The sequence below is a fragment of the Mesoplodon bidens genome (assembly GCF_964165515.1).
Source record: "Mesoplodon bidens genome assembly, chromosome: 12".
NCBI lineage: Eukaryota > Metazoa > Chordata > Mammalia > Artiodactyla > Ziphiidae > Mesoplodon > Mesoplodon bidens.
This window is the reverse complement of record NC_138168.1, coordinates 20,320,349-20,392,437: the sequence shown is the minus strand read 5'-3', so window position 1 is coordinate 20,392,437 and position 72,089 is coordinate 20,320,349. Positions and strand designations below refer to the sequence as shown.

At 38.7% G+C, this 72,089-nt stretch overlaps 1 protein-coding gene and 1 pseudogene across 2 annotated transcripts; both read right to left on the bottom strand.

The window, feature by feature from the left end:
- Nucleotides 1-20,218: 20,218 nt before the first annotated feature.
- Nucleotides 20,219-49,497, bottom strand: LGSN (lengsin, lens protein with glutamine synthetase domain; the record flags this gene model as incomplete). Its single annotated transcript, XM_081250878.1, has 5 exons — nucleotides 20,219-21,418; nucleotides 23,756-23,922; nucleotides 32,805-33,002; nucleotides 35,489-35,618; nucleotides 49,468-49,497. 5 exons carry the CDS (start codon nucleotides 49,495-49,497, stop codon nucleotides 20,219-20,221), a joined length of 1,725 nt encoding a protein of 574 aa, XP_081107004.1.
- Nucleotides 49,498-61,072: 11,575 nt separating this feature from the next.
- Nucleotides 61,073-62,484, bottom strand: LOC308626061 (Krueppel-like factor 4; annotated as a pseudogene). The gene has a single exon. The product of its transcript is annotated as a Krueppel-like factor 4 (transcript).
- Nucleotides 62,485-72,089: the final 9,605 nt, after the last annotated feature.

Below are 72,089 nucleotides of genomic sequence, written 5' to 3'. Positions count from 1 at the left end.
CATGCCCCCTCCTTCCCTCGAGGGTCTCTAGGGTGTCTCTTCCCCCAGCGACGAAGGGCAGAACCACGACAGTCACCCGCACCCCCATACCCTCAGGGAAGCTCATTAGAGGCTTGGCACCTGGCTGGGGGCTGGTCGCGTGGTGTTCTCTGCCCTCACCCTCCAAAATGCCGGTGCCCAGAAGGGGAGCCGGGGTTCAGCATGAACCACATGGTTTGTGCACACAGTACAGGTGCAGGGGGCTGCCCCTAACGGGAGGAGGGAGGGTTTAGATCAGGCCCGGGAGCTGCTCACCAGCTGCATTAGCTTCCCAGGGCAGCTGTGACAAACGACCACAAACGGAGGCTCAAAGCAACAGAAACCTGTCCTCTCTCAGTCCTGGAGACCAGACGTCTCAGGTCAAGGTGTCCCAGGACTGCGCTCCCTCCAGAGGCTCTAGGGGAGGGTCCTGCCTGCCTCTTCCAGCTTCTGTGGGCTCCAGGCATCCCTGGGCTTGTGGCCGCATCCCTCCCGTCTCTACCTCCGTCTTCACATGGTGTCTCCTGTGTGTCTGTGTCTCTCTGCTTGTCTCTTAGAAGGACACTGTCACTGATTCAGGGCCACCCGGATCCCGGATGATGTCATCTCCAGATCCGCAACTAATTATACCTGCAGAGACCGTACTTCCAAATACATTCTCAGATTCTGGGGGGCATGACGTGGACATAACTTCTGGGGGCCCCCATTCAACCCACTATAGCAGCAAGTTCCCAGATGCCAGCTGACCTTCCTCAGGACAGCATCAGGCTGGTGATGTTCTGTGTTTCCTCATGGAGTTGTCTCTTGTTTCCTGTGGTAACAGTGAGGTGGGGTGGGGGGCGCTGCCGGCTGACCTCCTGGTCATTCCAGGGGCCATGCTGACGTGTCCTTCCCGGGAGAGTGCGAGCATGGCCAGGGCTCCCTGGGAATACTCCACACTGACCGCTCGGTGGTCAGACACCTGCATGGCTGGACCGGTCCCCACACCTCTGCAGCTTCTACCACGTCCACAGCCTGGTGGACTCTGTGTGGGCCTGTGACCAGGAGGTGTGGACCGGCAGGCTCAATGCGAGCCCTCCTGCCTGCCACGTGGCCTCCAGCCCACCACAGGCCCTCCAGTCCTGCCATGGACAGCCCCATCCCATGAACCCCCAAGAGGCCTTCTGGGAGGGGTGAGAACTTGGCCATGAAGAAGGCAAGGCAGGCCCTAACTGCAGCAGGTGAAGGCAAGGACTGGGGGTGCTTGACTATTTGTCCCCCAAAGACCTAGGATGTGGGCTCTGACTTGATGGGTCCACCTCCACCTGGGCTCACCTGGGGGGTCTCTGCAGGGAAAGTGCATCCTTAGGTGATTTTCCAAATCTCCCCACCACCAGCGTCACCCTCTGGGCCCCCCTGGCCCCATTAATAGTCTTTAAATAGCATCTCTCATACATCAGGCCTGCGTGGGAGATTTTAATATCGTGTGGGAGTCCAGTGCCCAGCGCCCATGTGTCCTGTGTGTCTTGGGAGGGGAGGGAGCCTCGCTCTCACATTCCTGCCCCAGTGCACCTGGGGTCGGGGGCAGCAGACTCAGGCCCTGCTCTGGCAGAAGCTCCCTTTCTGTTAACAGGTCTTCCCCCACTCCTGTTATCCTCACTGGAGGCTCAGGAGGCCATAGCATCGGGGCACCTCCAGCACCAGGACTCCACCCTAGGGAATTTCTCAAGAGCAGGGACCAGGCCTGGGGGCTGAGGGGAGGAGGGAGACAGCCTCTTCAGGATCGCCGGAGCTAGGAAGCCTCCTACACAGGAGGGCCTTGGACTCAGCTTAACTACCACCTGGGGTCTCCTACCCCACCCCTGGTAGGGGAGCCCTTCAGATTCCAGGGCCCCAAGATCCTCCCCACCGATTTCTGACCCCAACTGCAGAGTTGGGGACCCAGAGATCCCCTCCCCGGCTTCTTTTTTCTTGGAGGGCTCCCAGAATTCCCTGAAGTTGTTATACCCAGAGTTTATTATGGTGAAGGATGCAACTTAAAATCAGCGAGGACAGGGGGCACGAGCAGGGTCCAGCCTCCTCGGCTGTGGCAGCCCAGGGAAGCCCACCTGAGTCCTGAAGTGCAGGGTTTACTGGGGTCTGCCATGTCAATGTGGGGACAACCATGTTGCCTGACCTTGGCCTCCAGCCCCCAGGGGACTCAGGAAGCCCCACCATGTATCACGCCATCAGCAGAGACCAGCCTGGAGCGAGGCCCACGAAGCACAGACACTCCCGTCAGACTCAAGGTGACATCCTAGAGCCAGGACAGAGGCCCGGCCTCTCTGTGGGCAGGTGAACCCACACCACCAGGGCCCTGGTGCAGTGCCCATTCTATGTGGTCAGCGTGGGTGCACGCAGGTCAGCCAGTGTCTGTGTCTCTCAGCCTGTGACCACAGACCACACTGTCCTGCTCTGCTCACAAGAACGAGGCCAATGGAGGGATGACGGGGGTGGGAAAAAAGCCAGGTCCTGGTCAGGCTGGGTGAGAAAGCATCCAAGGAGTGAGAACCCGGCTGCCCTTGCCTGGTGAGCCGAGAGCTGATGTCCACCCTGTGGTCAACCCCTCTCCCCACATCCCGAGGTAGAGCTACCTTTCCTGCACCCTGGGGCAGGGTCATGCCTGTGTATACAGCAGGATGCACAGCAGTGCATGCAGCAGGCCTGATGCCTGCCCTTGTCATGTACTTGGGGGCTTGGTGAGGGTGGAACATCCCGACAGGACGTGGGCCGACCCCGGGGAGGATGTAGGGGTGAAGCGTTTGGGAGCCTCTGGAGGGGATGCTCACCTGTCTGCACAGGTGGACTGAGGACACAGACTGAGGATGGGCAGGCGGGGAGCCCAGTCCTGGGTCATCCCTGAGGCTGGACGAGGGGTGTGGAGCTGGGGGTGATGGCGGTGGGGACGAGGGGCTGATCACAGGACAGTGCAGAGAGGGACAGTCCGAGGCAGTGGGGAAGGTGAAGACTGTGCCCAACGGGAGGACGGAGAGACCAGCAGGCGGCGCTGTAGGCGCGGGTAGCAGGGCTGCTCCCCACAGGTCGGTGCCAGAGCCCTGCACCGTTGGAAACCTCACAGTGTCCGGACAGAACCCCAGAGGATGGGGGCCGGATGGGCAGGAATAGTTTGGAAAAGTCACCTTATCTCCACATATCCTGGGGGAGGGGTTCCCTGCTCCCACCTCTTTCCTTACAGTCTCCGCACCTGGAGAAGTCAGCACACTCAACAGCCAGTCGTGCACGACTGGAAATTTGTCCCGGAGGATGAAGGGGAAGGGGGGAAAAGAATGAAAAACAAGCTCTGCGTGCTTGGACAGCACATGCCACTCTAATTTCCCATCAGGAAGAGGAATTTCCCAAAGGCTCAGGCCGCCCCTGTAACCAGAATGGGGCTTGAAGCAATCCTGCCACCTTGTGGCCGGTTTCAGAAACAAGTTGAAGACAGTTGCTCAGGGGCACTGCAATCCACCACGCTTGCAGTGTTGTAAATGACAACTATCGTGGTAAAATGGCTTGGGGTAAGTAACGGAAAAGGACTTGAAAACAAGGCAGGATTGCAGGAACTGGATTGCAAGAGGTAGATTGGACTCGCCATTAAAGCATATGAAAGCTGCTCAACATTGCCTATGATTCAGTTGGCCAAAAAGGGCGTACAGGTGTAAATCCATACGCCCTTGTGCCAACCAAACATGCGGGAAATACAAATCAACACTACAAAGATGTATCATTTTGCCCCAGTCAGAATGGCCACCCTCACAAAGTGTAAAAACAAGAAATGGAGGAGAGGACGTGGAGGAAAGGGAGCCCTGCTACACTGATGGCGGGAATGTCGATTGCTAACAGCCACGCTGGAGGAGGGTATGATGTTTCCTAAAAATTCTAAAAACTAGAGCTACAGGGACTTCCTGGTGGTGCAGAGGTTAAGAATCCAACTGCCAAGGCAGAGGACAAGGGTTCGAGCCCTGGTCCAGAAAGATAACACATGCTGTGGAGCAACTGAGTCTGTGTGCCACAACTACTGAGCCTGTGCTCTACAGCCTGTGAGCCACAACTACGGAGCCCATGTGCCACAACTACTGAAGCCTGACGCCTAGAGCCCAGGCTCCAAAAGAAGACAAGACACTGCAATGAGAAGACCACGCACTTCAACGAAGAGTAACCCCAACTTTCTGCAACTAGAGAAACCCCACGCGCAATAACAATGACCCAACACAGGGAAAAAAGATTAATTAATTAATTTAAAAAAATAGAGCTACAGAGCATACGGCAGTTCCACTCCTGGGTGTATATCTTGGGATAACCATAAATCGATAGGACACAGGCATTTCAAATATTAGTGCAGCACTTTTGCAGGAGCCCCGATTTGAAAACAATATAAATATCCTTGGAAGGAAAAAATGGATAAAGAAGATATGGTACTTATGTACAACAGAATAGTACTCAGCCATGAAATTAATGAAATAAGGCCAGTTGCAGCAAATCAGGTGGACTTAGGTACGATCATTCTAAGTGACCTAAGTTAGACAGAAAAAGAGACTTTTCATAAGATATCAGTTATAGGTGAGATATCAAAATTGTGACACATGAACTAAATGACAAAAGAGACACAGAATCACACATTTAGAAAACACAATTATGAGAGGGGGGAAGATGGTGGAAGAGTAAGACGCAAAGATCACCTTCCTCCCCGCAGATACATCAGAAATATATCTACACGTGGAACAACCCCTACAGAACACCCACTGAACACTGGCAGAAGACCTCACACCTCCCAAAAGGCAAGAAACTCCCCACGTACCTGGGTGGGGCAAAAGAAAAAAGAATAAACAGAGACAAAAGGATAGGGACGGGCCCTGCACCAGTGGGAGGGAGCCATGAAGGAGGAAAGGTTTCCACACACTAGGAGCCCCTTCGTGGGCAGAGACGATGGGTGGTGGAGGGGGGAAGGTTCAGGGCAGCGGAGGAGAGCGTAGCAACAGGGGTGCGGAGGGCAAAGCAGAGAGATTCCCGCACAGAGGATCGGTGCCCTCAGGCACACACCAGCCCGAGAGGATTGTCTGCTTACCCGCCGGGGTGGGCGGGGATGGGACCTGAGGCTCGGGCTTCGGTTGGAGTGCAGGGAGAGGACTGGGGTTGGTGGAGTGAACACAGCCTGAAGGGGCTAGTGCACCACAGCTGGCCAGGAGGGAGTCCAGGAAAATGTCTGGAGCTGCCAAAGAGGCGAGAGACTTTTTCTTCCCTCTTTGTTTCCTGGTGCATGAGGAGAGGGGATTCAGAGCACTGCCTAAAGGAGCTCCAGAGATGGGTGAGAGCCACGGCTAACAGCACGGAACCAGAGACGGGCATGAGATGCTAAGGCTGCTGCAGCCACCGCCAAGAGGCCTGTGTGCAAGCACAGGTCACTATCCACACCTCCCCTCCCAGTAGCCTGTGCAGCCCGCCACTGCCAGGGTCCATGGATCCACGGACATCTTCCCTGAGAGAATGCACGGTGCACCTCAGGCTGGTGCAACATCCGCCAGCCTCTGCCACCACAGGCTCGCCCCGTATCCGTACCCCTCCCTCCCCGCCGGCCTGAGTGAGCCAGAGCCCCCGAATCAGCTGCTCCTTTAATACTTTCCTGTCTTAGCAAAGAACAGGTGCTCTCAGGCGACCTACATGCAGAGGAGGGGCCAAATCCAAAGCTGAGCCCTGGGAGCTGTGCGAACAAAGAAGAGAAAGGGAAATCTCTCCCAGCAGCCTCAGGAGCAGTGGATTAAATCTCCATAATCGACTTGATGTACCCGGCATCTGTGGAATACCTGAATAGACAACCAGTCATCCCAAATTGAGGAGGTGGACTTCGGGAGCAAAGATATATATATTTTCCCCTTCTCCTCTTTTGTGAGTATGTATGTGTATGCTGCTGTGTGTTATTTTGTCTGTATAGCTTTGTTTTCACCATTTATCCTAGGGTTCTGTCCGTCCTTTTTTTTTTCTTTTTTTACTTTTTTATATATTTTTCTTGATAATTTTTTTTATTTTCATAACTTTATTTTATTTTACTTTATTTCTTATTTTATTTTATCTTCTTTCTTTCTTTCTATTTATTCTCCCTTTTATTCTGAACCTGTGAATGAAACCCTCTTGGTGCTCAGGTGACGCATCAGTGCTGTGCCTCTGAGGTGGGAGAGCCAAATTCAGGACACTGGTCCACAAGAGACCTGCCAGCTCCATGTAATATCAAATGGTGAAAGTCTCCCAGAGATCCCCATCTCAACATGAACACCCAGCTTCACTCAACGACCAGCAAGCTACAGTGCTGGACACCCTATGCCAAACAACTAGGAAGACTGGAACACAACCCCACCCATTAGCAGAGAGGCTGCCTAAAATCATAAGGCCACAGACACCCCAAAACACACCACCAGAAGTTGAACTACCCACCAGAAAGACAAGATCCAGCCTCATCCACCAGAAAACAGGTACTAGTGCCCTCCACCAGGAAGCCTACACAACCCACTGAACCAACCTTAGCCACTGGAGGCAGACACCAAAAACAACGGGAACTATGAACCAGCAGCCTGCGAAAAGGAGACCCCAAACACAGTAAGTTAAGCAAAATGAGAAGACAGAAAAACACACAGCAGATGAAGGAGAAACGTAAAAACCCACCAGACCTAACAAATGAAGAGGAAATAGGCAGTCTACCTGAAAAAGAATTCAGAATAATGATAGTAAAGATGATCCAAAATCTTGGAAATAGAATGGAGAAAATACAGGAAACATTTAACAAGGACCTAGAAGAACTAAACAGCAAACAAACAATGATGAACAACACAATAAATGAAATTAAAAATTCTCTACAAGGGATCAATAGCAGAATAACTGAGGCAGAAGAACGGATGGTGACCTGGAAGATAAAATAGTGGATGTAACTACTGCAGAGCAGAATAAAGAAAAAAGAATGTAAAGAACTGAGGACAGTCTCAGAGACTTCTGGGACAACACTAAACACATCAACATCCGAATTATAGGGGTTCCAGAAGAAAAAGACAAAAAGAAAGGGACTGAGAAAATATTTGAAGAGATTATAATTGAAAACTTCCCTAACATGGGAAAGGAAACAGTTAAGCAAGTCCAGGAAGCACAGAGAGTCCCATACAGGATAAATCCAAGGAGAAACACGCCAAGACACATATTAATCCAATTATCAAAAATTAAATACAGGGCTTCCCTGGTGGCGCAGTGGTTTAGAGTCTGCCTGCCAATGCAGGGGACATGGGTTCGTGCCCTGGTCCGGGAAGATCACACATGCCGCAGAGAGGCTGGGCCTGTGAGCCATGGCCGCTGAGCCTGCACGTCTGGAGCCTGCACGTCCGCAGCCTGTGCTCTGCAATGGGAGAAGCCACAACTGTGAGAGGCCCACGTACCACACACAAAAAAATTAAATACAAAGAAAACATATTAAAAGCAGCAAGGGGAAAACAGCAAATAACACAGAAAGGAATCCCCATAAGGTTAAGAGCTGATCTTTCAGCAGGAACTCTGCAAGCCAGAAGGCAGTGGCAGGACATATTTAAGGTTATGAAGGAGAAAAAGCTACAAATAAGATTACTCTACCCAGCAAAGATCTCATTCAGATTTGATGGAGATATTAAAACCTTTACAGAGAAGCAAAAGCTAAGAGAATTCAGCACCAGGAAACCAGCTTTACAACAAATGCTAAAGGAACTTCTCTAGTCAGGAAACACAAGAGAAGGAAAAGACCTACAATAACAAACCCAAATCAATTAAGAAAATGGGAATAGGAACATACATATTGATAATTATGACAATGGAGTCACGACGACCCAAAACCTATGGGATGCAGCAAAAGCAGTTCTAAGAGGGAAGTTTATAGCAATACAATCCTACCTTAAGAAACAAGAAACATCTAAAATAAACAATCTAACCTTACACCTATAGCAATTAGAGAAAGAAGAACAAAAAACCCCAAAATTAGCAGAAGGAAAGAAATCATAAAGTTCACAACAGAAATAAATGAAAAAAGAAATGAGGGAATTGATAGCAAAGATGAATAAAACTAAAAGCTGGTTCTTTGAGAAGATAAACAAAATTGAAAAACCATTAGCCAGACTCATCAAGAAAAAAATGGAGAAGACTCAAATCAATAGAGTTAGAAATGAAAAAGGAGAAGAAACAACTGACACTGCAGAAATACAAAGGATCATGAGAGATTACTACAAGCAACACTATGCCAGTAAAATGGACAACCTGGAAGAAATGGACAAATTCTTAGTAATGCACAACTTTCTGAGACTGAACGAGGAAGAAATAGAAAATATGAACAGACCAATCACAAGCACTGAAATTGAAACTGTGATTAAAAATCTCCCAACAACCAAAAGACCAGGACCATATGGCTTCACATGTGAATTCTATCAAACATTTAGAGAAGTGCTAACACCTATCCTTCTCAAACTTTTCCAAAATCTAGCAGAGGGAGGAGCACTCCCAAACTCATTCTACGAGGCCACCATCACCCTGATATCAAAACCAGACAAAGATGTCACAAAGAAAGAAAACTACAGGCCAATATCACTGATGAACATAGATGCAAAAATCCTCAACAGAATACTAGCAAACAGAATGCAACAGCACATTAAAAGGACCATACACCATGATCAAGTGGGCTTTATACCAGGAATGCAAGTATTCTTCAATATATGCAAATCAATCAGTGTAATACACCATATTAGCAAATTGAAGGAGAAAAACAATATGATCATCTCAATCGATGCAGAGACAGCTTCCAACAAAATTCAACACCATTTATGATAAAAACCCTGCAGAAAGTAGGCATAGAGGGAACTTTCCTCAACATAATAAAGGCTATATATGACAAACCCACAGCCAACATCGTCCTCAATGGTGAAAAACTGAATCCATTTCCACTAAGATCAGGAACAAGACAAGTTTGCCCACTCTCACCACTATTATTCAACATAGTTTTGGAAGTTTTAGCCACAGCAATCAGAGAAGAAAAAGAAATAAAAGGAATCCAAATCAGAAAAGAAGAAGTAAAGCTGTCACTGTTTGCAGATGACATAAGAATTGCATATGACATGACATACATAGAGAATCCTAAAGATGCTTCCAGAAAACTACTAGAGCTAATCAATGAATTTGGTAAAGTAGCAGGATACAAAATTAATGCACAGAAATCTCTAGCATTCCTATACGCTAATGATGAAAAATCTGAAAGGGAAATCAAGAAAACACTCCCATTTACCATTGCAACAAAAAGAATAAAATATCTAGAAATAAACTACCTAAGGAGACAAAAGTCCTGTATGCAGAAAATTATGACACTGATGAAACAAATTAAAGATGATACAAATAGATTGAGAGATATATGATGTTCTTGGATTGGAAGAATCAATATTGTGAAAATAACTCTACTACTCAAAGCAATCTACAGATTCAGTGCAGTCCCTGTCAAACTATGACTGGCATTTTTCACAGAACTAGAACAACAAATTTCACTATTTGTATGGAAACACAAAAGACACCGAATAGCCAAAGAAATCTTGAGAAAGAAAAATGGAGCTGCAGGAATCAGGTGCCCTGACTTCAGATTATACTACAAAGCTACAGTAATCAAGAGAGTATTGTACTGGCACAAAAGGAGAAATATAGATCAATGGAATAGGACAGAAAGCCCAGAGATAACCCCTGGCACATATGGTCACCTTATCTTTGATAAAGGAGGCAAGGATATACAGTAGAGAAAAGACAACCTCTTCAATAAGTGGTGCTGGGAAAACTGGACAGGTACAAGTAAAAGTATGAAAGTAGAGCACTCCCTAACACCATACACAAAAATAAACTCAAAATGGATTAAAGACCTAAATGTAAGGCCAGAAACTATCAAACTCTTAGAGTAAAACATAGGCAGAACACTCTATGACATCAATCACAACAAGATCCTTTTTGACCCACCTCCTAGAGAAATGGAAATAAAGACAAAAATAAACAAATGGGACCTAATGAAACTTAAAAGCTTTTGCACAGCAAAGGAAACCATAAACCAGATGAAAAGACAACCCTCAGAATGGGAGGAAATATTTGCAAATGAAGCAACTGACAAAGGATTAATCTCCAAAATTTATAAGCAGATCATGCAGCTCAATATCAAAAAAACAAACAACCCAATCCAAAAATGGGCAGAAGACCTAAATAGACATTTCTCCAAAGAAGATATACAGACTGCCAACAAACACATGAAAGAATGCTCAACATCTTTAATCATTAGATAAATGCAAATCAAAACTACAATGCGGTATCATCTCACACCAGTCAGAATGGCCATCATCAGAAAATCTACAAACAATAAAAGCTGGAGAGGGTTTGGAGAAAAGGGAACCCTTTTTCACTGTTGTTGGGAATATAAATTGGTACAGCCACTATGGAGAACAGTATGGAGGTTCCTTAAAAAACTAAAAATAGAACTAGTATATGACCCAGTAATCCCTCTACTGGGCATATACCCTGAGAAAACCATAATTCAAAAAGAGTCATGTACTAAAATGTTCATTGCATCTCTATTTACAATAGCCAGGACATAGAAGCAACCTAAGTGTTCATTGACAAATGAATAGATAAAGAAGATGTGGCACATATATACAATGGAATATTACTCAGCCATAAAATGAAATGAAATTGAGTTATTTGTATTGAGGTGCATGGACCTGAGTCTGTCATATAGAGTGAAGTAAGTCAGAAAGAGAAAAGCAAATACTGTATGCTAGCACTTATACACGGAATCTATAAAAAAAAAAAGAAAGAAAAAGGTCATGAAGAACCTAGGGGCAAGATGAGAATAAAGACGCAGACCTACTAGAGAATGGACTTGAGGATATGGTGAAGGGGAAGGCTGAGCTGGGACAAAGTGAGAGAGTGGCATGGACATATATATACTACCAAACGTAAAATAGATAGCTAGTGGGAAGCAGCCGCATAGCACAGGGAGATCAGCTGGGTGCTTGTGACCACCTAGAAGGGTGAGATAGGGAGGGTGGGAGGGAAGGAGAAGCAAGAGGGAAGAGATATGGGGACAGATGTATATGTATAAGTGATTCACTTTTTTATAAAGCAGAAACTAACATACCATTGTAAAGCAATTATACTCCAATAAAGATGTTTTAAAAAGAAAGAAATTTAGCACTTTGTAGAATTTATTTAATTTATAGATGTTTTAGAGGTTTTTATCATCTGATTCATTTACATCAACCTCCAAATAAGTAACAAATTATAGTTAGATTTTTTTATCATTTCATGGTTTCTTAAATAGTAAATATTTCTTTTTTAGTCCTTTTCAGACTATTTATTCCAAATACATTGCAGAGTAATCCAGAAATTTTAAAACCTGGATTAATTTCAGGCATCCCATAATGCATGTAATGTTTCCACAGTTTCATATTTCTAATGGCTCTTGAATATACCCATAGATGTCAGTAATATTATATATTTTCAATGCTCCTTTCTCCTCTCCCCACTGATATTGAGCCTATACTTAATATCTGTTGACTTAAATATATTCACATGTAAGCTATGTGATTGTAAATGCATATGTTATTAGTATTTTAATACATTGTTTATTTTTCAAGTATAATTGACCTACAGCATGACATTAGTTTCTGGTACACAGCATAGTGATTTGATATTTCTGTACATTTCAAAATGATCATCATAACTCTAGTTATGATATGTCACCATACTAAGATATTACATAGTTACTGACTATATCTCCTACACTGTACACTTCATACTCATGAATTATTTATTTTGCAACTAGAAGTTTGTACCTCTTAATCTCCATCACCTATTTCTCTCAAGCCCCCACTTCTCCCTTTTGGCAACTGTCTGTTTGTTCTCTGTATCTATAACTCTGATTCTGTTTAGTTATGTTTGTTCATTTGTTTTGTGTTTTTTAATTTCACATATAAGTTAAATCATACAGGATTTGTCTTTGTCTGATTTATTTCACTTAGAATTATACCCTCTAGGTCCATCCATGTTGTCACAAATGGCAAGATTTCATTCTTTTTTATGGCTGAGTAACATCCCATTGTATATATATACCACATATTCTATATCTATTCATGTATTCATGAGCACTTAGGTGGCTTCCATATGTTGGCTATTTACAAATAGCCAAGCTATTTACAAATAATGCTGCAATGAACATAGGGGTGCATATATCTTTCCAAATTCATGTTTTCATTTTCTTTGGAAAAATACCCAAGAGTGGAATTGCTGGATCATAAGGTAATTCTATTATTAATTTATTGAGGAATCTCCATATTGTTTTGCACAGTAGCTGCACTGATTTACATTCCCACCAGCAATGCATGAGGATTTCCTTTTCTCCATATCCTTGCCAACACTTGTTGCGTTTTTGATAATAGCCATTATGACAGGTGTGAAGTGATATCTTATTGTGGTTTTGCTATTCATTCTTCTGATGATTGGTGATGAATCAAGTGATCATATTTACCTTAAAAGGAAAAACTCTAAAAAGGAAAGAAAAGAAAAAAATTCTCATTGTGTGCTAGGTTCTACTCAATTCTCTTTTCACTTTAATTTATACCTTTTCCCTTCAGGTAAGCTGCCTGTTTTTTAAAGAAACATCAATGTACGTTCTTATGTGTTATTCCTTAAGCAGACATAGAGAAATATCAAATTCTTTATGCTCTCAGTGAATGCAGGCTTCTTGTCAAAGAAGATTTCTGAAGATGGAACAAAATAATTTCAGTTTAAATCCCAGGGACTTAGGGATTTCAATCAGGTATTTTAATATTCCAAAAAATGGTAAAAAAAACTTTTATGGCTTAAATTACTATTCTTCTCTGAGAAAAGTTCTGAATGTAATATAAATGCTGTTATAGCATGATCTTCCTTTTTGATGAGATTTTCTGGCCTGTGTGGAGTAGCTGGCAGATAGCTATTACCTGAAAAATCCCACATCTGGTTTGCTGAGATTTGTTTGTATTCAAACATATTGAATAAAACTTAGTGAAACTACTTTAAATTGAAGTACATATTAACAAAAAAGAAAAGGTCTGATTATTTAGTTATCTAGAAAAAGCACCTACCTGTTGGTGCCCAGAAGCCCTAAAATTGAAATTGAAACATAACATTATTTTTAGTGACTCTGCTGAAACTCTACAGTGAATGGTGTTTCAGTATGTAGCACGGAGACCGTGAGACTCAAGGGGTGGGGCCTGGATTCACCTGCCAATTGTCTCCACACTTAACTTCTCTGAGTCTTACCTGTCTTCCTATTAAAATAATGAGCATACTATTCTCATGAAATTGTAGGAAGCATCAAATAAGGCAGCTAATGAGAAAGCACCAGTGTGATGTAGCTTAATAAACTGGTACAAATCTACATCTAATATAGACATTAACTTGTTCTACTTTTCTGATTAAAGAGCACTGCCTGCTTTCCCCCTTCCCCCTGATCAAAGTGTCTTGCTCTTTCTGTGTCCTTTTATAAACTGTTTTCAGTCAGGATTCTTTAGGCAAATTCTAGCTAGCTTAAGCAGACAAGGAATGTATTAACAGATATTAGATAATTCACAGAATCTGGGAAGGTCAGAAAATCAGGTTTGGAAGATAAGTCTGACTGCTCCGAGAGGCCCTAAGTGACCACCACTGTGGTGCTTTGGGACCACCTAGAGGGGTGGGATAGGGAGGGCGGGAGGGAGAGGCAAGAGGGAGGAGATATGGGGATATATGTATATGTATAGCTGATTCACTTTGTTATAAAGCAGAAACTAACACAGCATTGTAAAGCAATTATACTCCAATAAAGATGTTAAAAAAAACTGGATTAGTTTCACACATCACATAATGCAGTTAATGTTTCTGTAACATTATGGAAACATTACCCCTGGGTAAGCCTGAGGGAGGCCAGAGTGACAAGAGTCCAAGGATGCTGCCCCTAGGACTCTTGCGACTGTGGCCTCCCTCAGGCTTACCCAGAATGGAGCCCACAAAGTTTGAATGATTGCATCTGATTGACAGTCTTTGCACCATAGCTGTGAGAGAAACTGGAAAGATGAGGTTCTGACTTCTACCTTGCAAGACAGGAGACAAAAGGAGGGAAATTCCACAAACATAAAAAGAAACGAAATTGAGTTATTTGTAGTGAGGTGGATGGACCTAGAGTCTGTCATACAGAGTGAAGTAAGTCAGAAAGAGAAAAACAAATACCGTACGCTAACACATATATATGGAATCTAAGAAAAAAAAGTCATGAAGAACCTAGGGGTAAGAGGGGAATAAAGACACAGACTTACTAGAGAATGGACTTGAGGATATGGGGAGGGGGAAGGGTAAGCTGTGACAAAGTGAGAGAGTGGCATGGACATATATACACTACCAAATGTAAGGTAGATAGCTAGTGGGAAGCAGCCGCATAGCACAGGGAGATCAGCTGGGTGCTTTGTGACCACCTAGAGGGGTGGGATAGGGAGGGTGGGAGGGAGGGAGATACAAGAGGGAAGAGATATGGGAACATATGTGTATGTATAACTGACTCACTTTGTTATAAAGCAGAAACTAACACACCATTGTAAAGCAATTATACTCCAATAAAGGTGTTAAAAAAGAAAAAAAAAAGAAAGCCATTGAAGGGTTCTGCTCGGCAAATAAGCGTGACTATTCCACCCTGATCTCTGTTTTTTATGATCCCCATCAAGCTGATCAAATAGTGTTTACACATGAGTTTCTGAAAACAGAGGAAGCTAAAGAAGTTCACTTAATTGCAGAAATTTTAGCGCCAATAACAAACCAATCAGTGATTCTTTCAGTTGTCCCCATCTTTATTTCTCACTCTCTCTGGGTTCGTGCATGTGTGTGAGAGTATTATACAATACTATAGAACTGTATTATTCCTATAGCATATAAGCTGCTTGATCAATCAATTGGTTAAACAGTTATTGAATTTCAGAGTATGTGCAAGGAATAAAAAATATAATTATGAACAAGATCTGTGCCTTTCCTTCTTGGAACTCACATTCTAATTAGAAAATCTATCATGTAAACTACTAATTATAGGCAACATGAGAAGAGCTTTAACGGAAGATTCAAGGCACAGTGCACATATGTAACGTTTAGAGATACAAGGTTTTGTTTGTTTGTTTGTTTTTTGCCGTACGCGGGCCTCTCACTGTTGTGTTCTCTCCCGTTGTGGAGCGCAGGCTCAGTGGCCATGGCTCAAAGGCCTAGCTGCTCCACAGCCTGTGGGATCCTCCTGGACTGGGGCACGAACCCATGTCCCCTGCATCGGCAGGTGGACTCTCAACCACTGTGCCACCAGGGAAGCCCTAGAGATACAAGTTTTAACACCTGTAATAGGAAACTCAAGACTAAAGGTATTGTCCCATAATACCCATATTACAAATATATTGGTAACCTATTTTGTCAAACAGTTGACTGAAGATATGTCAGTAGACTGTTATGTGTCACTGATAAGTTCAGACTTTACTGTGTGCTTTCAATTTTTATTCATATTAAAGTCTTTAAATCTCTCATTGCCTTCAAATAACTGTTTCAAGCTTTATTGTTATTCAGACAATCACTGTAAAATGAAATTTTAGATCATAAAATGTCCTTGAAAACAGAAGCTTCCTACTATGATACTGATATTTCTTTTCTTGCCTTATTAGAGTCTTTAGTTTATACTTCTTATGTGTACTCACTTAACAACCAGCCTTAAATTCAGTAATCACATTTTCCCCTAATCTTTGATTAGAACAATTATAGTAATTGAAAATAAAGGAGTAATTTCGTGAAGAGATTCATAAAATTTCACAATTTGTATGGAAACTCAAAAGAACCCGAATAGCCAAAGCATTCTTGAGAATGAAAAATGGAGCTGGAGGAATCAGGCTCCCTGACTTCAGACTATACTACAAAGCTACAGTAATCAAGACAGTATGGTACTGGCACAAAAACAGAAAGATAGATCAATGGAACAGAATAGAAAGCCCAGAGATAAACCCACGCACATATGGTCACCTTATCTTTGATAAAGGAGGCAGGAATGTACAGTGGAGAAAGGACAGCCTCTTCAATAAGTGGTGCTGGGAAAACTGGACAGGGACATGTAAGAGTATGAGATTAGATCACTCCCTAACACCATACACAAAAATAAGCTCAAAATGGATTAAAGACCTAAATGTAAGGCCAGAAACTATCAAACTCTTAGAGGAAAACATAGGCGGAACACTCTATGACATCAATCACAGCAAGATCCTTTTGGACCCACCTCCTAGAGAAATGGAAATAAAGACAAAAATAAACACATGGGACCTAATGAAACTCAAAAGCTTTTGCACAGCAAAGGAAACCATAAACAAGACCAAAAGACAACCCTCAGAATGGGAGAAAATATTTGCAAATGAAGCAACTGACAAAGGAGTAATCTCCAAAATTTATAAGTAGCTCATGAAGCTCAATAACAACAACAACAAAAAAACCCAATCCAAAAATGGGCAGAAGACCTAAATACACATTTCTCCACAGAAGATATACAGATTGCCAACAAACACATGAAAGAATGCTCAACATCTTTAATCATTAGAGAAATACAAATCAAAACTACAATGAGATATCATCTCACACCAGTCAGAATGGCCATCATCAAAAAATCTAGAAACAATAAATGCTGGAGAGGGTGTGGAAAAAAGGGAACACTCTTGCACTGCTGGTGGGAATGTGAATTGGTACAGCCACTATGGAGAACAGTATGGAGGTTCCTTAAAAAACTACAAATAAGGGCTTCCCTGGTAGCGCAGTGTTTGAGAGTCTGCCTGCCGATGCAGGGGACACAGGTTCGTGCCCCAGTCCGGGAAGATTCCACATGCCATGGAGCGGCTGGGCCCGTGAGCCATGGCCGCTGAGCCTGTGCATCCGGAGCCTGTGCTCTGCAACAGGAGAGGCCAAAAGAGTGAGAGGCTGGTGTACTGCAAAAAACAAAACAAGACAAAAACAAAAAAAAATCCCACCAACCCCAAACCCTTTCCCTGTTTGTCCATATTTGTCTTGGTCTCCCCTAGAGCTGTGAGTCCCAGCAGAAGGCTTAGCACACAACAGATGTTCAATAAATGCTGTTGAATGACTGCCCAGCCCTCTTAACCTAGACTAAGACAGTAGAAGCATCAGAGAAAGTCTCTTCAAAAATAAAAAGCCTGTGAACGGATAAATAGGAAAGAAACATAACAGAACTTGTATGTCTACTCCAATTTTTCTTTAGCTCTGAACCTTCTTGGCCAATGTTTATTTTTGGTTTGCCTTAAAAAATAAGAATATATATATATATATATATATATCAGCACACCCTAAAGGAAATCTCTGTGAAGATTGCCACACCAGTTTATATTATAAACCAATGGGTAACACATGGCTGAATATTTTCTGTCAACTCACAACTGTGTACTGAACACCGAGCATGATGTTCCCAGTTACATAATTCCCTCACACTACCATCCTGAATATTGTGGGTTTTTTAAGTTATTTTGCTAATATCACATTCTAGGAGAAAAAAAAGGCTACAAACACCTTGATTAACAGAGTTTTTATGCCATCTTTTACACGTTGTGGTAAAACTAAGCCAAAGCACTAGACATGTTTCATGAAAGCCCATGAGCTACATAAGGGGTCTGAAAGAAAAAGGCACAATGTAAGATCTGTGAGTTGAAGTTTTATTTAGCGTCTTACTGTGGACTATAGCCTGGGAGACAGCCTGTCAGACAGCTCTGAGGAACTGCTCCAAAGAAGTAGGGAAGGAGTCAGGATATACATGACTTTGGGCTATGGAATAAGTGTAGTCAACCAAGCATACATCTCAGTAAAAGATTACCTCTAGTCACAATGAACAGGTAGTTCAGGTAATGATTTTGTGCTTTTCTATGCATGGGAAAATACAAGAATCTAGTTTCATTAAAATTCTTCCTCAGATATGCATCTAACTGTCTAAAGGCCTGTTTTTCCAAAGCACATTTCATACTGTTTTTCGTCCTGAATTCCTTCTGGGCTACACTGTTGGTCAGGGACTGCAGTGGCTAAAGACTTGATCCTTGTAGAACTGAAGGGTGGGCAACACTCTTTGCTGTACAGGTCTATACAGCTCTGTTAGGGTGGGGGACAGTGTAACTTTTTTGCATGTGTAAATCCCTCTAATTCAGACTCTCCTAGAATAGAAAGGTTGAGGAACTGATCTTTCACTGGTTCTTTTATCTTTATTTTTTCATCCCCAAATCCCTCACCTTTTCCCCACACACTCAGACACACACACACACACACACATGCACACACACACACATACAATCACACTCACACACAAGCAAGAAAGGTGATTTTTGTCCAAGTAACAAAGACACAATCTCACGGTGCCTTAAAAGAGATAGAAGTAAAAATCTGCTAGAAAAAAATCAGGACAAAGCTTCCACCCCGTTAGCACCCTTTACAGCTCCATTCCTCAGTGCATCACTCTAGCCACATCACCTCCAGGTTAGTCGGCAGGAAGGTGAGGGCAGAAGGATGGGGAAAGGATGGGGAACGGAGACTCTAGCCTTGAAGGAAGTTTCCTAGAGCTTCCATACAACACTTCAACTTGCATTTCTTTGGTGTGAACCTAATAACATGACCACACTCTGCCACAATGAAACCCCAGACACGTTCATATGTCACTATTGAGAACGGAGGGGAGAATAGAGACAGGGAGACAACCAGTAAGCTCTTCCCCCGTAGAATGTGTGGGGTTTCATTCTCTGGAGTGTTCTTGCATGTTCCTTTCCTTCTCCACACACCCTACACTACCATTCTCTCTACCCCTTAATCCACTCAAAAAATATTATTCTTATGTATCCATACATACTTCTCCTGCTCAAAGGAAAGAGGGTGAACAATTAGAAGAAGATAGGCTGACTTTCAGTATTAAAGCTACTGAGTACCATGGATTTGAGTTAGGAGGATCTGAGCCATATTCTAATCCTGTGCCTGCGTGTTTGCTCTCTCAGCTAAGACCACAGTTGGTTTTAATTGAACATAAAATCTCCTATTTGATTCTAAGCAGTGGAATAGGGTTTTTATTTGCTAGTAAGTGGATTTTGAATTTCCTCCCCAAAGAAGCTAAACTTTGCTGATAGTTACAATAGTATCTCATTCACACAAAGGTCTAGAACATTTAAGATTCTCTGGGGAGATACCAACTTCTGCGGGCAGGGGACTCGGTAATTTAAAGACAATTTTAGCTGAAAACATTGCCCTGGTTAACAAGGCAGTTGTTTTCATGCTCCACAAAGCACCAGAGGTATCTTTGAAATCTCCAGTTTCAGAGTGGTACAAACGAGGCAGAGCCCACCCACCACAGCCCATCCCCATTCCATCCGTATTTTATGAATTCGGCTTCTATATGAGATACTGTTTAAAGAAACATTTTCACTACTTTTAAATATTTGACCTCATTGTTCCCAGCTCAAAATCTATTTCTTGTGGATTTGTTTCTTGTGGACATTACAGCCTTGAAATTCCTTGGCCTTTTAGGAGCTGGTGATGAAGGGTAGAAAGAGAAGGGACATATGTGAACACTTCTGCTAACTTGTCATCATGACATATTTTTGTAAAACTTAATTAACTCATTTAGAAGCATCACAATGATGCTTGCAAAATAGACCCTCAGAATGCGTTGATGAGTGAGATTATATTAGCGGATATCTTTGTTTTGCTGGCAGTCACAACCTATGTGTATGATTGAAATTATTTTGTTTTTTTTTAGTCATTTAAATTTTGCATTCTAATTCTTAAGTCTTTTTAATTGTGTGAATATATTTGTTGCTCCCACAAAATTGAATATTCCTATCTAGGTCAACATACGCGGAGGCAATGACCACTGAGTGACAAGGTTTGCTGGTTTTCACGTCACAGCTGCACCACAGCTTTATTGTTTGTTTCTGAATCAGAATCCTCTCAGCAACCCCACTTCATCTGTCAAATACTCCATGGGGACAAAAAAAAGAGAAAGCATTTGTAGTCTTGTTGTTGTTGCAAAAATCCAATCTTTTCTTTCTGGCAGATCAACTACTTAAGTCAAACTCACATCGCTAAAGGAATAGTTAAGTGTTTCACACTAAATAAAATACTCTAAGAATTTATTTCTCTCAGCATCTGTTTTTTCACTTTCCAACTCATATTTCTTCATGGCAACAAAATATCGAATAAAAGTTTCCCCTAGAGCCTGTCTCAGACATTGATCTTCCTCCAGTGCCATGAGGGCATCTTCTAGTTTCAAAGGGATCTCAGAAAGTTTGGGCTGATGAAGGTCTGTGCTGTCCTCTGGAGCAGCCAAAACACCATCGTTTCTTTGAAGTCCATCCAAGCCTGAAGCCACAGTGGCGGCCAGCACCAGGTAAGGGTTTGCCGTGGCTGAGCCCAGTTTATTTTCTATTCTGGTGCCTTTCTCACCATGGCACTTGATATTAAAAGCACAGCTGTTATCGTTGTATGCCCACGTTGTCGGCACACTCTCCTTCAGGTCTTTACTCTCCTTGGAATAGCGCTTCCGGCAGCTCTCAGCAGGAGCCATCAAGCAGCTGAGAGCCACGGAGTGCTTCAAGAGACCTGCCAACCATTTTTTCCCAGTGGTCGTGAGCTGCTCCATTCCAGAACTGCTACAGAACATGTTTTTCTCTCCATCGACATCCCAGAGACTATGAGACAAAATTCCTGAATTGCAGAATCCAGTCTCGATGAAAAAGCTGGTGATGTAATTATATTTCCTTGCCACTTCTTTGACAGCTGTTCTAAAGGTAAATGCGTTATCAGCTGAACTGATGCCAAATTCAGGCAGAAAGCAGATTTCCATCTGGCCAGGCCTGGTAGAGGAGGAAAAGCTCTCAACATTGGCCCCAGTGTGATACAACCCATCCACGAGGTCCTGGATGAAAGGCTGGTCGTGATCATTTAGCAATGCTGAAGCAGGGAGAGATATGGTCTTTGAATTGATAATTTCAGGTATACCAAAAATGCAAAAATCATAGATGAAGGCAGAGAACAGGGAGAAGCCAGAGTCCTGCAGCCGGCTCAGCTGCCTCTTTGCGATGTGCCTTGGGGAAGTCATCAGAGGCTCGCCAGTCACAGTGAACGTGTCACAGATCACCCTTGCAGTCCTCTCGACCCATGGCAAAACTCTGAAGGTCGAGAGCTCTGGCATCAGGACTATGTCACTATTAAAACATGTTGCTCTTATGTGATCCACTTCATTGTCCTTAGGATTTGGTATCAATTCAAGATAACCTCGGGGCATGTAAACACCATGGATCACTTTTTCCTGAAGAATTAAAGGATAGAGCAATCAAGTTTTGAAACTTGAAAACAAACAAACACTTGGGGGGTGGGAGAACGAAAAAAAATATTTAACATCTGTTGGTTAAAGCTAGCTTAGTATCAGACAAATTTTAAATAGTTTAAAATAGACCCCCCAAAGGTAATTTATAAACAAGGCTTAATAGCTTTAGCCTTGGAGACTTTATATGCTCATGTTCATGAAAACAGCACTCATAAAGAAAAGCTATAATGATAAAGAAAATGTCTATAGCAAATGACAAAGGTAAAACCTAACAGAATTATTTGAACTGATCATAACCAAAAATGTTTTTTAAAGCACTTTTTATCGTGTGGCATAGTGGCTAATACTTCAGATAGGGCTTATTCTATTGTAACCCCCACAGGTAACTGACTCCCCAAAGTCTACAGTAAAGAATCCTCAGTCTTTCTCAGAGAGCTGACTGTTGTCACACCCGGGACACACAGGACAGAAGAGCCGGGACTGCTGACAGCTGCACTCCTCTCTTCACTCACCTTTACAACCCACTAATGAACAAACTACCTCACAGGTGCAGAGTTCCAGAAACCTTGCCCGTGAATGTGGACCTATGTTATAGTTTCCAAAATGTCGCAGCCTTCAAGTCAGCAGTCCTAACTCTGTCATTAATTCCTTGTGTGAAGTTAAGCAGGTCACAGAACTATGTTATGTGCCTCATATGTTATGTGCCTCAGCCTCCGTATCTGTGAAACAGAAGTGTTAGAGTAGATGGTTGCTAAGGCACTTTCTAGTCAAATACCTCTTGGGTGCAATGGATTTAGCTTTTATTTAACTTTTCTATGTGCCATACAACATGGAAATAATGAAGTTATAATGTTGAACAGACACATAAAAATGTAGAAATTGTGTAGTAGGAATATCAATAAGGTTTCATGTGTTGACGTTTCCATTAATGGGTGGAGAAAAAGCTGACTGTAAAGTTTGGTTCCTATGATGTCAGTGAACACCGTGAGGGTAACAAAACCTACTCACATTCTGCAAGCCAAACTCTTTGTTATATTATTTCCAAATCTCAAACAGGGTGGCTAACGAGGAGGGGCTGATGCTCGCAGAAGCGACTCTTCTGCAGGTGCTGGTGAGCCACTTCCTCCTTCACTTTCCACCATCTCTGCACATTTCCAAGTGCCATTTGATCTGGATGATCTAAATCTGCTTTTGCCAGTAGTAAAGTTGAGTAAGTCAAGCAGTTTATTCAGTGCCTGCTTAATTTTCAACCTACTCAAGGACCTATGTACATAAACTTCGTGTGTGTGTGTTTGTGTCTGTGTGTGTGTGTGCAGGCAGATCTAAAGAATTTTTGAAGAAACAGATTTGAATCTTTTGGAATTCTTTAAGAAGTGTTTTGAAGATGCCCAGTTTTTCCCAATATAAAGCAAATGAGAAAAATTACAATTTGATATTGAAGTAATAAGTAAGATATATTTAAACAATAATCTTAGAGGATGCTTAATTTTTATACTTTTGTATATAATACTGATGTCCCTTCCTAAGAAATGATGTTTCAGTAACACAGTAAGTCAGTTATTAAAGTAAATACATGACATAAACTGAAAAATACTCAGAAAATCTCAAAACATATCTAAAAATATATTTCTTGATATCACTATTTTTGAGAACTTAATAATATTTATTGTCATCCAACAAAAATAGGATATAGTCTTTTTTTTTTTTTTTTTTTTTTTGCAGTACGCAGGCCTCTCACTGTTATGGCCTCTCCTGTTGCGGAGCACAGGCTCCGGACGTGCAGGCTCAGCGGCCATGGCTCACGGGACCAGCCGTTCCACGGCATCAGCAGGCAGACTCTCAACCACCGCGCCACCAGGGAAGCCCAGGATATATTCTTATCAGAATTAGAAGCTAAAAGGGATATGCTTTTTATCTAGCAAATTTTATTTAATCTTTTTTTTCTCTTTGTATTTACTCCTGGGTCTTCTGTTGTAATTTTCTCATATCAAACAAATTATAATCTTCATAATTGCAATAAGAGAAAAAAAGGAGTGAAATTATTCAAGGCAGAAGGATGAAAATTACCAGTCTTAATTAGTTTTATATTTATATTGGGTAAATGAATTGCTGTTTGGTAGCTGAAAGTATACATTCAGCTCTTAGGGGAACAATAATGTGTCTGGGGAGTGGCAAGGGAAGAAGCAAAATGAATGATTGGTTTTCAACTAGAATTGCTGTACAGATTACAATAAAATAAGAAAGAGCAATAAGGACCATGTGCTTGCAAATGAATTGAATGAAATTATATTCAATCATAACTTTACTTGCAAAACTCACTTGGAAAAAGTGTGCAGGGATACTCTTAGACCTGGACACACCATGGAGGTCTGTTGCTTCAAATCGCACAAACTGAAGGTGATTTTTGGCCATTTCTTGTTTAATGTGTTTCATTCTAGAGGAGAGTTGAGGTGCAGTAGGAATTGGACTGCTGTTCCTGGTGTTATCTGTAAAATAAAACATGGTCTAAATCATTAGATCATGATGAACTGCGAGGTAAGATGAGGCTAGAGAATAGTAAATTATTCATTATGATCATTAACAAAAGCATCATATGTTTCCATGTCTTTGGCTTATTCCTGAGAACATTGTTCCTAAACAGTCTAGGAGATTATCACCTGGGACGAGGTGAAGGTTAACTCTATTTGCTTAAGTAAATAGCAATATTATATGTAAGCACTTACTGAAAATGTCTTTGCTTATGGAAATTAGAATATATTTACATCACTGCTTTGGCACCATATAAGGCTGTATATAGATGAGTATCATCGAAAAGAATTTGAGCTTCTTGAACTAACTGGTTTTACCCAAATAAAAAGTTCCTGTATGATTAAAGGTAAAATTATTTGTTTGTTTTTATTTTCTGTGCGTTTGCTTTTTTGTTTCATTTTCTTTGCCAAAAGAGCTTTATATCTTTATAATGGCATCTGAATCTAAGACATCTACATCTCTGTCAAATTTAAAATTTGTATAAATGAGCATATAAAAGTGTTTTTCAAGAATGAGAGTGTAGGAGATAAAAAATCTAGACTGAGTACTCCATTTTAAAAAAATAGAAAACTTAAAAAAAAGGTTTTTTCAAGACTTTTAAGATAGTCTACAAATTCCAAAACTCTAGAGTTAGAAGAGACTGGAGATAACATCTAATTCAACCAGCTCAGTAGCTTAAGTCCCAGAGAAGTACAACCAGGTTCCCTGAATCACGCTCTCAGTCCATCACCAAAATTGAAACTGGAACCCAGACCTTTTGATTCTCGGTGGGTGGCTCAATACCATAAAGTGACTGAATGTATCTAAAGTGTATGGGAGGATCAGGCACACAGTGCGCATCACAGATCTTGGCTACTGTCTGACTTTTAGGAGACGCAGCAGATTGTAGTCATTCAGCACAAACACTGAAGCTCATCTGCCTCCCTACAAATCCTGCCTTTGCCCTGGCAACTTTCCTTATCTTAGCTTTCTTATGTGCCTCAGCTTTCTCACTGACACAATATTACATATTTCATAGGCTTGTTATGATGATTAAACAAGTTATTTAACAGTTCTTGGCAGACAGTAAGCACCATATCAATGTTTCTTAAATGCATCAAGTGAGCACAGTTACTCTAACCCTGGTAAATGGTACCATGATCATGTCTGAATCTGAATACCCATCAATCTGTTGCATCACTGATGTTGAACAGATGTAATTTTAAAGTGATGCTTGAGTATCATTTTTTGAGATATAATTATGCTTTCAAAACATAAAGATTGACAGTTTAAAAACACATATTAAGTAGATTTTAAGTACATGAAGCATGTGTAGTCATTTGATTGGTTCTACCTATGCAATGACTGGTTCTACCTATGCAAATATATTAGGGATGCTGTCCCGTCACTGACAAATTTGGCTGCTCTGATGCTCCATGGGCTTTATAACGACCTTCCATTTGACAGAAACAATTAAGCTGTAGCAGTTACGGTGTTTTATGCCAAATTAGCAGTTGCTGTGTTCCCAAACTTATTCTTAAGTATTGGGTGTTCTGTCCAAGATGAATAATTCTCCTTAAAGAAAATAAAATTTATAGGCATTTTAAAATATGGAAAATTTCATATAATCAGTATTCTAAATGTAATAAACAATTACATGTAAACCATAAATATATTAATAACATAAAAAAATCAGAAGACATCTCCTATTAAAGGAATAGTCATTTTACTGGTTCACCAATAATACAATCACAGGTAATCATTAGTTCTTTGCCTTATCTGTATCTTCTACAGTTACTACAATAAATGTGTGTTATTTTAAAATAAGAAAAAGGTTTATCCACTCAATATAGATATTTTTTGTTACCACATACTATTTATACTGCACATATATTATAGGGGCAACCAGAAAAGGGCTGGGCACCCTTAGAGAGCTTTATATTATTGAGTGAGGAAACTATAGACAATAAACATGCCACCAAATGCAAAGGTGGGATAATTTATCATGGTGAAAGTGCTGGGGAAAAAACCCATAATCATCTGAAATATTAATTCTGTGAGATTTGATCACAATGTGGACAGGTCCAACCACTGATTCTCTCTAATATCACCAAGTTGCACTATGGCTGGACAGTGAGTGTATATATTAGTTTGCTAGGGCTGCCATACAAATACCATAGACCAGGAGGCTTAAACAGAAATTTATTTCCTTACAGTTCTGGAGAGTAGAAGTCCAAGACCAAGGTGTCAGCAGGATTGGTTGTTTTCTTCTGAAGACCTCTCTCCTTGGCTTGTAGATGGCCATCTTCTTCACATGGTCTTCCTCTGTGTGTGTGTTTCCTAATCTCTTCTTATAGGGACACCAGTCATACTGGATTAGGCCCCATTCTACAGAACTCATTCAACATTAATTACCCCTTCTAAAACTCTGTCTTCAAATACAGTCACATTGTGAGGTACTAGGGGTTAGAACTTCAACATATGAATTCTGGGGAGACACAATTCAACCCATAATAATATACTGACCAGTTTCCATTTTCTTCAGAGTCCTAATCACCACCTGCCATGTTGTTGTGTAATACTTGTTTACTGTCTTTCACCACTTGCATGTTAGCTCCAGGAGAGCTTACTTATTATGTATTTACTTACTTGCTATTGTATCCCCAGTACCTCCTAGCAGTACAGACATATCATAGGCACTCACTGGCTATTCCTTTAATAATTTAATAATTAATGTGATTTAATTATTTAGTTAAGCAATTAATACATTGTGTGATTTGACCTTGTCTAATTAAAAAGTAAAGATTGGCATCACATTTTGATATGTATCCTAAGTATCAAATTTTCATTTAAAAGTTTAATTATTTCACCAAATATGAGAGCCCTATTCAATCAAATTTCATTTTCATGGCATCAACTAATCTGAATTGTCTGACTTTCTTTTCTTCAAATAAATTGTACTTCTTAGTTACAATTAAACCTTTTGGTCAGCCCTTCCCAGATGTGTATGATAGAGAATACATGTGTATGACAGAAGAGCAGACAGATATTTGCCAGTTCAGGGGCTCATTTGTTTTTCTTATACTGTGGCTCCTGAGAGGTGCTCTCCTTTCCCATCTCCTCAGAGAGTTAATAAATTAAATCAATGTGCTTTTATAGAGGAAGTTTTATGGCTGTGAGTTTTTAAGGGGAAAAATAAGAAAACATGAAAAACCAAGCAAACCTCAAAGCTCTATAGCAGCTAGAAAGCGTTGGAGAAATGTCCATGTTCCATGACAATGAGGACATGTTTCAGTTATAGAGAACAAGCCATAGTCACTTATAAAAGGCAAATTAAATAGGTGTTTGGGCTTTCAGAAAACTCATTTCAAAAGAGGAAAAGTACATTTGAGAGTACACTCTGTAATACATTCAGCTTAGGGACGGCTGCCATGTTCCTTTCCTTCATCGACCTGGCTACTCTGAGAGCCACACTGTTAATGCAGATGTGACCCCACCTTTGGCCACATCACATTAGCCCAGCAGTATTGGAAAACACAGGTGGCAGAATAACCTGGTGTAAAAGCCGGGACAAAAACAAAAACAATAAAAAGTGAGGGTAGGGGGAGCTATTCTTTGAAAAAATACATTTTTAATAAATTCAAAGTAGTTAATACAGAGAAGAAAATACCACATTGAAATTCTTGGAGATTTATCTTATCTTGGAGATTTATTTTTATATTCATTTTGAAATTATTTATTGGTTGTTTGTTTGGAGTGGGATACTTTCGGGTACTTGGGGCCTGTAAAAAATCTAGCCCTGGGCCAAAGAAGAAGACTGTGAATTAATAAAGTTGAATCAATCAATGGTTATACCCACACCCCTAGTCATATTTGATTGGTGAGAAGAGAGCTCATGACACAGTTCTTTTCTCAGATATTTTGACTTGAGACTAAATAATGGTAAATTCCATTTCTCCTTTATGCCTGAAACTATATAAAACAAAGGTCACAAACTGTGAAAGAGCCAGCATAATCAGCAGATATTTTCTCATTAGCCTTCCCAGTGTTTGGAAATTTTTAAAATTAGTTGACACTTAAATATCAGAAAATTTCATATAAAAATCTTGAGTTCAACCTTCTCTTGAAAAAAGAGAAAGATTTGGCAACACTGCGTGAACATTTCTCTGCAGCAACCATTGGCTGGAACTCTGAGGTGGACTTCAAATGGGGTATGTATGCATCCTCTAATTCATGGGTTGGCAAATGTTTTCTGTAAATGACCGGACAGTAAATATTCACAGCTTTGCAAGCCATGTGGTCTCTGAGTGAGTAGCACTCACTACTTTCTCACCAGCACACCTCACTCATTGGCATTATCTGCCTGGCCCCTGTGGCATTTGTATTGATAGTCCCTGATGCTTAGAGGCTGCTGGTGCTCATGTTCTTCACTTCATGGAGAAATTCGTGAAGCCAAACACAGAAAGAGACATTCATGAAGCCATGGAGAAATGCAGACATGAGAGATGGTATGAATTTCCCCTGAGGATGTTGACACCCTAAACCCTGGAACATGTAGAATATGTTAAGCTGCAGGGCAAACAGGACTTTGCAGATGTAGTTAAGGTTATGGACCTTAAAACGGGGACATTGTCTTGTATTATTCACATGAGCCCTTAAAAGCAGAGAACTTTCTCCAGCTGTAGGCAGAAAAGAGGTGTGGAAGACGAGGAATTCATAGAAATTCCAAACATGAGAAACATCTGAGGCACTACTGGCTCAGAGATATAGAACCAAATGCTTCCAGGAGCTAAGGGCCACCCCAGCTGGCAGCCAGCAAGGAAACAGGAACCTCAGTCCTATGACTGCAAGGAAATGGATTCTCCCAACAGTGTGAATGATCTTGGAAGTGTATCATTTCCTAGAATCTCTAGCTAAGAACTAAGATGGCCAGCACCTTGATTTTGGCCTTGACATACTTGAGCAGAGAAATCAGCTGTGCAAACCTAGACTTCCGATGTACAGAACTGTGAGATAATGAATTGTGTTCTTTTAAAATGCTAAATTTGTTATGGTGGCAACAGAAAATTAATATATAAGGAGCCTGACAGTGTTCACTTTCAGTCTCTGTGTCCTTCTTAAGCCCTGTGTGTGGTAAAGAATTTAACCTTGCCCAAAGAGAGCTCTGGCCTTTACCCTTGGCCCTTACTGGTAATCTCTAAGCCCTTAGAATGTCCTGCCTGACAAGAGTGCCTTTGTTTTCCTTGTGTCTCTGGTCACACTAGAAAGTCCAGCAATGTCATTTATTACTGAGTCATGTGGCATCAGCTTGACCCCAGTGGAGCTGGAGACTGAGGTCAGCCGTGTGGCCAGTTGACTGTGGAGCTCCAATAAAGACCTGCACACCAAGACTAAGGTGAGCTTCTCTGGTTGGCAATACTCCGTTTACATTGGCACACACCTTTGCCAAGAAAATAGTGTTTGTCCATGACTTCAGTGGCAGAGGACAAGTGGGAGTTCCATGCTTAGAACTTCTTTGGACTCTTCATCATGAAACCTTTCCTTAATTGAATTTAATCTGTATTTTTTCATTGTAATAAACCATAACCTTGAGGATAATAGCCTTCGGTGAGTTCTTATAGCTAATTATCAAAACTAAGGTTAGTCTTAGGGAACTCCCAGTCTTGAAATTGGTTTCAGAAGTGAGAGTAGCCCAGTAGACAGTGTATCTTTAACCTTACACCCTGCTATATTTCTACCTTTCCAAACCTTGTTTGTTCAAACTTTTCATCATGGATTCCTATGTGGAATAAATAATTTTAAAATTAATTTCTATCACTTGGATCCCACAGATTTTTGACCAATACACTCATAGGCCAAAATAGCTATATCACTATTGATAACCCATAAATTTAGAATAACAGAATTTTTAGTATCTGGTCTTACATTTAGGTCTTTAATTCATTTTGAATTTATTTTTGTGTATGGTGTTGGAGAATGTGCTAATTTCAGTCTTTTCCATGTAGCTATCCAGTTTTCCCAGCAACACTTATTGAAGAGACTGTCTTTTCTCCATTGTATATTCTTGCCTCCTTTGTCATAGATTAGGTGACCATAGGTGCATGGTTTTATCTCTGGGGTTTCTATCCTCTTGCATTGATCTATATTTCTGTTTTTGTGCCAATATCATACTGTTTGATTACTGTAGCTTTGTAGTGTAGTCTGAAGTCAGGGAGCCTGATTCTTCCAGCTCCGTTTTTCTTTCTCATGATAGCCTTGGCTTTTCAGGGTCTTTTGTATCTCTATACAATCGTAAAATTTTTCATCTAATTCTGTGAAAAATACTACTGGTAATTTGACAGGGATTGCTTTGAATATATAGATTACTTTGGGTATTATAGTCATTTTGACAATGTTTATTCTTCTAATCCAAGAACATGGTATATCTCTCCATCTGTTTGTGTCATCTTCAATTTCTTTCATCAGTATCATAGTTTTCTGAGTACAGATCTTTTGCCTCCTTAGGTAGGTTTACTCCTAAGTATTTTATTCTTTTTGATGTAAATGGGATTATTTCCTTAATTTCTCCTGATCTTTCATTGTTAGTGTATAGGAATGAAAGAGATTTGGGCATATTAATTTTGTATCCTGCAACTTTACTGAATTCATTGATGAGTGGTAGTAGTTTTTTGGTAGCATCTTTAGGATTTTCTATATATAGTATCACGTCAACTGCAAACAGTGACAATTTTACTTCTTCATTTCCAATTTGGATTCCTTTTACTTCTTTTTCTTCTCTGATTGCCATGGCTAAGACTTCCAAAACTATGATGAAAAACTCTTAGAGGAAAACATAGGCAGAACACTGTCTGACATAAATTGCAGCAAGATCCTTTTTGATCCACCTCTGAGAGTGATGAAAATAAAAACAGAAATAAACAAATAGGACCTAATTAAACTTAAAAGTTTTTGAATAGCAAAGGAAACCATAAGCAAAATGAAAAAACAAACCACAGATTAGGAGAAAATATTTGCAAATGAAGCAACCAACAAGGGATTAATCTCCAAAATATACAAACAGCTCATGCAGCTCAATATCAAAAAAACAAATAATCTAATCAAAAATGAGTGGATGATCTAAATAAACATTTCTCCAAAGAAGAAATACAGATGGGCAAGAGGCACATGAAAAGATGCTTAACATCACTAATTATTAGAGAAATACAACTCAAAACTACAATGAGGTATCACCTCACACCAGTTAAAATGACTATCGTCAAAAAAGTCTACAAACAATAAATGCTGGAGAGGGTGTGGAGAAAAGGGAACCCTTTGTTGTTGGGAATGTAAATTGATACAGCCACTATGGAGAACAGTATGGAGATCCCTTTAAATACTAAAATTAAAACCACCATACGACCCAGCAATCCCACTACTGGGCATATACCCTAAGAAAACCATAATTCAAAAAGAGACATGTACCAGAATGTTCATTGCAGCACTGTTTACAATTGCCAGGACATGGAAGCAACCTAAATGTCCATCGACAGATGAATGGATAAAGAAAATGTTGCACATATATACAATGGAATACTACTCAGCCATAAAAAGGAAATAAATTGAGTTATTTCTAATGAGGTGGATGGACCTAGTCTGTCATACAGAGTGAAGTAAGTCAGAAAGAGAAAAACAAATACCATATGCTAATGCACATATATGGAATATTAAAAAATGGTACTGGTGTACCCAATGGCAGGGCAGATATAAAGACACAGACGTAAAGAATGGACTTGAGAACATGGGGGTGGGAAGGGGGAAGCTGGAATGAAGTGAGAGAGTAGCACTGACATATATACACTACCAAATGTAAAATCGATGGCTAGTGGGAAACTGTTGCATAGCCCAGGGAGATCAGCTCGATGCTTTGTGATCACCTAGAGGGCTGGGATAGGGAGAGTGGGAGGGAGGCTCAAGATGGCTGGGATATGGGGATATATGTATACTTGTAGCTGATTCACTTTGTTGTACAACAGAAACTAACACAACATTGTAAAGCAACTATACTCCAATAAAGATATAAAAAATAAAATAAAACAAAAATAGAGCTACCATATGATCCAGTAATCCCACTACTGAGCATATATCCAGAGAAGACCATAATTCAAAAGGATACATGCACCCCAATGTTCATTGCTGCACTATTTACAATAGCCAGGACAAGGAAGCAACCTAAATGTCCATCAAGAGAGGAATGGTTAAAGAAGATGTGGTACATATGTGCAATGGAATGTTACTCAGCCATTAAAAAGAACAAAATAATGCCATTTGTAGCAACATGGATGGACCTAGAGATTGTCATACTGAGGGAAGTATGAAGGGCAGAGAAAGACAAATATCATCTTATATGTGGAATCTTAAAAAAAAAGGTACAAATGAACCTACTAACAAAATTGAGTTACAGGTGTAGAAAACAAACTTACATTTACCAAGGGGGAAAGGGGGGAGAGATAAATTAGGATTAACATATACACACTATATATATAAAATAGATAACTAATAAGAATCTTCTGTATAACACAGTGAATAGTCAACACTCTGTAATGACCTATGGGGGAATAAAATCTAAAATAATAATAATAACAATTTTACTTTTAGAAAAGTCTTGAGAGATCATGTATTGCAACCCTCCCATTTTCCAGATGAGCAGCCTAGTGGGGAAAGAAAACTGTAAAGCATTTTATAAATGATAGGTGTATAAATTATTTTAAGTGTTCTGACTTTCAGGTTAGCATCTTCAACCAACAACACAATGTCACTAATTCAAAAACAAATCTGGGATTAGCAACTAGACCCATATGCCAGTTTGTCCCAGAGTCCTTACCAGTATAGCTGGAGTTTGGGTGAAATTCACCACCAGGAGCACTAGCTGATATTTTGAGGGGCAATGGCTTTATCACTATTGTCTGATCTTTGGAGTCCTTGTCATCTTCTGGCAAATGAGATTCAGCAGAGTCAGGTCCCATGACTGGTTTGTTGGTATCTCCCAATTTGTGACACACCATTTGGTTTCTAATCCTTTCTGTAGAAATAAAGAAAAATGTTAAGGTCTTCTGCCCATTTCTGATTAGGTTGTTTGTTTTCTTGATATGGGGTTTTATGAACTGTTTGTGTATTTTTTATATTAACGTCTTCTTGGTCTCATTGTTTGCAAATATTTTCTCTCATTCCATATGTTGTCTTTTCGTTTTGTTGATGGTTTCCTTTGCTGTACAAAAGCTTTTAAATTTGATTAGGTACCAATTTGTTTATTTTTGCTTTTATTTCTTTTGCCTTGGCCTAAAGAAAATATTGACCGATATAAGAAAATATTGCTACAATTCATGTCTTCTAGGAGTTTCATGGCGTCATGTCTTATATTTTGGTCTTTAAACCATTTTGAGTTTATATTTGTATATGGTGTGAGAGAATGTTTTAATTTCATTGATTTCCATGCAGCTGTCCAACTTTCCCAACACCACTTGCTGAAGAGACTGTTTCTTCTCTATTGTACCTTCTTGCCTTCTTTGTCAAATATTAATTGACCTTAGGTATGTGGATTTATTTCTGGGCCTCTATTCTGTTCCATTGATCTATATGATGCTTTTGTGCCAATACCATGCTGTTTTGATTACTGTAGGTTTGTAGTATTGTCTGAAATCTGGGACAGTTATACCTCCAGCTTTGTTCTTTTTCCTCAGTATTGCTTTGGCAATTCTGGGTCTTTCGTGGTTCCATATAGATATTAGAGTTATTTGTTCTAGTTTTGTGAAAAACGTCATAGGTAATTCGATAGAGATCACATTAAATCTGCAGATTGCTTTGGGTAGTGTGGCCATTTTATCAAAATGAAATAGACATTTCTCCAAAGAAGACATACAGATGGCCAACAGGCACATGAAAGGATGTTCAATATCACTAATTATTAGAGTAGTGCAAATCAAAACCACAGTGAAGTATCACCTCACACCAGTCAGAATGGCTATCACCATAAAGTCTACAAATAAATGCTAGATTTAAATAGGGAACCCTCCTACACCATTAGTGGAAATGTAAATGGGTGTAGCCACTATGAAAAGCAGTGTGGAGGTTCCTTAAAAAACTAAAAATAGAGCTACCATATGTTCCAGTAATCCCACTCCTGGGCATATATCCAGAAGAGATGAAAACTCTAATTCAAAAAGATACGTGTACCCCAATGTTCATAGCAGCACTATTTACAATAACCAAGATATGGGAACAACCCAAGTGTCCATAAACTGATGATTGGTTTAAGAAGGTGTGAGGTGTATATATATATATATATATATATATATATATATATATATATACATACATATACACAATGGAATATTACTCAGCCCCCAAAATGAAATATTGCTATTTGCAGCAACATGGATGGACCTAGAGATTATCATACTGGGTGAAGTAAGTCAGACAGAGAAAGAGAAATATATGATAATCACTTATATGTGGAATCTAAAAAAGACAAATCTATATACAAAACAGAAACGGACTTATGGTTTCTGTAGTAGATTTAACGGTTTTCATAGAAACAAACATATGGTCACCAAAGGGGAAAGGGAGAGTGGGGAGGGAAAAAATTAGGAGTATGAGATTGACAGATACACATCACTATATATAAAATACATAAACAACAAGGATTTACTGTATAACACAGGGAACAATATTCAATATCTTGTAATAACCTATAATGGAAATTAATCTGAAAAAATGTATATAACTGAATCACTTTGCTCTACACTTGAAACTAACACAATACTATAAATCAACTATACATCAATTTAAAAAAAGAAAGAAAAATGTTTAAAAATATTGGCACTGTTTTCAACTGTCTTTCAATATGATGTAAAGAGGAATACTTGAGAAAATAATTTATTCCTAGGCAGTGACGTACCAAGTAAAGGGAAGTGGGAGTAGTTCACCCTGGTTTTCAGCCATATGGGGTTGCATTTTCTGAAGAGAATTTTAAAACAATAATAAAGTTTACAAAAGTCTAACTGCATTTTATTGTTGCCATGCACTGGCCATTTGTACTGCCCCTGCCTTGGAACATCACTCCTCCTAGAATTGAGACTGTTGTCCAAATCAACTCCTAGTTTCAGCACTGTTTCAAATCCACTGGAGTCTAGTTGGAATTCCAACATGTGTTATGAAAACTTGATCCACATCTTTATTGTGGCCTCTCTCAGTAATGATCTTTGTACTCATTCTCAGAGCAGAAATATGCTTCTCTTCTTACTCATATGTTCCTTCTGTTCTGTACTCTCTTTTGTTCACACTACTATTTTCCTAGTTCTACTCCCTTTAAATTCTAAATATTTTTATTATTTTTATATATTTATACTGCAAGCCTATATTTTCCATTTTTTATGTTGCCTATGTAGGAATAAATTTTCTTTCTTTCTTTGCTTCTCCCATAGAAGAGAATAAAAATGTTTTATGAAGAAGAGACCAAATAGATTGTCTTTGACTACATATTATTCGGGGATCATAGTAGCAAGATACCTTTTGAGTTGGCTATATCCACTTCTCCTATTTCATTTGAAAACATATGTAGTTTAGTGACTTCCTTTCTTGTCTTTCTTAAGTTACTCATCCTGCTGGCTTTAGTCTCATTACCTTCATCTCTGATGTCCTGTAATAATTAATAAACAAAAAGTCAAATAACAGATCATGCATACAATGAAATTTGGAGGTCAAGAAAGAATGATGATATAAAAATGACTCTAGGAGATTTTAAAAACAAGGTAAATTTGTTTCCACATCCACTTGAATAATTCAAAATTAAGAGGCTCAACATTCTGCTGACAGGATGGATTTTCTGTATCTCCTTTTATATGTGGTACAAAAAATATCACCAAATAAATTAAAATCTTGCCCAACTAGTCAAGATTTTCTATATCTTTTACTCTGGGATATTTTGCATTATTTATTCTTAAGTAATTTTACCAAACCCATTTTAGCTTCAAAAATCCCTCTTTTATAATTTTTCTCTCTCTTTTTTTAGGATCTCTAATGTTTTTGACCAGAGATATAAGTATTATACCTAAGGAATTAGATTTTCCTCTTCTTACCCTCATCCTAATTGCATCAATATTTACTTCAAAAAAGCACATGCTTTCATAAAATTCTATTTTGTGACTGTATTTTATGTGTGTGAAACAATGTCATGTTCAAACTGTTTTATAGCTTGGGAAAACCTAAAGAAAAACATATTAAAACAAAATAACCTAACTTCAACACTCTAGTTATAATCTTTGACAGGATCCCTTGACAGAGCTGCCAAGGGCAATTCCCCTGTGGGGAGCTGGACAGTGAGGCAGGGGCTGGGGATGGAGGGCTCTGGTGTCTCTGCCCAATCAGTGGACAGAATCATCCCTGCAGTCCTGAGTCACAACTGAAATAAATAAGAATTCTTTAAAATAAAAAGCTGACATTGATTTTTTTCATTTATCCACTTTTATTTTTAATTCACTGAAATAATTTTTAAAAGAATCAATTATTTTCTACTCAAATGGCTTGATACTTTATACACATCATAATGTACTGACTACAGATTCTATTCTAAGTTTTGTGTAGGTGTCATTACTTCTACCAAGTCAACTTTTCTGATTTTTTTAATGAAGTGTAATTGACTTAAAATATTATATTAGTTTCAGGTGTACAATCTTAAATATTTTTATAGAGTATACTCCATACAAAGTTATTATAAAATATTGACTATATTCCTTGTGCTGCACATTACATCTTTGTAACTTATTTATTATCTGCCTAGTAGTTTGTATCTCTTAATCATCTACTCTTGTTTTGCCCATCCCTCCCCACACCTCTCACATTTGGTAGTTTGTTCTCTGTATCTGTAGGTCTGTTTTTGTTATATTTGTTCATTTTTTTAAATTCCACATATAAGTGAAAATATACAGTACTTGTCTTTCTCTGTCTGACTTATTTCACTAAGGATAATATGGCATATATATATATATATATATATATATATATATATATATATAATGGAATATTATTCAGACATAAAAAATGAAGTTTTGCCATTTGTAACAACTTGGATGAACCTGGATGGAATTATGCTGACACTGGTATTTTTAATTTTTTTTTTTTTACAAACTCCTCATTGTGGTTTGAGGTCAGAGGGTCAGGGTCAAAAACTATATTCTAAAATGTTTCGAGCTATTTTCTTTTTGAAGAGCTATTTCTGAAGTTTCCATCCCTGGAGACAAGTTATAAATACATGTCCAGAGTGGTTGCTGGGGAACAACTGTACCATTTGTCAATTAAATCAATTCAATCTCTGAAGACTAAAAGAAGAAACATGAATTTAACTGTTTTGTGTCTACGTGTAGTTATGATACATTGTTCTTATTGTTACCATGTTTTTTAAAAAGATATATTTCATAGGATAAAGTCTTCGTGTGATTTTTTTTCAAGGAACTAATATTTATTAAGCACTTAATGTATACTAAATACCAACATTATACTTTAAATTTTTTTAATTTTATTATGGTAGGAACACTTAACATGAGATCTAGCCTTTTAAATTTTGAAGCAATTTTTAAGTTGGCCATACTGTTTTTTTCTTTTTTTAACATCTTGTGTGATTTCAAATTTCACTTTTTAGAAAATTGTGGTCTTTCACTACAGATAATCTTATATTTGGATCATGTGATATTTATTGTTATACTCATTTATTTTTTTCTAATAGTTTATAATTTTATTCAAATATTTGTGTAATTTTTCCCTATGCACTTTGGATAGGATTCTGACAGTGACATACTAGCCTTATTGTATATATTCACAATTTCTAAGATTGCATTGCCAGAAATATACATTATATAGTTGTAATTTGGGTAAATGCTTTTGCATATTCATGTCTCTAGTTATTTTTAAGAAGTCTTCTTTAGAAAATGACGTATTAGGCCAGTTACACGAATTTCAAAGGAAACTGAGCAGACTAATATTTGTGTTAGTTTGATTCATTAGGGATCCTCTCATACACAGATTGATGGAATCAAATGAAACAAATTTTAAGATTTCTTCCAGCTTCAAAGTCTAACTGCAACCAAATAACAATGTGCTACAATTGAGCACTCTGTCAGGAACATTTTTCTTCAGCATAACCCTCAAGATGTTAGAATCTCCATCTTACAAATGAGAAAAGTGAGACCCTGAGTAACTTGCCCAAGGTCACAAAGGTGAATGGAAAGTAGAGAGTATTGATGCAAACAGGTCCTCTGGTTTCCAAAATGCCATTCTGCTTCCTAAATTTCAGAGACTCAAACACAGAGAATGTTTATTTTAGTAATTTTCACCTGCCTTTATATAAACCAGACCAAAAGGGGAAGTTTATTAAGAGAAAAACAAGGACAATTTATCGAGTTCCTAAAATGAGAATTTCACCAATAAAAACCCTAGAACTAAGTCATAGTATGTGCCTCTGACTCCAAAATAGATGCTCAATTTTTTTTCAAATGAAGAATACATTTAGTTCAGTCCTTTGATTTTCCTTTATATACTAAAATGATCATTTCTATAATAGCTCAAACAAATTTAGTGGATCTCTGATTTACCTCACCTCCAATAAGTATTTGTATTCTCTTTAATCTCTTAACTACATTTAGTTACAATGTGAATGATGTTTCAGTAAAAAAAAAAATCTACTAGTCAAGATTCATGTGATTTGAGTCCTAATTCTGACTTTTCCACTAAGTAGCAAGTCCTCGGGAGCCTTGGTATTTTCATCTGTAAACACTGCTATAAGTACAATTCCCAAAAGTATATTAACATTTTACAAGTATTTTTATAACCAAAAAATATGTTATATATTATTTAATACTCACAACTTTTAGGGAACATTTATTATCACCTAAGTTTTGCCAAGGCATAAACAGGTTCACCAGGGTTAAATGATTTGTTCAAGGTCATATGACTGCCAAGGAAGAATGGGAATTATCTGGGGAGCTTCCCAAATTACCATAGCAGACAGCTGAACTACATGAAATTCCACTTCTATTTTATAAGATTATCTGTATGACTTCTAAAAATTTGTTCACTCAACTCCCTTATTTACATATTCTTCTACAATTTTATTGTGTTTTAACAACTCTTTCCTGAATAAGGGTTAAAACCATCTTAAGTCACTATCAGCTTAAACTTCATCAGTCCAAACAATGAGGACTATGGATAAGGCAAAATCAAAGACATAAAAATAAACAAAACATGGTCCCTTTCATAAAGAATCTTACAATCTAGTATAGGCAATAAAGTGTTGTTATTGAAGTTGAAGGCTCCCATGTTACAAAGAAAGAGATAGTTAGGCTACCCTAGTTCAGAGGCAGCAAACTCAATGCTGAGCTGGTAATAGAGATGCAGTGGGCTGTATGTTGAACACCAAAGCTGACATCCATCCAAGGAAGGAGCCAACGTGTGGATCTAGCCAATAGTTGCCATAACAAAATATGGCCCTAGTGATGACAGTTTTCCAAATTTCCAAGGAATGCCAGAAATCTGGATTTTCATATGAAATTTTATGATTTTTTTTAAATGTTGGCAATCAATTTAAAGTATAAAGTAGGAAGTAAAGAAGAAAAGAAAGATATTCAATTCCCATATAGCCAGATCTCAAAAAGACTGGAATGTTGTTCAAAATATTCAGCAGTGCTAGAGGCCCTGGGCACAATGATAACAGGAGAGACCACCTATTTTTCCCCAGCAGTGGTGGCTAGTGCAGATGGTCAAGATATTTAACCATTAGTACAGATAATAAAAATAACAAATACTTTTATTTTACCTACTATGTGTCAGCTCTCTTCTAAATGCTCTGTGTTTCGTCTCAGAACAACCACTTGAGATAGATACATTGTCATCTCCATTTTAGAGATGAGTAAAACTGAGTCAAAGAAAGACTAATTAGCCCACACATCTTGTAAGTGGTAGAGCTAGGACTCGAACCCAGGTAATTGGCTCCAGAGCACAAGTGCTTAATGCATTGTTAATGAATACAGTCAGTCAGAATGCCCCAGAATCATTGCTGGGGTGCTGGGAAGCCAGAGCAGGATTCTAGAGGGTCCCTGCAGGACCAGGTGTTAACTCTTTAGTAGATGGATTATGGAGAGGTCTAAGGGCCCCAGGGAAACAGTAGGAGAGCTAGAGAAGTTCAGAGGGTTGGGGTACCTTTAAGGGACTCTTGTCAGCAGCTGTTTACCAACCAGTTTAGAAAAGTTTATCAAGTAGTTGACATTACAGGGACAGCTGACAAATTTCCTGGTTACACCATTAAGTCGGACAAGCCGTGCCTGATGCGTAGTAAGTACTAAATAGATGTTAGTCATGATTATCTTAACCCAGGCACTGTGCATTACTGAGGATCTTTGCTTCAAAGATACCTCTTTCTAGGCTACCTCATGGGCCCTGAACTCATGAGAGATGACTCCTATTCAGTCAGGCTCTAATCCCTCCCTTTTCTAAGCATCTCTAGACTCTGAACATAGTAAGCTAGTGGAAACTCTCAGAGAGGTGAGGGTATGTCAAGTAGTCTGAGGGTTCTCAGTGGGAAGCCAACATACTCATGCTTGTAATCTACAGCACTGCTATTAAACAGGCAGACTGTTTTATAAATAGGGTCTTCAGAGAGTCTTCAGGGAAACTAGGCCAAGCTTAAACAGCAGAGGGGACACTTGAACTAAAGATAGAAAGAAGTCAATAAACGAAGCTGGAAAAACCATGAGCATAAACACAGATATGTGTGAACATTCAAATCTAATTTATGCTTAATTTGGACAGTCTCAAAATTCTACTACAACAGGTTGACTCTGATTTCTTTTGACATTTCCACCAGAGAAGCTTTTCACACTTCAGATACTTTTCTACTATCATTCTATCAGATGACTTCAGTTCATACACAGGAATGGCCTTTAAAGAATATTTCATATTACAAGATATTTTCATAATTCATGTTTTTCTCATCACAGCATTTCCTTTGAACATTGTTTATATGGCTTAATGTGTTTGTCATTTTGCATTTCCACTCAGTGGCTGATCAAGTTAACTAAAAGATTTAACCTAAAGGGGTACTGCCAAGCATTAAATTTAGGCATAATTTTACCTAATAAGTTTCTTTCCAATAAAGTAACCAGTGTTATTTAGATTCTAGATATCACTGATTCTGTTCATTTACTTTTAATTTTCTCTGTTACCTTTTCAATGTCAATACTTTAAAAATCCTTGTTTTAACCCCTGTATACTGGCTATAGTCTGTGGTATAGTTATTAACGCATTTACCATACACTCTGATTTTGTTGATGAGGGGAGATGCATGAAACAGCCAGCAAGAAAAATAAATAAATAAATCCCACATCCCTACATCAAGTTGTTTTGGTTTTTTTTGTTTCTTATTTTATTTTTGTTTTTGTTTTTGTATTTGCTTGCTTGATTTTTCATGTACATACCCTCATTAATAAAATCAGAGTTTGGGGTTGACATGTACACACTGTTATATTTAAAATGTATAATCAACAAGGACCTACTGTACAGCACAGGGGAAAAAAAGTCAGAACAAGTTTTAACCTGTGTTAGAAATAATGTTAAAAAGGATCAGTGATTATCAAATTTAAAAGAATATATCAAAGAGAAAAAAATTTCAGTTTCCTTAAAATGTATTCTTCAAAGAAAAGGGGAAGAAATGTGTTCAAAATATTTGTAGAAAAGACATTTCAAAGAACACATTAAACTTACATCAGCTTATCTAAAAATATCCATACCTATTAAACCCTTTTCCTACTTCCAGCAACTTGGTCTAAGAAAATAATTCAAAATATGTAAAGTTATATGCATGTCCAGTGCCATCTTTGTTATAATAGTGAAAACTTGAAAGCAGCATAAAGTAGGAAGAGTTAAATACAGTGTGGTAATTCTGTTCAATAATTCCCCATTTAAAAGTATGTGCTTCTATTTCCCACATTTTTCTTAGATTACCACAGTCATTACCAACTTTCTCTTTACCTTCAGTGTTACCGTTCTCCTATCCATCCTCCAGACTTCTGCCCATATCACTTCTCTAAATCACAATTTTGGTCTTGTTATTTCTCTGCATAGGATACTTCCACAGTTTACCTTCTCCTTCAGGAAAAAATCAAATTAGTATTCTCTGAGGCCCTGCATAACCCAGCCTTACCAATCTCTCCAAACCCTAAGGCAATGATTAGTTTAGCCCAAGTATCATGATTCCTTAAATGCCAAGTATATACTTAGGTGCCCCTTCTAGGATTAAGAACTTCTGCAGCCATAAACCAAGGAACTACTTAGACCTCCCAATATCCACTTGGGCAATCTAGGGTAGAGATTACAGTGATCTGAACTAGGATAATGGCTGTGGAAATGAGGCAAAAAATGAGCATACTACAGATATATTTGGGAGGTAGGTTTGGAAGGTTGGTGATTGACTGGATATAGGAAATAAAGTAGACAGAAGGATTTAAGATAGCAGTAAGGTTTCTGACCAGGAAACCCAAATGAGGAGGAGACCTGAGAGGAGAGTTTCTGGGTTCTATTTTGGGTATAAAGAATCTAAGATAAGTGTGTCATCTGGAGGTATGCAGCAAATATTAGCCATATGGGTCAGAACCAAAAGATGAAACAAAAGGAAAAAGGCAAAGGCCTGACAGTGGTTGGAATTATTAAGGAAAAAAAGAGCAGAGACTGAAAAAAATAAGGACTAAGATAAAAATGAGAACAACAATATTTAATGATTAAACATAGAAATTGAATCCCTGACAGTAGTCAGAGAACAAAGGATGAGAATGTGAAAGAAAAAACTGGGACAGGATGACTTCATTGACATAAAAAGATAAAAGCTGTATTTAAAAGAAGGGAGCACCAACAGGCCATGTTACTGAAATGATAAATAAAGTTAGTATTAAAACTTGCCCATTGTTTTTTGCAACCAGGTCACTGGAGGCCTTGGTAAGAGCAGTTTCAGTGGAAGAATGTGAGCAGCAGCCAGGCTGCAGTAAACTGAGGAGGACTGAGAAGTGTTCAGTCCTGGGTCCACACACAATAAGTGCACCAGAGATGTCCACCACCATCGAGTGGGGACAGGCAGGACATACAACTCAAAAATACAAGAGAAGAAGACAGAGAGGATGGCCACTGGAAGAGTGCATAGGGGTCCAAGAAAAGTTTAAGTTGCTTTTCAGAAGAAAAGACTTACATGAATTGTATTTAAATATTAATGAAAGGAGTCTATAAAGAAGGGGATATTGAAGAAAGGAGAAAAAGGCTAAAGTGAGATCCCTGAAAGGGCAAAAAGTATGGAAACTAGAGTTGAAATGAAGGAATAACTTTAATATATCTCCTTCCATAAGAGGAAGTAAAGAAGAAAGAAGATAGAAGTTTAGAGGAGGGGAGAAGAGGAAAAATCTGGAGGAAGAGGAGAATTAGGAGTAGGAGAGAAAGAAGGGAATCCTCAAAGTTTAATGAGTGCTTTTCAGATGACATAACTATACCTCAGTAAGATTAATTGCACCTAATGAGTGGCAGAATCTGAATTTAAAACTAATTTTAAACTTTGATCTTTCTTATCCATTCTGGGTGTGCTCAGACAGTAAGTATATGGAAAACTAAAGGTTTAAGAAGAATGGAAGTGGTTTGACATAGACATAGCAGAGAACGAGAAAAAGCCAACTCAGGAAACAAAAATGTCTAGTGTCTAAAAGAACTGAAGACTTTAAAGTTTTAGTGGCACCAATATTCACAGGTAAATTATTTTTCTCCAGAAAACCTCTGTTGGGGTTGTGAAAAACACAAGGTTGAGGTTTTGTGATGATACAAACTCAGGAAGACAATGAGAAAAATAAGTTGAAGATATTGGCAAGTAAGAGGCTAAAATAATGAGACATGAAATCCAAGACAGATGGCATAGGAAGTGAAATCAGGAAAGACTGACAAAGAGAACCTAGTCAAGGGATTGGAGAGTCCTAGAAGGGGCCATTTTAGATATACCCTTGAGCTTAATACATTGACTAGAATAAAATGGAAATTGATTAAGTATTTTCTAATAAATGAATGAATGAATGGCAACCAAGGTCTACCATGTTGAAACACAAGGCCAGAAGGGACATTTGATTCATATCTCTCCTTCATAAATAATACCAAATGAGATTTCTTTGAATGTCCAACAGGACCTGATAGTAATCCAATAGGTTGACATAATCAAAACAGCTTTCCTAGATAAAATATTATGTGGAATCCTTCAAAGTTTTCTCGAGAAGGGCTTAGAGAAAGAGAAGATTCTGCTGGTGACAAGCTGCTCCACAACTCTGTCCCCTCTCCTCACTAATTTCACCTTTCCTTCAGGGTTTTTTTCACCATATTTATCCCCCAAACGGCACCTTATCTCCAGGGTTATGATTACACCCTTTAAAATATAGAATCTTATTTCCAATGCTTCCTTATAGCATAGCTGAAACATGCTAATATTTCAAAAGAATGTTCTAAACATTAAAGAAGTATATGAAAGAAAATAAAGAAAACTCAGAAACATTAAAGAGAACCAAAATATTCACTTTCTGTAGTCCTGGCAGTTAACTATGTTTGTATACTCTGATCTGTTCCATGTCTTATTTAAAACATTGGTCAATTTATTATCCTTTTAAGTTGTCTGGCTCCCCAGATAAATAAACATCATTTGGAGTTTATTTTAAAACCTCAGGGATTTTCCTGGCTGTCCAGTGGTTAAGAATCTGAGCTTCCACTGCAGGGGACACAGGTTCGACCCCTGGTAGGGGAACTAAGATCCCACATGGCAATAAATAATTAAATAGAAAAAGAAAAACTTCAACACCTTTTTATGGCCTAGTGAGTAATTCATTCCTTCCACCAAGCTGTTTCTGCAAAGTCACTTTAGTCTTACACTAAATTAGAGAGTCCCTGAGATCATTATGCACAAGGACCCAACTTATAGAAAATAAGATATTCTTACAAAGACACTATCCACATATCTACTTATTCTAAAAACTAGACCTTCATCTTTACATTTTAAAGAATTTTCATCCTTAAACTGTGTTGCATTTTAGGAGCCTTCATCTGAATACATGAAAAGCAATAAGAAATTTCAGTCTTTTTTTAAAACTTCACATTCCAACCTAAGAGTGCCATCTCCATCCTTTGAAGTGAAATTATGCATCGATGAAAACTACAAATAAATTTTTTGGAAGTTACAGAGAATCCAAATTTTACTTAATATAATGGGCTAAAATGGGATGGACTATTTGGAAAAGTGTCAAGTTTCTTGTCCTCAAGCTCATTTGTGGAGAGGTTATAGAGTCAAATGTCAGAGATGACCCAGATCATTTCCAGTTCTACCACCATAGATACTCACCACCTTTGCAATAAAATAATCTAAATACTAGTTGGCAGATTAGGTGGAACATAATATATATCCACATCCGCCCAAGAATTATAGAGAAACTGTCATTATAAAAAGCCTCTGTGTGAAGCAATTGTCACAGTGTAAATGATATGGCTGCTTCTCAAGTGAAGAGTTGGGATCTTGCTTCCATTCCCAGCAAGATGGCAAATAAGCAACATCAGCACCAAGCCCAGAGCAAATCGCAACCTTGGGGGCAAAGCAAAATCTGCAACAGTACATTCTATACAAGAAAAAAAAAGCCTAATCAATAGTTTCAGAGAAGGGAAAAAATGCTCTTATAAAGGTCTAACAACATGTTATTTTCATAACATGAAAACTAAATAACAAAGGAAGCTGAAATAATAAAGGAAGCAAAACGTTCGGTCAATTCTCTGGGCTTGATGCTGGTATACCAGTCTTACTTTGCTTTTTCATAGTGAACCAAAAAAGAAATCTCCATGTTTTCCAGAGAAATTAAGATTTTCACCTAAAAATATATTTATCTGTGTAGATAGGATCAAAGTAATTTTTGAAGGCTTTGTGGATGGGCAGAAAAGCAACAAATATACTTCAATAGGAAGAAAAGACTTGTAGAAAAATTTTAATGTACATTTAGCATATAATATAATACATATAATATTTATGATAATGGATTCTTGTAATACAGTTGAAATAAGATCCAAGAACATTATAGAACTGTTGGTGAAAATATCAACTGATAGGCTGCAGTAGATAAAAATACTGGGTCTCATCAAAAATATTTTAAACATGACAGGAGAAGGCATTCTATCTTTTTAAAAATATGATGTGCCTATAACTAGAATACTAAATATAGTTCTCATCACTATACCTTAGGAAAGACTTAATGGGATAGAAGTGAATAGGTGTTTGTTTATATAAAATTATACCACATATATTTTTTTCATTATGACATAGAAAAGCAAATGAAGTTCTACCATGTAAAGAAAAAGTGTAAAACTCTTTAAGGCTGTAAAAATGAAAACTTAGGGAAGATATTACTAATCAGTCTAAAATATACTAAAGCATGTATGATAACTAATTCCTGTTTCATGAGTGCTCACTGTGTTGTAAGCACTATTCTAAGCACTTTGCATGTATTAAGACATTTAATCCCTCCACAATACCTCTTCCATTTGGTAATATTAATGCCCAAATGAAGCACAGAGAAGTCCAATAATTTGCCCCATGTGACACCGATAGTAAGTAATAGAGCTGATATTAAAACAGAGACATTTTGGCTTCAGGGAATGTACTCTTAGCCACTGCATTTGAAACACAAACCTAATTTTTAACATTGAGAAAGGCACTTAATGAACTGGAAGGAGGTACATTTGAGGCAAATGAAAATAAGTATAAAATGAGATAAAAACCTTGAAATCTGAAAACAAGACTTTGAATCCTAAAAGACAAAACACATTTAAAATATAAAAATAGAATCAAGAAGTCTTTATAAACTTGCACACCCAGTAGCATAGAGCAGGAAAAGTAGGGTAAGTTGGGGTAGGTGAATCTCTAGCCTTGAGTGCGGCCTCAGTCAGTTACAGCTTCCCCTGGTGCCACACTTGCTGCCGACATATACAGAGGCTGCAGAGGATGAGAAGCCTCTGGTCTCACCCCAGCTGGCACCCATTTCTGTTCCACATTTCAATGTGGAAGGCTCAGCCTTTTGTGTCCACCTGGGTGGATGTTTTCTCTATTGAGCCATGAGCATCTACAGGGCAGAGAGTAGATCTTACCCAGGTCTCTTGGCATATCATGCAACTCAGTGCCGCACTCAGGTTTTTGATAGATAGATTTTAATTTTGATAACTTGATGTGCTGCTATTTTCCTCAATTTCACAATGTCATACACGCATAGGGTGTATTTTGAGGAATAAGAATGTGTTTTTGATCTATATTCTTTTCACCACTGATAAGAATTTGGCTGAATGCATGACTTCATGACATTGGAGTAGGGAATGTCAGTAAAACATTCTTTAGGGACATACCATATCTAAGGTTAATAACAGTTCATTTTTACTGAAGATTCTGACAAAGAATTTGTTCAGATTGGGTACATGATCATCCTGGGGATTTTCTTTATACATCTAATCCACCCTCCTGAATCCATCAGGCCTTTGTTAACCTCGTGCTGCTGCTGCTTACTTCACCAGAGTGTCTGGTACAGCACACAATCACTGTCCTTTTCTAGACATCAGTTAACAGGAAAAGGATATCACACACCATCTCCCCCGCTCCTCCCATATTCATTCTCTCTCTGAAATATGACCCTAGGCAGGAAAGCACAGAGGAGGTTACTCAATGAAGAGTTGGGTCAAGTGGACACCAAGACTCAACTTTACTACATCTACCACATCTATTAAATATAATGTCCATCCCAGTTACAAAGGAACTTTTTCCCAAAAGGCAGAATATATCTTTTGTTGTAAAAATTGTGTACTTTAAAATCATATTGTTGGTTTTTGTATTCTCCTAAGAGTGAACTATCAACATTTGGTCTAGACTGGTCTTGGGGAGAGTGTGACTCATATATTTTCACAAAATCTGGGTCACCTGGAATCCTTAAAATTGTGGAAGGTGGGGGAGAAAACACAGTTCTGCCATGGGCTCAGGAGTAGTAAAACCTAATCCAAGAAGAAATTAAATAGTTAGAAATCAAAATTTCAAAAAGCTATTATGTGTATACTAATCACTTTCTTTCTCTAAGCCATCATTTGCAGCTACAAGTTTACTTTCAGACTAATTTGTTCTCTTACACGTCTATCATTTGATGCCTCTGACAATGACAGGACACTACTTGATAAGCCACAGCCACTCCGCAGTGGGTCCCTTCTTCACACAGTGTAAACCAGTTCCCTTGTGGAAAGTACTTGTCTCCATCCCAAAGCACACTGCTTATGCTCATTATACACAGCAGTTACCCTATTTTTCCTCAGGTGTTTTTATCTTTTTCAAAATAAATTTATTTATTCAGTTATTTAGTTTTGGCTGTGTTGGGTCTTCGTTGCTGCGTGCAGGCTTTCTCTAGTTGCGGCGAGCGGGGTCTACTCTTCGCTGTGGTGCGGGGGCTTCTCACTGTGGTGGCCTCTTTCGCTGTGGAGCATGGGCTCCAGGCACACGGGTCTCAGTAGCTGTGGCACGCAGGCTCAGTAGTTGTGGCACACAGGCCTAGTTGCTCCACGTCATGTGGGATCCTCCCGGAGCAGGGCTTGAACCGATGTCCCCCGTATCGGCAGGCGGAGTCTCAACCACTGCGCCACCAGGCAAGTCCTGCTTCCTTAGGTTTTAAGCTGTCTTCCCCACCAGATGGAGGAGTCTATTCTCTATTTGCCACTATTTCAAACACAGTGCATTGGTCTACCACTGTGCCTCACACAGAGTAGGCATGCTTCTTACACTGTATTTTCTTAACTTCAACCAATGAAAACCCACATACTCCCAGACTTGACCACAACATACCTCCCAGTCTACATTCTAGACGTTCAGAATGGTCTGTGAGAATAACAGGAGTCACAGCTGGGTACATACACATTAAGAAGTAATGAGAAATGCAATATGTTGACAACTGAGTTGTTTAAATATATTCTAAAACGGATGAGTGGCTATCACTATGTAAAATGATGTGCATTTCAAATATAATTTGAAAATGGCTTCTTACCTTTAGTCATTTAAACTCAAAGCATTTTTGTTTGAATGAAACAAAAACTTTGAGAAAACAAAGATTGTTCTCTCAATGACAACCAAAATTGGTATAAACATTTTTATATCATACTTATGCTTCAAACTCAGTGCCTAATGAAGTTATTTTAAATGATTCATCAAGCTAAATATGCTTTCCTAATGCTAATTCTGAATTTAGTTTTTATTACATTTATAAACTCAATGTGTAGTAGCGAGTTTCTTCATAAACTTCCCCAGTGTAGACATAAAACTAGTGTAATCACATAGTCCTTATTCATTCTGGCACTCAAACAGTTGACATAGAATAATAAAAACTTTGCTATCAGTATTTTGATAAATAACACGTTAATTATTAACTTCATACCTCCTTCAGAAGGTCCCCTTCATCATTCATCTCACACATTTTTATGTAAGTTGGCTGTGGAAACCACAGTATCCCCAACAAATGCATTCAACATGTATTTATATGTATACCCAAAACAAACACTGCAGATGATAAATTGTATAGAGGCTCTTTCCAGAGGGGTCTGACAGGTAACAAAAGATAAGCACCAGACTGATGTGTCATGCCCAAGGCATAATACACTAGAAATGCACTAGAAAAGTCTAATAACGAATTTTCATTTATGCCTGACTCCCTCCAAACAAAGGATATACAAAGCTTAAAACTGGGTTGATCAACATTTTCTGCAACATACTGGTTTTGTTATATAACAATTGTATTCTGGAATGAAATCTATTGTTAAACTGAGATAATGAAATATTTATTAGACAACTATGCTACCGAAGTCCACAGACAAAAACACAATTGGAAAAACACACCTGTAAGTGACCCAGATTTTTACTGATGGCAAAGATCTACTTATTTGTAATTTCTATTTTTATTTTCCTTTCTAGCATCACTTCTAGTCTCTAAATTAATTCTGGTCCTGTGTTGTATTACTACTGTCATCTTTCTTTAGCCTTTTCAATTCTCCAAATGTCAGTCTCTGAAGAACCCCAGCCATTCCAGCTGTCCACAATGAGCCCAGAAATCATCTACAAGCTGCTCTACATGGTCTCAGAAACAATCCTAACTCAGTCAGAGGAAATAGGAAATAGTTTCTCAAAGGGAGTTCGCTGCCTTCAACCACAACTTCAAGTCCAGTTAATGGGGGATGGTAGGAGGCTTTTTCTGAATCTAGTCAAACCTTCTGTACCCTCCTCCTTGTGTGATGTACAGTCTTCACAGCTGATCACTCCTTTCCAGGGCGTCTAGGCCCAAGAAAGTCCAGGCCCAACCCCAACTGGTCAGCTGAGCCTGACTCTCTTGTTCTGTCTCTGCAATTGCATAGTCATTATTTTATGTTTGTTGTAATCAACTCTACCTTTTCCTTTATTTCTTTAATCATTGTTCCAGTTGTCTCTCTTTCCTACCTTATGAATGTCAATATCTTCTCTGTTTACCCTCTTTGTTTCTTTCTAATCAAACTGCAATATAAAATTCAAACATACTGTGTACAACAGTTGCTATATTGCTGAGAAATTTTTATCTCTGTTCTTAATTACAAAAATGAGTATTTGAAAGTGTTTTCATTTCCCTTTTAAAACTTAAAAAGCTTACAATTAACCTATTTACCTGTTCACTTGGTTGTTTTTCATCCAATCTAAATGCTGATTCTCTTTATAAAACTTAATAATGCATCTATTTATTTTGTAGAACCAAGATGAAGTAAAAACTTATACCTGAAGTTGCCAGATAATCAATATTATTTACATAAAACACAACAATCTAAATACAGTTTGCATCCACATCCACAACTTCTTCCTAACCCTCCAAATTAATAACTAATCCTAATTTTAATATTTGAGATAAAATGGAAAAATTGTTGTGTCATAAAACACGGAGTTGGTACATTTCTGACAAATAAATCAGATAAACCATTAGATCTTACTAAGTTGTTAGAACTTAGTTATCCTTCATTTATAAGATTTTTCATGTCATGAAGAGCTGTCTTATCTGCCCAATAGAGGCATAAACTGCACATTATTAAGTCAGAGAGATCTTAATTCAGAGATTCTCATTTCTAGTGACAACCTACTCACTGAGCATCCTTCCAACACTGTTTTACTCATTGGGCCTGTACACCATCATCTAACCTACTAATCAAATTATCTTTAGCCCCTCCTCATTATAATTTGATTCTTCCTGCACTAAACCTCAAGATTAACTGTTTTAACAGTCCCCCCCACCCAGCTTCTCCTCCCACCAGTCTAGTTGTATATTGACTGTGGTTATGTTCACAATTGTTCATCATAGTTGTGCTGGTTATTGCATCCATGCAATTTAATTAAATATTATGCAAACTAATATGAAGAAAGATATTTAACATTTCTTCAAATCTAAGCTGAATGTTTTAGAAAGACTTGAAAATAACATGTCTTAGTTTGGGCTTCTATAACAAAAATACCATAAAATGGGTAGCTTATAAACAATAGAAATTTATTTCTCACAGTTCTGGAGCCTGGAAAGTTCAAGACCAAGAACAGATTCAACGTCTGGGGAAGGCAGCTTCCTGATTCATAGACGGCTGTCTTCTCACTGTGTCCTAACTTTGCAGAAAGGGTAAGGGAGCTCTCTGGAGTCTTTTTCATAAGGGCACTAATCCAATATATGAGAGATCAGTTCATAGCAGTATATGTCAAATACAAATTGTTGAATTCCGTTTGGGTAATACAAATGTAAAAAAAAATTAAGACAATTTGTTAAATTGGAATTCTCTTTCAGATTGTCTTACAATGGGTTTTAAGATCTAGCATCCAAAAAACAAACAAACAAACAAACCCAAAAAATCTTATATTATTCTTATATGATGCACTATGATGATGTTTTTTTGCAAGAAAGACAATATGAGATTCAAACCAATGGATGTATACTCAAAAAAAGGCATTGTTCTAAATTCAATATGTTGGTTAACAAATGTATAATTATACAACTCAATTTAAAATAATATGTTTAAAATATTTACTCTTTTTTTCTTTTTTTATTAGTTTCTGCTTTATAACAAAGTGAATCAGTCATACATATACATCTGTTCCCACATCCCTTCCCTCCTGCGTCTCCCTCCCTCCCACCCTCCCCATCCCACCCCTCCAGGTGGTCACAAAGCACCGAGCTGATCTCCCTGTGCTCTGCGGCTGCTTCCCACTATCTATCTACCTTACGTTTGGTACTGTATATATGTCCATGCCTCTCTTTTGCTTTGTCACAGCTTACCCTTTCCCCTCCCAGTATCCTCAAGTCCATTCTCAAGTAGGTCTGTGTCTTTATTCCTGTTTTACCCCTAGGTTCTTCATGACATAAAATATTTACTCTTTTTTATGATTCCTTATTTCTGCTGACTTTCTTGATTAACCAACCAATTTTCTTACCTGATTGTTTAGGATAAAATACATCTTTTACCTTTATGAACTTTTCTTAAAAATGTTGATGAGGTCTTTTGGGGAGAAATGTCACACTTAATACATGCACTTACTTACTTTTGCCTCTTTCAAAAAAAAAGTTAACAAAAAACCGTAAGCAAAAAGAGAGAAAAGAAAATGGAAATGGGGACAAAAGAAAAAAGATTTGGGTGGAATAAAGCAGTAAGACAAATTGTACCAAATATTTAACAAAACTCAGAAAGCTATTCCCACATAATTAGTGAGGAAAACCAGGAAACAATGCAGTGTACCACATAGAACTTTCCAAAAATAAGAGAAATAAAACAAAGAAATGGAAAATAAGAGAGAAGGGATTAAAAAAGAAAAAGATGACCAATCCAGGAGGTTCAACATATGAATAATAAAAGGTTCAGAAAAAGATGAGAGAAAATAGAGGGAAATAAATCTTCAAAAATATTTATTTCCCAGAATTGAAGGGCAAGAGTTTCCAGAATGAAATGGTACACTGAAAACCTAGCTAAGTAGATTACAATTGATACAAGACTCACTGTCATAAAATTTCAGAATGCTAGCACATACCATGGATGAGGAATCAGAATGAACTCAGACTTCTTTATAGCAACACTGGAACTTAGGAAACAATGGAGACAGAATTTCAGAATCATGTGGGAAATTGTCTAACCCATAATTCTATACTGAGTCAAAACTAACAATCAAGTGAAGAGAAAAATGAAGACATGTTTCACATACCACTCGTATACTTTTCTCAAAAAACTGATGAAAGATATGTTTCTCTGAAATAGGAAACCAATACAGAGGAAAACCATAAAACCAAGTAACAGGAGATCCAAATGGTGGAGAGTAAATGGAATCCCCAGGAAACTGATAAGGTGAAATCTCAGAATGACAGCTGAATGACACATATGATAGTACTTTACTTTTATAAACAGTAAAGTACTATCAGGTATGTTCAGGACAAAAGCCCAAGAAATAATTTACAAGAAGAATAAGTTAATAAAATACCTCTTGTACATGAATGTTGGGAAATAATTGAGATTGAACTTCTAATATATATATGGGATATTAAGCAACTAGGAAAAAAAGACAATTATTAACTCTGAAACCACACACCTTGGATAGGACTTGAAGCTAGCTGCACTTCAGATTGGGACTTGAACCCACAGTCTCTGACATAGAAGGGAACTCAAACCCACAGTCCTTTAATTGAAACTGCACACCTGTTCTCAGGACTTACTGAAGCTCAGGTTCTTTTGTCTCGGCACAGAGAGGATTCAGCAAGAGGAAAAGTGACAGGCAAAAAATGAGTTTATTAGCGAGGGATGCTTGTGAGAGATACAAGCAGGTAGGCAAGGGAGTGTAGCCCTAAGAACAAAGAGCGTTACATTTTCAAAATCAAAGAAAAAGTGGGAGGGGAGAAGACTCCCTTCTTCCTCATTTTTGGGTAGACATCAAGGCTTATGTCATTAGTTCCTCCTTTGACTCTATATCATATAACAGGGACTGTCATGGTGCTATTTAAATCATAGGTATATTAACAAAATGGTGGTAACGTATACTAAAATATGGTGATTCATCCCAGGTTTTGGTATAATGTCTCCTTTCACCTAGTTTCTTTCCCCTTTCACCTGTATTCCTGTCTTGGTTACATGCAGAGATTCTACTCTTCGAGGACCATTAACCCCTGACTTCATGTAACAAGATTCAGACCCCATATCTATTGTCATGTGTTTTAATTATCAGGGTTTGTGGCTTGAGTGTGCCTGGTGCTTAAATGCACCTGGCCTTCCTTCAAGGTAAAAATGTTGCTAGGTTACTGGATTCTTTTCTTAAGTGGTCACTGGCTTGCAACAGTCTTCCAAATTCCCTTAAAATTCCCCTTCTTCCTTTAATCTTCTAGTAAGATTTCTAAGCTATTTAATTATACTACTCTATGCCTATCAACTCTATGGAAAAGAAAAAGTTATATGGGCAAGGAAAAATTATCATATAATAATACTACATGGCTCAACTGTGGATAGCTTTACAATTGTGAATTACACTTACAATGTAAAGACTAAATATTTGTTCTACTAAAATCACAATACTTTATTAGGATGATTAGGAAAATTGAAAGTGTGCATGTGCATTCAGGGAGGAGGGAGGAAAAGAGCTAAATCCTCATTTATCCAATGTGAGAAGTCAGTAGTTAATGCCAAACAATTACAGATGAATAAATAGTAATTTAAGTACAATTTTTAGACATATTGAGTACAAACAAAAGATCTAGCTAAAGAAATTGAGAATGGATGTCTTTGAAGGAGAAAAAGAGGTGGAACAAAGAACTGTTTAACTCTTTAAACCATGGGCATTTATAACTTTAATGATTGGAGACAAGTTGGCAGAGTAGAAGAAATTGAGCTCGCCTTGTCTCATGAAAACACCAAAATCACAACAAACTGCTGAACAGCCACCAACGAAAAAAGACTGGAGCCTACCAAAAAAGATATTCTACATCCAAAGAAAAAGAAGAAGCCACAATGAGACAGTAGGGAGGGGCACTTTTGCAATATAATCAAATCCCATGCCCGCCAGGTGGGTGACCCACAAACTGGAAAATAATTATATTGCAAAGGTTCTCCCACAGGAGTGAGAGTTCTGAGCCCCACATCAGGCTCCCAAGCCTGGGGTCTGGCATCAGGAGGAGGAGCCCCAGAGCATTTGACATTGAAGGCCAGCAGGGTTGCAGTTCAGGAGCTCCACAGGACAGGGGGAAACAGAGACTCCACTGTTGGAGTGTGCACACAAGTTTTCACATGGACTGGGACCCAGGGAAAAGCAGGGACTCCATAGGACCTTGGGCCAGACCTAACTGCAGGTTTTGGAGTGTCACCGGGGAGGAGGCAGTCAGCTATGGCCCACTGTGGGAGGCAAGGGCACTGGTTGTGGAAGCCCCTAGGGAATATTCCTAGGCATGATCACTTCCGTAGGTCACAAGTTTGGCACCAAGACCTGGTCCCACTCAACAGCCTGCAAGTTCCAGGGTTGGGACACCTCAGGCCAAACAAGCAACATGGTGGGAACACAGCCCCACCCATCAGGCAGGCTGCATAAAGTCCTCCTGAGCCCACAGACACCTCTAGACACACCCCTTGACACAGCCCTGCCCACCAGAGGGATAAGACCCAGCTCCACTCACCAGTGAGAACCAGTCCCTCCTACCAGGAAGCCTGCACAAGCCCTTGGACCAACTTCACCCATGAAGGGGCAGACACCAGAAGCAAGAAGAACTACAACTCAGCAGCCTGGAGAATAGAGACCATGACACAGAAAACTAGACAAAATGAGATAGCAGAGAAATATGTTCCAGATGAAGGAACAAGATAAAACCCCATGGGGCTTCCCTGGTGGCGCAGTGGTTGAGAGTCTGCCTGCTGATGCAGGGGACATGGGTTCGTGCCCTGGTCTGGGAGGATCCCACATGCCATGGAGCGGCTGGGCCCATGATCCATGGCTGCTGAGCCTGTGCGTCTGGAGCCTGTGCTTCACAATGGGAGAGGCCACAACAGTGAGAGGCCTGCGTACTGCAAAAAAAAAAAAAAAAAAAAGAAAGAAAAACCAGAACACCTATGTGAAGTGGAAATAAGCAATCTGCCTGAAAAAGAATTCAGAATAATGATAGTAAAGATGATCCAAGATCTCAGAAAAAGAATGGAGGCACAGATGGAGAAGATATAAGAAATGTTTAACAAAGAGCTAGTAGATTTAAAGAACAAACAAACAGAGATGAACAATACAATAACTGAAATGAAAAATATGTTAGAAGGAATCAATAGCAGAATAACTGAGGCAGAACAATGAATAAGTGAGCTGGAAGACAGATTGGTGGAAATCACTGCTGTGGAACAGAATAAAGAAAAAAGAAATGAAGACAGTCTAAGAGACTTCTAGGACAACATTAAACACACCAACATTCACAGTATAGGGGTCCCACAAGGAAAAGGGAGAGAGAAAGGACCTGAGAAAATATCTGAAGAGATAATAAATGAAAATTTCCATAACATGGTAAAGTAAACACTCACTCAAGTCCAGGAATCACAGAGAGTCCCATACAGGACAAACCCAAGGAGGAACACGCCAAGACACATATTAATCAAATTGACAAAAAACAGAAAATACTAAAAGCAGCACGAGAAAAGCAACAAATAACATACAAGGGATTCCCCATAAGGCTATCAGCTGATTTTTCAGCAGAAACTCTGCAGGCCACAGAGAGTGGCACAATATATTTAAAGTGATGAAAGGGAAAAACCTACAACCAAGAGTACTCCACAGCAAGGCTCTCATTCAGATTTGAGAGAGATATCAAAAGTTTTACAGACAAGCAAAAGCTAAGCAAATTCAGCACCACCAAAGCAGCTTTACAGCAAATGCTAAAGGAACTTCTCTAGACAGAAAAGAAAAGCCCACAACTAGAAACAAGAAAATTATAAATGGTAAAGCTCACCAGTAAAGGCAAACATACAGTAAAGGTAAGAAATCATCCACACATAAATACGATATCAAAACCAGCAATTGTGAGAAGAGGAGCGTGCAAATGAAGGATATTGGAAATGCACTTGAAATTAAGAGACCAGAAACTTAAAACAATGTTGTATGTACATAGACTGCTCTATCAAAACTTCATGGTAACTTTAAACCAAAAATCTACAATAGATACACACACAAAAATGAAAAAGCAACACAAACACAACACTAAAGATAGCCATCAAATCACAAGACAACAGACTAAAAGAGAAAGGGGGAAAACCTACAAAAACAAATCCAAAACAATTAACAAAATGGTAACAAGAACATACATATTACCTTAAATGTAAATGGATTAAATGCTCCAACCAAAAGACATAGACAGGCTGAATGGATACAAAAATAAGACCGATCTATACGCTGTCTAGAAGAGAACAACTTCAGCTCTAGGGACACATACAGACTGAAAGTGAGGGGATGGAAAAAGGTATTTTAGGCAAATGGAAATCAAAAGAAAGCTGGAGTAGCAACACTCATATCAGAAAAAAAGTAAACTTTAACATAAAGACTGTTATAAGAGGCAAAGAAGGACACCACATAAAGATCAAGGGATCAATCCAAGAAGAAGATATAACAATTGTAAATATATATGCACCCAACATAAGAAGACCTCAAGATATAAGGCAAATGCTAACAGCCATAAAAGGGGAAACTGACAGTAACACAAAAATAGTAGGAGAGTTTACCACCCCACTTTCATCAATGGACAGATCATCAAGACAGAAAATCAATAAGGAAACACAGGCCTTAAATGACACTTTAGATCAGTTGGAATTAATTGATATTTATAGAGCATTCCATCTGAAAGCAGCAGAATATACATTCTTTTCAAGTGAATATGGAACCTTCTCCAGGATAGACCAAATCCTGGGCCACAAAGCTAGCTTCAGTAAATTTAAGAAAATTGAAGTCATATCAACCATCTTTCCTGACCACAATGCTATGAGATTAGAAATCTCATACAAGAAAAAACCTGTATAAAACACAAACACGTGTAGGCTAAACAACATGTTACTAAACAACCAATAGATCACTGAAGCAATCAAAGAGGAAATAAAAAATACCTAGAAACAAATGATAATAAACCACGATGATCCAAAACCTTTAGGACAAAGCAAAAGCAGTTCTAAGAGGGAAGTTTATAGCAATACACTCTTACCTCAAGAAACAAGAAAAATCTCAAATAAACAACCTAGCCATACACGTAAAGCAACTAGAGAAAGAAGAACAAACAAAACCCAAAGTTAGTAGAGGAAAGAAATCATAATGATGAGAACAGAAATAAATGAAATAGAGACTAAGACAACAATAGAAAAGATCAATGAAACTAAAACCTGGTTCTTTGAAAAGATACACAAATTGATAAACCTTTAGCCAGCCTCATCAAAAAAAAAGGAAGAGTGCTCAAATCAATAAAATTAGAAATGAAAAAGGAGAAGTTACAAGACACCCCAGAAATATAAAGGGTCATAAGAGACTACTACAAGCAACTATATGCCAATAAAATGGACAACCTAGAAGAAATGGACAAATACTTACAAAGGTACAATCTTCCGAGACTGAATCAGGAAGAAATAGAAAATATGAACAGACCAATCACAAGTACTGAGATTGAAACTGTGATTTTAAAACGCCCAACAAACAAAAGTCCAGGACCAGATGGCTTCACAGGTGAATTCTATCAAACATTTAGAGAAGAATTAACACCTATCCTTCTGAAACTATTTCAAAAAATTGCAGAAAAAGGAACGTTTTCAAACTCTTTCTATGAGGCCACCATCACCCTGATACCAAAACCAGACAAAAATACCAAAAAAAAAAAAGAAAGAAATTTACAGGGCAATATCACTGATGAACAGAGATGCAAAAATCCTCAACAAAATACTAGCAAACCAATCCAACAATATAGTAAAAGGAGCATACACCATGATCAAGTAGGATTTATCCCAGGGATGCAAGGATTTTTCAATATCCACAAATCAATCACATTAACAAATTGAAGAATAAAAACCATATGATCATCCCAATAGATTCAGAAAAAGCTTTTGACAAAATTCAACATGCATTTGATAAAAACTCTCCAGAAAGTGGGCATATGTAAGTTTCCTACCTCAACATAATAAAAGCCATATATGACAAACCCACAGTTAACATCATACTCAATGGTGAAAAGCTGAAAGCTTTCCTCTAAGATCAGGAAAAAGACAAGGATGTCCACACTTACCATTTTATTCAACATAGTTTGGGAAGTCCTAACCATGTCAATCAGAGAAGAGAAAGAAATAAAAGGATTCCAAGCTGGAAAAGAAGTAAAACTGTCACTGTTTACAGATGACATGATACATAGAGAATCCTAAAGATGCTACCAGAAAACTACTAGAGCTCATCAATGAATTCAGTAAAGTTGCAGGATACAAAATTAACACACAGAAATCTCTTGCATTTCTATACATTAACAATGAAAGACCAGAAAGAGAAATTAAGGAAACAAATACCATTTACCACTGCATCAAAAAGAATAAAATACCTATGAATAAACCCACCTAAGGAGGCAAAAGACCTGTACTCTGAAAACTATAAGACGCTGATGAAAAAAATCAAAGATGACACAAACAAATGGAAAGATATACCATGTTCTTGGATTGGAAGAATCAATATAATCAAAATGACTATACTACCCAAGGCAATCTACAGATTCAATGCAATCCCTATCAAATTACCAATAGTATTTTTCACAGAACTAGAACAAAAAATTTTACAATTTGTATGGAAACAAAAAGACCCCGAATAGACAAAGCAATCCTGAGAAAGAAAAATGGAACTGGAAGAATCAGGCTCCCTGACTTCACACACTACTATAAAGCTACAGTAATCAAAACAGTATGGTACTGGCACAGGGACAGAAATATCGATTAACGGATGGGGATAGAAAGCCCAGAAATGAACCCACTCACCTATGGTCAATTAATCTACGACAAAGGAGAAAAGAATATACAATGGAGAAAAGACAGTCTCTTCAATAAGTGGTGCTGGGAAAACTGGACAGCTACATGTAAAAGAATGAAATTAGAGTATTCTCTAACTCCATACACATAAATAAACTCAAAATAGATTAAAGACCTAAATGTGAGACCAGATATTATAAAACTCTTAGAGGAAAATATAGGCAGAACACTTTGACATAAATTGCAGTGAGATCATTTTTTAAAAATTTATATTACATGTTTATTAAGGCAAGGAACTATATAGAAAAAAATTTTCTGCTTAAGGCATATTTGGGAATGAGCCATTGTACAAATTATTGCCCAACGGAAACCACAGTGCATAACAGACTCTCTGCATAAAAAGGTTAAAGTAAACCAGGTGTATTTACCTGACTTAGGTCATAAATGTAGACTGGAAGACAAAAATAGATTTTTTTGTCAAAGTATGCAGCAGTTTGAGAAATTTGGCCTCCTTTGGCACCTTTAGAACCAAGACTCACCAAGCACCACTGTTTAGGCTATTAAAACACATTTTCTATATCTGACTTTCTTCTTCTTCTTCTAAGATTGTAACAATGGCTTTTAGAAGAGAATACAAGGTGATCTTTATGCTTATATTGCATTGAAACAATTCAAGGCTTTCTGGTTTTCCCTCCCCCACACTCACTGATCTAATTTGTACCCTGATACCCACCACTTCCTGTCACCCCCTTGGTGTTTTTGAAGTCCAGGAATATATATTCAAATTGGATTTAGAATTGGAATGATAGAAGATCCAGTCACAGACCCCAACTGTCCTTTGTCATTTGGTTTCCTCAGGTCTCCTGATTATCCATTCACAAGTTCACTGGTTGGGAACTTGACCATGATTGCAGTGCTTTCCAGCTGGGTTCCTTCCCTCACTGGGAAGACAGTGTGAAAGGTAAAAAATACTGAATTCTCTTCTGGCAAGGTGGGTCATACCCACTGTTTTGGGATTTAAAAGTGCCTCTTCATGTGTAAGTTGAAGTGGTCCAAACTCGCAAATGCTTGGTTGCACTTCTGGCACTGGAAGGGGTGGTGCTCGGTGCGTTGGCAGTAGTGCCTGGTCAGTTCATCTGAGAGGGCAGATTTCTACCCATGGCCGTCCCAGTCACTGTGCTAAGGTTTCTCACCTGGGTGGGCTCACAGGTGTGTGTGCCTTGAGGTGAGAACTCTTCCTGTAGGTTTTGCCGCAGCCTGCATAATCCCAGGTGTGAGTGGCCAGCCTTTTCCGGGGCTATGATGTTCTTCCCTCTTTGGCTCAGGTTCCTCCCACATGCAGGAACTGCATGGCATAGGCTCTTGGTAATGGAGCAGTGGGACCTGGGGCTGCACCTGGCAGGGAAGGAAGGGAGGGTAGTTGGGTGGGGATGGAAGCCTGGGGGAGCGGCAGGGCAGGATGACTGCTGCTCAGAAGTTCCTCGGCACCCAGGGTCGGGGTAGTCCTGCTGGGGAGCTGCTGCCCCAGGGGAAAGTTGTGCGCTGACAGCTGTGGTCATTGCTGAGAGGGGGTCCAGTGACCAAGTGGGCCTCTAGGGGCCGACCGACAGGATGCATGAGGAGACACCTTCCCGTTTGATCTTGGGGCACAAGCAGGGCAGCCCGCCACTGTAAGGCGCTGCCACCACCAACTGGCTGCTGACCAGGCTGCCTTTGCTAACACCAATGATCAGGGGCCCTCAGCAACGCCTTCAACATAAACTTGCCCATCAAGCCACCTGGCGGCTGCGGCTGCTGCCGCGGAGTGTACACTGGGTCCAATTCCGGCCACAGTAGCTCAGCCACACAGCAGCCAGAGGGGCTCACGTGGTTGATGTCTGCAAGGTTGAAGGGAGCTGTCACAGGCAATGCAGATTCCCAGCCATAGAGCAGGCCACCGCCCCTGCTGCCTGGAGCCAAGCCTGGGTCGCCCCCAGCCTGTCCTGGACAGCTGAAGCTGCAGGTGGAGGGCACACAGGCAGGACCGCTGCTCAAAGGGGAGGACGAGGCTGATGCCGACGACACGGTGGAGACCACTGGCTCCTGATGGGACAGCAAGTTGGAGAGGATAAAGTCCAGGCCCAGGAGATCACTGAACTCCTCCGTCTCCCTCCAGGGTAGGAGAGCCGGGTTGCTCTGTCGCAAGACACGCTGACTCTGCCACTCTGCAGGTCAGTGGCCACGGTCGCCGCTGCCAGGTCATAGGGGCAGCCGAGAAGCCCTGGGGGGAAGTCACTTCACGTGGGAGAGCTCCCCCACCCGCAGTTATTCAGGACACCTGCTGGACGCAGTGTCTTCCCCCTTCCCTGGGGGCCGGATGCAACAGTGGAGAAGGATGGGAGCAGTGCGTTGCTGACAGCCAAGTCAGACTCTCCAGGTGGCTGCCTCATTAATGTGGGTGCCCAGAAGGTCCTCAGGAGTCCGAAGCAGTGGGTGTGCCCGAACACCAAAGTCAACAAAGAGGAAAAAAGTCTTAGAAAAGAGGCCAAAACCAAAAACTCCAAATTGTCTGAGATCCTTCTTCTTTGGATTAAATATAAAGGGGAAATTACTTTTAAAAAAAGTTCCTTTGTATACAAAAGTTCTTAGAAAAGTTGTAAACCCATAAAAATAGATAATCAGCAAGACGAGGAAGTAGGTCTGATGGCCGGGCTGTGCTCTCTTCCATTCAGCAGCGTCCACACCCCACCCTGTCTCCCACGTGGAGGAGAGATAAATTAGGAGTTGGGGATTGACATCGACACACTACTATCTATAAAATGGAAAATCAACAAAGACCTACTATAGAGCACAGGGAATGCTACTCAATATTCTGTGATAATCTACATGGGGAAAGAATGAATGTAGGTATATGTATAACTGAATCACTCTGCTGTGCACCTGAAACTAGCACAACGTTGTAAATCAACTATACTCCAACATAAAATTAAAAATATGAAAATGAGGGCATAGAGAATTGAATAAAATGTTGACATTCTTTCTTCATAAAGCAGTTCTTTCCATTGTATTTATTTGATTTTTCTTTTTTTGATGAGATCTTATTTAATTTATGTACAGTTAGTCACTCTATCCTCTGGCTTTCATATAACTATATAGTGCTCATCAAGTTTTACTGTATTTTACCTGTTTTTATATCTCCCACCTAAGCTGTGAATTCCTAGAGTTTCACATAGCAGAGGGTTCGCATCCTAGAAGTTGGATTCTATTTTGTAACTTGAGCACCTGGAACACTGCCTATTTCATAATAAGAGATCAGTATACATTTGTTGAATGAATGAATGATATATGAGAAAAATGGAATTTATTATCTAGGAAAAAATGTTACATTTCTATTATGAGAATTAAGTATATATTGCCAAAGAACAAATACTCTCTTATGCTGTACCAAATCAAATTTTTATGATGACCTAGTTTCTGGTGTTATCCTCTATACTCCTGTCAATCACCATAGCCACAGTGCCTTCTTTCTATTAGATAAAAGACTGAAAACATCTACTGTCAGACATCTTCACCCGTAAGTAACTATTTATATTCATAATTTTTTTCTGATAAAGTTAGACCCCTTCACACAATTTACACACCAAACAATTTAGTGTTCTTTAACCACATTCCTGATTTAGAATGTAATCTGTATTATCTACTCCTGTTTCGGGTTTGTTAAGAATCATTCTAGGGGAGTCATTTAAGATTCACAAAATTAACTTGATATTCGTACCACACTGCCTCCTAGATAGTAGACAGAATTAAAGGTAAGTTGTACCTTCTACTTGAGTCTAGATGACTTATGAATAATTTTGTCTGCAAAACAGCTATAATTGTAATCTATATACAAATATTTTTTTTAAATGATGTTAGATTCTCAAATAATAGGGCCCAAGATCATTTGAAAACTTTAGTTTCCATTGTATACTGGCTAATATAAAGGATGATAGATAATAATCTAAATGGTATATATCACCTGTCCATTGGTGTATTTTATGTTACAACACAATAAATAAATTTCTGATGGCATCATAAATTTTAAAGAAATATGTCTTTAATTAAGCAAATATATTTTAGGAAAAGAAATAAAAAATTTTAAAGACGTCTTTCCTCTGCTCATTAACCGAGCTTCTTCAATGAAAGCCCATGTGCCTACACAGCACAGTGTATATCAGTCTCTTTACTTTGGAACAGTGACCTAGATGAAGCTGGAGTATCCAGACTGCTTCCTCCACTCCAGTTGTAAAAGTTTGTAATTACAACAAAAGCTTTAAGGATTTAACAAATATTTAGCACTGCTATGTTATTGTAATGAATAAAATAAGATAGACTTACATAGTTCTTAGAGTGAACTTCTAAGTGCTTTACAGATAGTAACTCATTTAATTACCAAAACCAATGAGGTAACACCATTACTACCACCATTTTACAGAGGGGGCAACTGAGGCACCAAAATCTTAAGGGTCTTGTGGAAGCCTCACACAGCTAGTAAGTGGCACAACCAGGATATGAACTCCAATAGCCTGTGCCCAGAGTCCACACCCTCAACCACAAAGGCAAGATGGGAAGGAATCCAGACTTTTAAAAAATTCAGCACCTAAGAAAGCATAAATAGATGCATAAATATAAGGTGAGGAAGCTTCAGTAACCTTTTTCTCTTTTCATTAGTGAGACTGTCAGGAGCCATTCAGATTAAAGAAGCTCTATTTGTATCATTTCTTTGTCTCTAAAATTATCCCATCTGAGTGGGAAATTTATTTGACCACTTACAGCAAAAATCAAATTGTCAATCGATTTTATGAGGGCACAGGTGTTTTAGAGTTTTTAGGAGTGATGTTTGATATCATATTTAGCATTTCTAAATAGTAAAATCTTCAGTTGGAAGTCTACATAGGAAGAAATATAATTCTTCCATTTGTAGAAAGTGAGTGATAGCTGAAAGTTTAAGGATAGGAAAAATTTCAGAATGGCATTTATAGAGAATCTGAAACCAAAATGTATTTCATATACTTTTGTCTCTTCTTTTTCAGAAATTGCCAATTTGATTTTCTTCTCAATTTTTCAGAGAGAAAGAAAATACCTTGAAAGGAAAAGACTGCTTAAAAGGAAATGTTTAAAAGATACTTAGCAAGCACGTGTGAATCTGAAGAATAAACCTGGGGTTTTGTTATTGCTCCTGTAAATTTTATAAAAATTTGATCATATAAGCAACATAATACTCCATAATGGGAAAAATCAAATTCATTTAACTATCTTTCTATGCATGGTAATCTGGTTGCTTTTTTTTTCTTAAGATGGATTATATTCTTTTTTTATTGAGGTATAGTTGATGTAAAAAAATATATGTTACAGGTGTACAACATAGTGATTCACAAATTTTAAAGGTTATACTCCATTTATAGTATTATAAAATATTGGCTATGTTCCCTGTGTTGTACAATATATCCTTGTAGCTTATTTATTTTATATATAATAGTTTGTATCTCTTATCCACTACCCCTATCTTGCCCCACCCCCTTTCCCTCTCCCCACTGGTAACCACTAGTTTGTTGTCTGTGAGTCTGTTTCTGTTTTGTTATATTCACTAGTTTATTTAACTTTTTAGTTTCCACATTTAAGTGATATCATACAGTATTTGTCTGTCTTTGACAGACTTATTTCACTTAACCTAATACCCTCCAAGTCTATTCATGTTGTCTCAAATGGCAAACTTTCATTCTTTTTTGGCTGAGTAATATTCCATTGTATATATATACCACATCTTCCTTATCCATTCATCTGTTGATGGACACTTAGGTTGCTTCTTATCTGGGAAATTATAAAGAATGCTGCTGTGAACATTGGAGTGTATGTATCTTTTGAAATTAGTGTTTCCATTTTTTTCAAATATACACCCAGGATTGGAATTGCTGGGTCATACAGTAGTTCTAGTTTTAGTTTTTTAAGAAACCGCCATACCATTTTCTACAGTGGCTACACCAATTTATATCCCCAGAAACAGTGTATGACTGTTCCCATTTCTCCACATCCTCACCAACAGTTTTATTTGTGGTCTTTTTGACGATAGTCATGTTAACAGGCGTGAGGTGAAATCTCATTCTGGTTTTAATTTACATTTCTCTGATGATTACTGACGTTTAGCATCTTTTCATGTGCTTGTTGGCCAACTGTATGTATTCTGTGGAAAAATGTATATTCAGGTCCTCTGCCCATTTTTTAATTGGGTTGTTTGTGTTTTTGATGTTGAGTTGCATGAACTATTTATATATTTGGGGTATTAACCACTTTTCAGTCATATCATTTGCAAATATTTTCTCCCATTCAGTAGCTTGTCTTTTCATTTTGTCCATTGTTTTCTGTGCTGTACAAAAGCTTTTTTGTCTAATTAGGTCACATGTATTTATTTTTGTTTTTATCTCCTTTTCTTTAGGAATCAGATCTAAAAAAAATATTGCTACCATTTATGTGAAAAAGTGTTCTGTGTTTTCTTCTAGGAGTTTTATGGTTTCTGGTCTTACATTTAGGTCTTTTAATCCATTTTAAATTTATTTTTGTATATGATGTGACAAATGTTTTGATGTCATTCTTTTACATGTGGCTGTCCAGTTTTCCCAGCACCACTTATTGAAGAGACTGCCTTTTCTCCATTGTATATTCTTGCCTCCTTTGTCATATATTAATTGATCATTCTGTTCCATTGGTCTATGTGTCTATTTTTTGTGCCAGTACCATACTGTTTTGATTATTGTAGCTTTGTGGTTGTTTAAATCAGGGAGCAGGATACCTCCAGCTTTGATCCTTTATCTCGAGATTGTTTTGGCTATTCAGGGTCTTTTGTGTTTCCATACAAATTTTAAAACTATTTGTTTTAGTCCTGTGACAAATGTCATTGTTATTTTGATAGGAATTGGATTGAATCTGTAGATTGTCTTGGGTACCTTGGTCATTTTAACAACAGTAAATCTTCCAATTTATGAACACGGTATATCTTTCCATCTGTTTGTGTCATCTTCTGTTTCATTCATCAGTGTTTTACAGTTTTCTGAGTACATATTTTTACCTCCTTAGGTAGGTTTATACATAAGTATTTTATTCTTTTTGATGCAGTGGTAAATGGGATTGTCTCCTTAATTTCTCTTTCTGATAGTTTATTGTTAGTGCATAGAAATGCAACAGATTTCTGTATGTTAATTTTATAACCTGAAACTTTACCAAATTCATTGCTGAACTCTAGTAGTTTTCTGGTAGTGTCTTTAGGATTTTCTATGTATAGTTCACATCATATGCAAACAGTGATGGTTTTACTTCTTCTTTTCCAATTTGGATTCTTTTTATTCCTTTTTCTTGTCTGATTAATGTGGCTAGGAGTTCCAATACTGTGTTGAATAAATGTGGTGAGTATGGCTATCCTTGTCTTGTTCCTGATCTTAGAAAAAAGTTTTCTGCTTGATAAGTATAATGAGTATGATTGTTAGCTGTGGACCTTTATTATGTGGAAGTATGTTTCCTCTATACCCACTTTCTGAAGAGTTTTTTTTATCATAAATGAGTGTTGAATTTTGTCAAAAGCTTTTTCTGCATCTACTGAGATGATCATAGGGTTTTTATTCTTCAGTTTGTTAATGTGGTGATTGACTGACTTGCAGATATTGAAAAGTACTTACATCCTTGGGATAAATCCCACTAGATCATGGTGTATGATCCTTTTAATGTATTGTTGGTTTAAGTTTGCTAATATAATGTTGAGGATTTTTGCATCTATGTTCATCAGTGATATTGGCCTATAATTTTTTTGTGTCTGTGTGATATCTTAGTCTAGTTTTGGTATCAGGGTGAGGCTGGACTCATAGAATAAGTTCAGAGACATTCCTTCTTCTGCAATTTTTTGGAACAGTTTGAGATGGACAGTTGTTAAATCTTCTCTAAATGTTTAATGGAATTCACTGTGAAGTTATCTGGGCCTGAACGGTTTTTTTTTGGGGGGGGGCAGTTTTTAAATTACTGATTCAATTTTTATTACTGGTAATTGGTCAGTTCATATTTTTTTATTTCTTCCTGCTTCAGTCTTGGGACATAATACATAATTTGTCTATTTATTCTAGGTTGTCCATTTTATTGGCATATAGTTGTTTGCAGTAGTCTCTTATGATCTTTTGTATTTCTGTGGTGTCAGTCATAACTTCTCCTTTTTCATTTCTGATTTTATTGATTTGGGTCCTCTCTTTTTTTTTTTTCTTGATGAGTCTGGGTAAAGGTTTATCAATTTTGTTTGTCTTTTCAAAGAACCAGCTCTTAGTTTCATTGATCTTTTCTACTGTTTTCTTAGTCTCTCCTTCTGCTCTGATCTTTATGATTTCTTTCCTTCTATTAATTTTAGGATTTGCTTATTCTTCTTTTTCTAGTTCCTTTAGGTCTAAGTTTGGGTTGTTTATTTGAGTTTTTCATGTTTCCTGAGGTAAACTTGTGTTGCTATAAACTTCCCTCTTAGAACTGCTTTTGCTGCATCCCATAGATTTTGGATTGCTGTGTTTTTGTTTTCATTTGTCTCCAGGTATTTTTTTATTTCCTCTTTGATTTCTTCAGTGATCCATTGATTCTTTAGTAGCATATTGTTTAGCCTCCAAGTGTTTGTTTCATAGTTGTTTTCTAGTCTCATAGCAGTGTGTTTTGGAAAAGATGATTGATATGATTTCAATTTTCTTAAATTTACCAAGGCTTATTTTGTGGCCTAGTATGTGATATATCTTGGAGAATGTTCCATGTTCACTTGAAAAGACTCTGTATTCTGCTGCTTCCAGATGGAATATTCTATACATATATCTATTAAGTCTATCTGCTCTAAAGTGTCATTTACGGCCTTATTGATTTTTCTGTCTGGATGATCTGTCCATTGATGTAAGTGGAGTGTTGAAGTCCCCTACTATTATTGTGTTACTGTTAATATCTCCCATTATGCTTGTTAATATTTGCTTTAGGAATTTAGTTGTACCTACATTGGATGTTGTATCTTCTTGAATTGAGCCCTTGTTCATTATATAATATCCTTCTTTGTCTCTTATAACAGACTTTAAAGTCTATTTTGTCTAAGTGTTGTTACCCTGGCTTTCTTTTGATTTCCATTTGCATAGAATACCTTTTTCCATCCCTTCCTTTCAGTCTGTGTGCTTTATTTTTTTAAGAATTTATATATTTAATTTTTGACTACATTGGGTCTTTGTTGCTGCACACAGGCTTTCTCTAGTTGCAGCAAGTGGGGGCTACTCTTTGTTGTGGTACACGGGCTTCTCATTGTAGTGGTTTCTCTTATTGCAGAGCATGGGCTCTAGGCATGCAGGCTCCAGTAGTTGTGGCTCAGGGGCTCAGTAGTTGTGGCTCATGGGCTCTAAAGTGCAGGCTCAGTAGTTGTGGTGCACAGGCTTTGTTGCTCTGTGGCATGTGGGATCTTCCCAGACCAGGGCTCAAACCTGTGTCCCTGCATTGGCAGGTGGATTCTTAGCCACTGCACCACCAGGGAATCCCGTCTATGTGTTTTTAGATCTGAAGTGAGTCTCTTGTAGGCAGCACATATACAGGTCTTGTTTTATATCTATTCAACCACTCTATGTCTTTTGATTGGAGCATTTACCCCATTTACATTTATGGATATATTTATTGATATTTAGGTTCTTATTACCATCTTGTGTCAATTGTTTTGGGGTGTTTTCATAAGTATTTTTTATTCCTTTCATCTTCTTTTGTTCTCTTCTTTTGTGATTTGATGACCATCTTTGGTGTTATGTTCAGATTCCTTTTTCTTTTATGTGTGTTCATCTATTATAGACTTTTGTTTTGTGGGTACCATGAGGTTTTTACATAGTAATCTATATGTATACATGATTGTTTTAAGTTACTGATATTAGTTTCAAATGCATTTTAACCATACTGCATTTGTACTCTCTTCCCCTCACAAGTACTGTTTTTGATATCATATTTTACATCTAATTATTTTATATATCCCTTAACTGCTTGTTGTGGATATAGATGATTTTACTACTTTGTCTTTTAACCTTCCTAGTAGCTTTGTGTGTGGATGATTTCCTACCTTTATTATATGTTTGCCTTTACCAATGAGCTTTTTCATTTTATAATTTTCATCTTTCTAGTTGTGACCTTTTCTTTTTTGCTTAAAGAAGTTCCTTTAACATTTCTTGTTAAGCCAGTTTTGTGGTACTTTTTTGGTTTTGCTTGTCTGCTAACCTTTTGATCTCTCCATCAAATCTGAAGTAGAACCATGCTGGGTAGAGTAATCTTGGTTGTAGGTTTTTCCCTTTTATTACTTTAAATATATCATGCCACTCCCTTCTTGCCTGCCGAATTTCTGCTGAAGGTTCAGCTGATAGACTTATGACAGTTCTCTTGTATATAATCCGTTGGTTTTCCCTTGTTGCTTTTAATATTCTCCCTTTATCTTTAAATTTTTGCCATTTTAATTACAATGTGTCTTGATGTGTTCATCTTTGGGTTAGTCCTGTATGGGACTCTCTGTACTTCTTGGACTTCTTGGATATCTGTTTCCTTTCCCAGGTTAGGAAAGTTTTCAGCTATTATATCTTCAAATATGCTCTCAACAACTTTCTCTCTCTCTCTCCTTTCAGGATCCATTGTATTATGAATATTAGTGCACTTGATAGTGTCCCAGAGGTCTCTTAAAATGTCCTCATTTTTTTTCATTTTTTTTTTCTGTTCAGCAGTAGTGATTTCCACTACTCTGTCTTCTAGCTCTCTGAGCCATTCTTATGTATTATTTAATCTACCGTTGATTCCTTCTAGTGTATTTTTCATTTCAGTTACTGTATTCATCTCTGGTTCTTCTTTACAATTTTAACTCTTTGTTAAAAACATGTAACTTCTAGTTCTGTGTACCCATTCTTCGCCAGAGTCCTTTGATCATCTTTACAATCACTACCCTGAATTTCTTCTTGAGTAAATTGCTTATCTACACTTCACTTAGTTCATCTTCTGGGGTTTTATCTTGTTCCTTTGTCTGGAACATGTTCTTCTATTGCTTCATTTTGCCTAAGTTGCTGTTTTTATTTTTATGTATCTATTAGATTGGTTATGTTTCCCAATCTTGGAGAAGTGAAGTTTTGTAGTAGATGTCCCATGCATCCCAGCAGTGTACCCCCCTCTCGTCTCCCAAGCTATTTGCTCTAGGGGTTCCTGCTATGAGGGCTGCATGGGTCTTTCTGTTGTGGGGGACTGATTATGTGGGTGGTCTCATTGACTTTGTTGCTCCCAGTCTGGCTGGTTTCCAGGTCATGCCTTGTGTAGAGGCTGCTGCTGGTGGCACTGCATCTTGAACGGCTGACTGCAGAACTCCCGGGGTCTCCAGGGCTTATGTTAGTTCACTAGTGGGTTGAGTTGGGGTCAAGAAGACTCCAGTGCTATTGCCTACCCACTGGTAGGTGAAGCTAAGTGCTGCACTACTGACAGACAGAGCTGGGTCCTGGAGTCTGCTTGTAGGACCCAGGGTTCTCAGAGTTGGTGTCAGATCAATTGGGGGAAGGGGTGGTTTCTGACACAGTTGGGTATGGGCCCAGGGTGTCCCAAAACTTGTGTTGGCCTTCTAGTGGGCAGTACCAGGGCCCAGGTGATCCCAGCGAAGGGTCTGTCCTGCTGATGGGTAGGCTGGATCTGCAGGCTGTGGGACTGTGGTTTTCTTGAGTCTGGTGTCAGCCCCCTGGTGGGTGAGGCTTGTCCAGAGGCTAGAGGAGGCTCCCTGGAGGTCAGGACCAGGGACCAGGGAATTCTGGAACTCGTGTCTGCCCAATGTAGTGTACAGCTGCATCCTGGGCCCTCTGGTGGGCAGGGTCATGTCCAGAGGAGGCTCAGGGGGTGTTAAGGCAGCCTGTCTGTTGATGGGTGATGTGTCCCTACCAAGTTAGTTGCTTGGCCTGAAGAGTCTTAGCACTGGTGCCTACAAGCTGTTGGATGGGGCCAGGTCTTGGCCTAATGAGCTAGAGGGAGGATGCCG